Consider the following 67,876-nt stretch of genomic DNA (forward strand, 5'->3'; position numbering starts at 1 on the left):
GTGTGTGTGTGTGTGTGTGGCCATGCTGAGAATCAAACCCAGACCTGGTACATGGTAGGTTAAGTACTCTAACATTGAGTTACACCTTGTGTCCTGTAAATCATATATCTTTCAGGGATATTTTAGCCAAAATATATAATGAACTCATAAAACTCAAAACTGGCATTCTAAATAACCAAATTTAAAAACTGCAAATTATTTGAATAACTTTTTCCAAAGCAAATATGTGTGTGTGTGTGTGTGTAAGTATACATATACATATATGTGAAAAGATGCTTAATGTTATTCTTCATATGGGAAAAATGACAATGATATGGTACTTTATATGATCTAGGGTGACTAAAATTTTTAAAAATGGAGTGAGGTCTTAAGGGCTGATGATTAATTAATTTGGGTTTTCCTCTTTGTGTAATCAAAGGGTTTCAAACTGATTATGGTGATAGTTGCACAATTCTGTAAATATATTAAAATCCACAAAACCATACATTTTTAAGTGAGCAAACTATTGCATGTGAAGTGCAGCTCAATAAATCTTTAAAAACAAGAGCCTGTTGTGCAAGTAGTAATCCAAATGATAGAGACTAAAGATGCTCTATATAAACGTGTAAAAAATAAGATTATTTTAAGAGGTGATGAAGACTAGTCATTGCATCATTGGACTTGATAATTAACTGGGGGAGTAAGGAAGGAATCAAGAGTACCTTACAAAATTCTTAATTGGCCAAATAAACCCTGTTAGGGCCATTTTGGTAGGAAAGTTATGGTGAAAACTGAAAGAAAGTGAGTACAGTTTTGGGCACATATATTTGAGCAGCCCAGATTTCTGCTTTGGATGAAGATCCAGTAATAGGAAATGAATTACTCTCCCTCTGGAAACAATTTTAAAAGTACATAAAATATAAGAAACAATTGTGTTTACTTACTTGTTCACAGAATAACAAAGGACAGTGGACACAGAGACATGGAGATTGTAAACAAAGTGAGGGTGTCAGTCACTTTCCTGTTACTGGGACAAAGCACCCAATACCCACAATAGAAGGCAAAGGTTTACTTGACTCACAGTTTCAGTGGGCTCAGTCCATATCCAGCTGGCTCTAACGCAGAACAGAATGGCTGACAGCATGGCAGAGGAAGGCTGTTCACCACATGGCATCAGAAAAGCAGAGAGAGAAGGGAGAAGAGTGAGGGTACAACTGTTGAGGTCCTGTTTCCAGTCACACGCCTCTTCCACCAGGACACACCCTCCTAACAGCACATTTCGCTATGAGCTCAACCCACTGATGAGTAATCACCTCCTAAAACCCAAGCTCTGAGCACAATGAGACTTTCGAGGGTGCATTTTATATTCATACTTTCCCCACGTTTCTGTCCCGGCCATAGGGTGGGCAGGGGAACCCCAAGCAGAGGTGAGAAGATTCCATGAATTGAAGAGATGGAGCTCAGAGTCCAGACATAGTAAAGTGATTAGTTAGTAGGCAGAGTACCAGAGGGAAGAAGAGATGGATGGAGAGAAAAGTGGAGAGAGGGAGAGAAAGAGGGAGAGAGGGAAAAAGGGAGAGAGGGGAGAGAGAGAGAGAGAGAGAGAGAGACAAGGTTAAAAGAAACAAAAGAGATCTCACAGCAAAAAACAAAGCAAGGTGCACAGACCAAATGTCTCAATATATTGCCAATGAGCTAGACCACTACATACCTATTAAAAGGGTCTAAATCCAGGCCAATTTTATACAACCGTGAATGCTAGAAAGGGTGTGGAGCAACAGGCACACTCACTCCTTGCTGGCAGGAATGTAAAATTGTTTTGCCACTTGGGAAGACAGCTGTAGTTTCTTAGGCCACTTTAAATGTGTTCTTACCATACAATCCAGCCATTGCACCTCTTGGCATCTACTGAAGGAGTTAAAAGCCTGTGTCCACACAAAATACCTGCACATGGCTTTTCTAGAAGATTTTTTTATAATTGCCAAAACATAGAAACAATCAAGATGTCCTTCATTAGCTAAGTGGGTGGCGTGTGATGCCTTCACACAATGGAAGATTGCTGCTAAAAGAAATCATGCTGAAAATGAGCTACCTACACTTGCAAATACACAGAGGAATCTTAAATGCTTATTGACAAATGAAAAAGCTGATCTGCAAAGGCTACGGACTGTATGATTTTAACTATGATATTTGCCAAAGGCAACACTATAGAGTAAAAAACAAACTAATGGTTTCCAAGGTTGGAAAATAAGGGAAGATAAATAAAGTGGATCACAGAGGACCTTTTAGGGCAGCAAAACTACTCTGCATGATACTGTTATGATGGTTTTATGGTAGGTTACGTTTTCTAAACCTATAGAATATACAGTACCAAGAATGAACCCTAGGTCCGGGGATTTAGCTCAGCGTGCTTGCCTCGCAAGTGCAAGGTCCAGAGTTTGATCCCTGGTACCAACAAACAAACAGAAAACAAAAAACAAAACCCTAGTGCAAAACGAAAAAGCCCTAGTGCAAACCATGGACTTTGGGTAATAACAATTGTGATCAATATATTACACCAGTGGGAAGCAGAGACGATGGGGGAGCTTGTGTATTTGTGAGCAGAGGACTGGTGAGAAAACTGTGCACTGTACATCTGTGCAAATTTTCCTTGCACCTAAAACTGTCACCCCAAATAAAGTGTATATATTGTGAAAAGGAACTAAAGAAGTGGTGTAAGACTGAATTGGCGGAATCTGGGTCTACACTGCACATCACAGGTGATACTAACCCAGACATCCCCCAACTTTATAGTCTACAGTTCTATTAATATACCAACATTTTTCTTTCATGGTACTGGAGTTTGAACCCAGGACCTTTCTCATACTAGATAAACATTCTACCACTGAGCTGCCCTTTTTTCAAAAAATTTCAATTTGAGACAGGATCTCACTTCTTTTCCCAGGCTGATTTTGAACCTGTCATCCTCTTACTTCAACCTCAAGAACCAGCATTTTTTTTTTTTGCTGAACCAAAATGCAACAGTTGAATTTATTAAATTGCTCCCCAAACAACTTAATACATATCTTATGTCTTAAAAATTAATGGCATTTCAAAAATTAATAATTTGACAAAATATTTTTTATTTCTTCCTTAAATAAGCATAGCTAGTTACTAGTGATTCATGTGCATTTGTTAAGCAGTGCAGAACTTCTCACATCCTGAAATGAGATTGGACATCAACCCCCTTATTTCTTGTTCTAAACTGATTTTGCAGGGTGCCTACTTCTTATTAAAGCAACCGTCCCAAGCCCAGAAAATGAATATAATAATGAATTTGTAAACCATACTGAGCTAGTACTTGTGGTCAGTGCTATCTGATACATGTGCCCTATTGCTGTGTTTCCCTAGCAATATTTAGATATCTCGTGGCACCTGGGAATTTGCTCTGGCCTCCTGGGTGGCTTGGCACAGTTTGGAGACAGCCACGTAAAGGAATTACATTAGGTTGGATGGTTGCATAGTGGATCTAAGAAAGAGTGTATTTTTAGAAAAATGTGTGCTACACATTTATTTTCTGTTTTCAAATGCCCATTGAAAAAACTAGATGGGGAAAAATAAATAAAGTATATGTGACAAACTGCTAACAGTGATGAAACACTGAAAGTCAGTGATGAGAACAGGAAGCTCATTGTGTTGTAATTTCAGCTTTTCTGTGTGTTGGAAATGTTTATAGCAAATCATTTTACTGTATAAAAATCAAGGGAAGGCATTTGCAGCAAAGTGAGCATTGTGCTGCTTACCCATCTACCTCGTATGACCAAGAAAAGCCACATCTGCACTGCATCTGCACCTCGTCTGCAAGGAGCTGAGTGGAGCACTTGGTTCTGTTCCGATATAAGAGACCACCAATATCTCAGTAATTAAGATGAATGATACTTTAATGCAGTAATTTAAAAAATAAAAAGACTGAACCATTATGATAGACAAAATAGAGATGCTTTAAAGAGTACATCAATGTGATGGATGTTTTGCTTTGCCCTGAGCTCCACGACGCTCAGCACTGATCCAAAAACAATGCCTAAGTCTGTTTTCCTGTACAACCTGCAGCTCTGAGATCTTGGCATTATAGGAACTTGCAGCAGCTGTCTATGAATAGTGAAAGAATTCAGACTGTAAAGACATTCTCACATTACTTCTCATCTAGATTAATTCTTGTGTCATTGAGAGCTCACTTTAGAGAGGTGGGAAGCTTTCTAACCTATAGTACTTAGAGACTCCCCAGCTGGAGATCTGAAACACTCAATAATCCGAGAGTAAGCCTGGAGCCCAGAAGAATCGCCTGGTTTCCACTGTGCCCCCTGCAAGAGTGACCATTCCTCGCCTTTGGTATTCTCTGAGGGCCTGATTCTGGTGGCTGATACTCTTGCATGTAGAGAGATGCACCGTCACTGATTTATCTAATGGCCAGTTATTGATAATTGTCATTGCTGTTTTTTACTTCTATAAAACATAGCGTCATAAACTTATGTGTATATACAATTTCACTACATCATTTTGATAGTAAAGTCTTCAACAACATCTCAGTTAAAATTTCCATATCATAGCTGAGTATTTAGCTCAGTGGTTCCGGAGACTGCCTCGCAAGCACAAGGACCCAAGTTTGATCTCCATCACCACAAAAACAAACAAACAAACCCTATCCCCCCCAAAAAAAACCTTAAAAGCCGGGGATTTAGCTCAGCAGTTCGGTGGCCTGCCTTGCAAGTGCAAGGACCCAAGTTCAATCCCCAGTACCAAAAAAAAAAAAAAAAAAAAAAAAATTCCACGTTAGAAAACGATAACACATTTAATTGGTATGACCACATTGCTCATGAAAAATCACACTTCCTTTTCAGAATATAACAGGCTTCACTTTAATCTTCCTTATTTGCTAAAATATCCTTACTTTTGATGCTATGGGGGAAATATGATTATTGTGTGTGGAGATAAGGAAACTTTCAAAACCTTTTCTTTGTGTTAACTTGTGATTATTGTGCATTCTGGTGTCACGGATGCATGGCAGTGAACTGTAAATGATGGATGGATATGAACACACTTGACAGTTTTTCATGTGTCAAAAAGCTTTGCAAAGCTCTTTCTGTCGGAAGACAGACATTAAAATATCTTACATTGATAGAAGGATTCTCTAGTAGAAAAAAATTAATTTCTAGCAAACTCCAAATGCATAAAAAAAAACCCAAACCAAAACAAAACCGTGACATATAGCCACTTCCATGAAGCTGGGCAGGATTTTATCTGTGCTTAAGGAGGGATTCTGCAGAAGTGTGACCAAGAGAAGATCTCAGGGATCCTCAAATCACATGCTTTACTTCCCCTGTGACTTTAACCAATTAAAAAAAAAATACAGAATCAGTTAAATGCTGCTGAGCATCAACTCCAAATGCATGGTTCCTTGCCTACCCTAGGGGGAGGATAATAAATTAGGCTAAGGAGGATATGCAGCTACCATTTCACTTTGAGTTAAAAGTCACTCGTATAAATAAGACACTTGCCTGAATTAATGTCCAACCAGGGGAGTTGTTGTTACATACAGTAAATACGGCAGAGAACTTGAAAGGCAAAGAACAGAAGGCTGTTCTGGTTTTTGTCTAGCGCTGGTTCTCAGAATGTAGTTCAGGGACCATAGCATCAACACCATTTGGGAAATCTCTTAGAAATGCAAATTTGTAGACTTCATTCCTTAACTGTTGAATAAAAAATTCTGGGAATGAGGTGCATATTGAAGTTTGAGAAACACTGGTCTACACATGGAGGATGGAAATACGAGATAAGTGTGGTTCCCAAGACAGAAATCCGATCCTGTTTCCTGTGCCTGAGAAAAAGTCATCCATCCCGGAACTTGGTTCAGTGGGAATCAGGTTCAGCAGCTAGAAGACCTCTCTTCCACTGAGGGAGGGAGAGAGGGAAGGAATCTTCCTGAGGGCCAAAGGGGAAAGCTGCAGAGAAGAGGAAGTCACTTAATGGGAAGAAACAGCTGTTTATCTGACCCTAAGGTAAAGCCAAGCACCTGTCCTTTAAGGTCAGTGCCTGGGGGAGGGGTCAGCTCCATTGTTTGTAGGTGGAGCTTTTCCTGGCCACTTTCACAATCTTTCTAGAAAATGCAGTCATTGTTTTTCCTCTCCTCTCCTCTCCTTTCCTTTCCTTCTTTTTTATTTCTTTTTCTTTTGATCTACGAAACAAACAACCTGTAATAGTCTGTTCTAGATCCTCTTTCAAATATCTAAAAATTATTTGATGATATCAAAGTATTCAAAGTATATTGCAAGAGCGTTGCTATTGTGTCAAAAAAAACCCCCAATAAATAAAACAAGGGTGTACTCATTCTAAGTACATTGAGAGAAAATAGGAGGAAGAAATGAGAAAAATGACAAGACATAAACAACATATACATGAAAATTTAAAGAGAAGCAGTTCGAGGCACAACTTGCACACCACTCCTCTGTCAAATGTTTTATTTTTTCCTCATTTAAGAGCTTATTCTGTAGTAAAACTAAGTTACTGATGAATAGTTGACTATGAATTTAAAACTAAATTGCCCAGTATTTTCTTTTTTTTTACAAGAATCCTTATGTTTCATTAGATAATAAACATACTTCTACTATCATCTAACAGAAACACATGTATCCATCTATAGGTAGAAACAGATATATAATAACACAGTTATTCTTATTTCTATCATCGAATTCTTTATATGGAGCTCTATATATGTGTTATTGTGCAGATAAATTTTTAAAAATACTGCATTAAGCAAACTAAACAGTTTCCTTCTCTGCAGAAGAACTCTTCAGAAGGTTTCAACATGCTAATGTGCGCTTTAAATTTCCAAAGTATGACGTATAACTTTTCCCAAAATTGTTTCACCTGAGAATCCTTATTTTGGTATGCATCTACTATCTCAGGACAGAATTAGTTCAGGAATTGTTTAGCCATCTTTTCTAAGTCTTGCAAGCACATATTTATATCTTTTCAGAGGGAAATTCCTCAATATGGAAAACATACATTCTCCTGACCATTTGAATTCCTGTTGGAATAATATAGGCAGTTAGTCACTAAATAATTGAGAATTAAGCCTGAATTTTACATAACTCATCCATCTGTTATCACATCTGGATTTTCCAGCCTCATGCATATCCCTTTTTTTTTTTTTTCAAATTTTGGTTTCTAGGATTCATGAAATTGATTTTTCACATTCCAACTCAACAAATATTTATGAAATAATTACAATGAATTGAGGAGTACAAATGGGTGTGAGTCCAAGCAGAGGGAATATAGTAAAAAGTACACATCTTGAATTTAAAAAAAAGAGTTAACAATGTGTATAAGCAACATCTGGATGCTGAACCAGTACTGGAAAGTGTTATAACACGAGACGAACATCGTTTGGCCGATTCACCTTCTAGACGAGAAGTAGGCACAGGTTTTGAAGTATGAGGGTTTTTTCTTCCTGCGCCTCTCCATTTTCTTTTCATTCCTTTCATACAGATAGCAAAGAAGAAAGCAGCATGTTAGAAAATAGCAAAAAAATACTACTTTCTCTTTAGGGTTACCAAAAATGTTGATCCACTAAGGGGATGTTGCTTGATGTCTTTGAAATAAGAAAAAGGATGAATTTTTCTGCCCTAGATAGAAGAGAGGTGGAGCTGAGGTGTCGAGAAACAAAACAGCAGAAGAATCGGGAGGGAGGAAATTCGTACTGAGAAATCAGAAGCAGAGGCAGCGCGGGGCTGGAGCATCAGCGTGGGGTGATCCGTGGATTTCCATGCTCTCGCAGGGCTGAAAGCTGGGACCCCAAAATAACTAAAGGTCAATTTCCCGCCACATTAGCAACACAGAAACACAGAAAATACATAAATAAAATTTAATCGTATTCAATAGGCAAGATGTAATAACTAGGGTAACTCGTTGCCTTTCGCTGTAATAGCTGCACCTTTTAAACGCTAAATCTTAAGAAAGCAAAGGAAGAATCCTCTTGCCAGATTATATAGACCCCAAAATAACTAAAGGTCAATTTCCCGCCACATTAGCAACACAGAAACACAGAAAATACATAAATAAAATTTAATCGTATTCAATAGGCAAGATGTAATAACTAGGGTAACTCGTTGCCTTTCGCTGTAATAGCTGCACCTTTTAAACGCTAAATCTTAAGAAAGCAAAGGAAGAATCCTCTTGCCAGATTATATATATATAACCACGGGCAGCGTCATCATTCCGGGAAGAAAGCGCATGTTATTGGACCTGCTGCAGCCGAAGCATCCCCGTCATTCGGAGTCTCTTAAACCACCTCTTCCCTCTTTTCTCTGTATAAATTGTCTACGTTGTAAAACCTGGAGTACGTGGATTTGGTGGAGTGGGAGAACTTGTGTTGTCTACACCTCCACGAACACCTGAAAATATTTCTCTGGGCCAGAATCCTGGAAGTAGAATTAATTATTGCTGAAGCAAGAGGCACCTCTAAAGTCTGCAGTGTTCAGGAGGTGATTAGGTCCCGCGAAGAGAGGAAGGCACTGCTCGCGCGTGGGCTGTCAGCGGAGCCGCGGGGGAGGGCGTTGCTGCAAGGCGAGGCCCTGTGCGTTGTGCGTTTTCTGCACGAAGCCACTTGCCTTCCACTGCAAAATGAAGCAGCACAAATCCTTTTCCAGTGGTGTTGTACTTTCCAGCCGCTAGAATAGGAAAAATAAACGTTTAGGCTCTATTTATTTACTTATTTATTTATTTTTTCTAAGACCGCCAAACCACTCTCCGGGACGTCTGTTCCAATTTATAGTTTCATCAGTGTTGGTAAAAATCAACACTGTTTTGTGCCAATCTCTTCTCTCACGTTAACGTTTTCCTTCCATTCCCTTTGTCTGAAGGCTCAGAGTTTTGCTTTCCATTCAACTCGAGTCACAGGTTTGGAGGTTGAATGGTCTGTGAAGCGGGTGAGAGAAGAAATTTTTTCTTTTTGCTGTATGTTTGCAGTATATAATGCTCACACGCCTTGTCGGGAGCTGCTAGAATTTTAAACAGTCATTCCTTGCTTTGAGTTATTTGCAACGTTTCTTATCCTCTTTGTTAAAATGTATGTTGCTACCCATCAGCGCTGCATTACAAAATTCCCGGGTATAGTGAGGGCAGTGATTGCCCATAATTAAATGTGTGCTCGCACAAAGCCTGGCTTTCCTCGGGCAGCTCGCCCCACTTTCTCCAGGGTGTACTCTCACCTCGCTTTTCTTTCTGTTCCATGGCCCAAGCTAACCCTGCAGAGCCAGCACCTCTCTCGTTCTTCACTTTCACTTTTTCAAATATAAATAAATGAATGAACCGATGCACACTTATTTTCTGTCTCTACCTGAGCACCGAGGAGATGACTCCCAAGCCCTCCTGCGTACAGGTTACCTACATACTGCTCAGGAGACTCTTTCTCTTCCATGTGGGGTCGCCTTTTTCAGATCGGATCCTAGAGTTCTGGTCACGCTGAACTCATTGGTGGACGATAGGCAACCGATTGTGCTCAGCTGTTGGAATCAGTGATGAGATGCGTACAGCCTATTACGTTCTATCTGCTTCCAAAGACAGAGGTTCCGTCGGGATTTTACTCAACTGACTGTTAATGGAAAATATTCGGTCGCTCATAGAAACGTCACAGATCCAGACCTCTAAACTAGGCCGTGTCCTTGCACGAAAGAGTGTCCCAGAAGCAGTGCTTACTCGCCCTCCTGGCTGGATGGCCAAGCACTGTCTCCGGATCAGACCTAATGCAGGAGAGGAGTGGCCCGCTGAGATTCCAAGCTTTGCGCTGCTTCCGTTCTCACGTGTGGCTGAGATTTAACTCCATCCACATATAGGCAGCCTCTCTGAAACTTAGCCAAGTAATTTTGGCTAGCTTGAAACACTGGGAGAAATCCTACCGTCTCGGTGTATAAACTGTGCCCAGTTAAATGAGTGGTGATTCCTTCCACACAGACCCTTCTTCACCTCTGGCTTCGCTGAGCCTCGTGGATTTTTCAGGGTCTAACACAGACGCAGGAGATTGTATCAAGCCACCAGCGGATGGATCTGTGCTGTTCCTACACTTCAAATGGTTAACTGAGTCCAGTGCGAGCACCCGTTTATCAGTCCTTTCTCAGTGAGTCATTCTTCCTCTAGTTTTAAAATAGTCTCCATTCATCCGGTTGTCAAATAACCCTCCCTGACTATGGGCAAAAGGGTTATTTATTGCCAGACTGACTTTCTCTTTGCACAGGAAATCACTGGGAAGGTAGGTTGGAGGCTGAGCTGTGTCATCTTGGGATCATTAGAGATAGCGTAATATTTTGTGGTTGTCAGCTTTTAGGCTTCTGGCATGGTGGAGAGGCCATCCTTTGGGGAGAGAATAATGACCGCAAAAAGTCGGCTGACAGGGTCTTGATCTGTGCTTTTATTATGTTCAATTTATCAGTCTTTTGAAAGAACTGGCTGTGGGACTCCTTGAGAACATTTGATATCTTTGGATAAAAGCTCAGAGACAGGCTCTTCCTACTTCCATTAATTTCATAATCAATGGTGTCGATTCTTCATGATTGGTAATGTCTCTACAGCCACTTTCCTCAGGCTTTGCTGAACCTAAAACCTTTGAATATGCTTCTCCTTTTCCTTCTCTCTTTTTTTCTGATCTTAGTTTTCCTCACTGTGCTGCCTGTATTCAAATTTACTCCATTTTTTTGTTCCTGGTTATCAAATCTCTTTTTTGTTCTTGGAAGACATCATGGTATACCTTGTAACGCCCAGGCTTAGAAGAAACTTGTGAAAGCTTGCAACCCTAATTATGAATATCTGTTTGTATCCTTTTACATTTTACCCATGTGGTTCGGCTTAAGCTTTTTGGGTTTTTCTCATGAAAATTGATTTTTTAATTTACTGCACAATTATTTTATGAGAGCCCATGCCTTTGTAAGTCCTGCTTATATGCTCATCTTATACCTTGTTAAACCATAAGTGTAACATAAATATTTTGGGGTACTTTATATCATAACGAGAATAGCATGATTTATTAAAATTTTATATCTTAAATATGGCTAAATGTGTATTAGTATGTGGTAGTAGTTTAACTGTAGGCTGCAATAGAATCTCTGCTTTGTAACTTTGGGTGCGTTACTGCACTGGGCTTTGATTTCCTCATGCATAGGGGGTTCTAATAATCCTAATTTTCTAAAATTATTTTTATGAATTAAGTGATAGAATGCTTATAGATTACTTAGCACAGAACGCTAAAAGTGCTATCTACAATCATGTTAGGTAATAGTGTATAATGACTTTATACATACATACATACATATATATATGTATATATATACACACACATATAATGGTAATGATACTTCTGTAAAAATATTCACTCTATCAACATGAATCTTTTAATTTCCTTTGGGTTGATCTATCTCTAGGGTACAGACACAGAGAGACTTGCAGATGGAAAGATCCAGTAAACTGGAATAACTAAATGCAAGCAGCCTTATTAGGATAGGATATAGGTGAGAGCTGAGGAGATGTTTTAAGAGTAGGAACTAGGAATATCCAAGAGTTAGGTGAAGAGAGGAAAGACCTTAGCTCTCTGTACATAGAAGGTGGATAAGGGAAAAACAGAGGTATAAGGTTCTTTGGAATCAAGAGCTCTGGGAAAGGCCAGCCTGGTGGTACATTTCTGTAATTACAGCATAATGGGATGCCAAGGCAGAAGTATTTCAAGTTCAAACCCAGCCGAGGCAATTTAAGGAGGCCCTGTCTCAAAAAAAAAAAAAAAAAAAAAAAAAAAAAAAAAAAAAAAAAAAAAAAAAAAAAAAAAAAAGTAAATAAATAAATTAAAATCTGGGGTGTAGCTTAGTACAAAGGCCCCTGGGTTCAAGTCCCAGTGCTGCAAAATAAAATGTAAAAGGAATCCAGTTTCTAAGCAGAGATATAGAAAAGCAAGGAAAGACATTCTGTAGAAAGAAAAGAAATGAACTGGATTCAGGCTGGACCCAAGGGTAGCCTGAGGGCTGTTCTTGTCCATGCAAGATTTGCTTGGAACAGGACCAAAGAGTTTATTCCCACAAAACATTTTGATTCCACAAGGTGTGAAAGTTGAAGCTGTTACCAAAAACTTTGTGGAAGAGCCCACAGCTCTGTGCCACTGTGCACACAGCATTTCATTCCAAAATTCCCCTCTACTCTATTTTTCTCCCAAACTTCAGCTTTCCCGCCTCTTTGCACTCATGACCCTTAAAAGTTTCCTACCTCTACTGGCACTATTTCATCCTCTTTTATCCCTTAGGCAGAGCGGCTAATCTCACATGCTATGCTAGTTTTGTAATCCTGCTGCCATCATTCAATACTGAGAATAATCAGAGAATGAAATGTTCTACTGGATTCAACCACTGCCTTCCTTGTCAGTAGAAGAAAATAGCAAATACCTTCTTGGATCACAAATATTAATGTCTTTCTTCCAAAATTATATTATTCAGTGTTTTTGTTTTGTTTTTGCTTTAAGTGGATTTTACATACCATTTGTTAGAGATGTTAATCCTTGAGGGCCTGGAGGCTGCTGGTCAAGAGTAGTGAACAGTAAGAGAAAGGAAAATGAACAGATTGAAATGTTAGCAACACCCAGGCTACCTCTCCACGTTCTGGCCACGGCTCTAGATTTTCTCTAGACTCGCACTTGTTCCAGCTCGCCCAGCGATGGCGAGGAGAAACGATAAGTGGTTTCACACAGATCCTTGGCTCTTACTGGGTATGTTGGAAACGTATGCTTTAGTGAAAGTAGATCAGTAGGATTAGATTTAAATATGGACCAGGCATATGGTATATAACGCATCCTTAAGCCAATTTACTTTTTCCCCTGTATGAATAAGAACACATTTACCAGAATAGTGTCATCCTTTAGTATTATTTCATCACGTATTGTGTTTATTTTATAAGCCTCTAAAGCACTACAGGTTCTTTTTATTTAACTAGAAACTATTTACAAATGATCAAAGGGCTGTTTGTTCAGCCTTCCTTTGTGCCAAACCTAACTTGTGTGTCCCAGTAATCCACAGCAAGGCCATATCCAACGTGTGCCACCTCAGTGAACAGCAGCACGATCTCCCTGGCTGTGAAAGCCACAAGCTGTCCACTGGTGGCTCCCTAGTGGCTTCCTGGTCGTTTAGCTCACTAATGCCAGTCGCTGCTCTGCAAGTCACACATCCGTGGAAGGGTAATTGCGAAGCACTGATGATCGTCTGGTTGGGCAGGACCCATGTTCGGTCCCCAGTACCAAAACAAGAGAGAATGTTCTCTCCTTCTGTCCGTATTGCTAACTTTTTTAAACAAAAGAAATCCTGGTACTACCCCTGCAAACATATGTATATATTATAATATTAATAATATAATAACAAATATATAATCTATATTTAAATTGGCTTTTGATGAGATCTAATCATCTGTCTACAGCCAAACTTTCTTCAGAAACAGCATCTCTGTTCATCATCATACCCTCTGTAGCTAACAGAGTGCATATCAGTACTAATACAATGCAGGTGTGTAATAAATAAAATATTTTAATTGAGCAGGTAGAAAACATATACTTCACATTAACATTTGCCAGCAAATACCCTTGTACTATCACCTCAGAAAGAGGATTACTTTGTTTCTTTGTACCCACTGGTGTTCTTTGTCATTATTTATGCTATTCTTTTGCCACTAGTGCTTGTCTTCTCTTAACAGCCAATATATCTCTCTGCATAATGAACGGATTTACAGTTGTTCAGCTAAGAAATTTTGGTTCATCTTTGGGTCCAACATTTTTGCAGCTCACCTGAAATATGAATAATTCATACCAGATCTCTCTTCAAACCTCTCCCGATTTCGGTCCAACCATATCTTGCTTTCCCTCTCCTAATCCCCATCCCCATCCAGCCTGCCTTCCTCAGTGGTATTATTATTATAATAACCTCTAATGGGTCTCCTTGGTTCACCTTTGCCCTGCCTCTATCCAATCTCAACCACAGAAGCCCTTTTAAAACTTGAAAATGCTGTACTCAGAACTTTTAAATAACCTATTAACCCTTTCAGAATAAATCTGGGTTCCGTACTGGAAGAGCAGCATACAGTACGTCGCCAGTCATTCTTGTCTCCCTGTGTGTTGCCCTTGTGATCGTTCCTCCCACGCTGGACACAGCTGACCTACATGAGTGACAGGCCATTGTGGAAAAGGAACTATGCCGTGTAACTTCAGAGACTGAGTTACAAAATACATAATGGCTCCTGCTTCATGCTTTATTAGCTCACGCTTTCTCTCTGGGGAAGTCTGTTCTGTCTCCAGGCTGTGAGAAAACTCAAACATGCTGTTGCAGAGGTCCATGTGGTGGGGGACTGAGACCTCCTTGACCGTGCACTGCCAGCTGTGTAAATGAGATCACCTGGACCACGGCATCCATTGATGACAGCCTCAACTGACATTTGTCTGCAACATCCTGAGAATCTGAGATAAAGGGCCTATTAAATGACCCCCAGAGTTTTAACAAATAACAACCTTTGTGAGTTAAGCATATCCATTGGGTTAAGCTGCTAGTTCGGGATCATTTGTTACACAGCAGTAGATAACTGATACACTTATTATCAAAGAGGCACCCTCAATATGATCCTGCAGGGCTTCACTGGCTTCATCAGTTGCTCTGTTCTCATTTTCTCAACCCACTCCAAACACAGCAGGGACAGTGAGTGATCTTTAGTCAGGAACAGTTTGCCACAGTGACGCTTTCACGGCTCTTCTTGATGTCCCTAGCCCTTTTCCTCCTTTTATACTCTGTTTTCCTCTATGCCATTTATTGGCATTTGACGTAAGTGTGTTTGGATATTTTGCTTTTGTTATTTTTGATTTCTCCCTCCAGGATAACAACTGCTCTGTGGTGGCAAAGAGCCATTGTGTTTTATTGTTTTCTCTTTAGCACTTGAAATGGTGGCTGGTGAATTCTGAGTGTTCAGTAAATCCTTATTAAATAAATTAAAGCTGTGGTCACATGGGTTTTTATATTTGCGTGCTTATTTTTCAAATTTGCATTCTAAATAGTAAGTTCCTTGATTTCAGTCACTCTATCTTATTGGTGCCTATATTTCTGTCACCTATACAATGACATATGAAATAACAGTCCTTTTGCTAAAGTAATGAAAGGAGTCTGGGTTAGTTTGGATGTTTGTGCCGTGGAGAATGTTTTCAGAACTATGAACTTAAAAAATGTTTGAATTTAAAAATATTTTGAGTCAATGATCTTAAGAAATTAGCCAAATTTAAATACAATGAAATAGCACAAAAGTTTAAGCTTCAAAGTGGCTATAATAATTTATTGGGTAGTTTTAAAACCAATTACATTTGAACTCAATAATACACTAAACATAAACATTAATTTCACTGTAGCTTAATTGTCCCTGAGATTTTTTCCTTTGTGTGAGCAAGTTGTTTCTAATAGTTTGTACATGAAATTGCTCTTTAAATTGGCAAACTAGAAATAATTTCAAATATAAATTGACAAATGTTTTCAAAACTTGGAGAAAATTTGCAATTATATGATCATTCTTACCACACTTGTGGTTTAAATTTGAATAGTATTCGGGGAAAAGAGTACACAAATTCAATATTTTTCATATGTTTTTTTCATCATTGCTAATATAAACTTCACGTGGCAGAGAAGAAAGCAGTGAGAAATTGGATCTAGTAATTTTCCTGTCACTTTCTAAAGAAAACTTTAAAAAGATGAAAGCTCTATTATTTCTTAAAGTAAACTACATTGGATTGAATAAGTCCTGGCACACTGTGTCCCGTTGACTTATCAAAAGTCAAATTTGTAGCTAGGAGCAGAGACAGGGCTGTGGCTCAGCTGTCTGAAGTCCTGGTTAACTATTTTGCTTGCTGTCCTATTCTGCTTCCTAAAGTGTTAGGGGATGTGGTTCAGCAGGGACATCTCTCTTTTGGGAGATGTGCATATTGTTGTGTGGAAGAACCCATTACTAAGAAAATAACTGGGGAAGGAAGGCAAGAATGTAGGAGGAAGAAAAGTAGGCTTTTGCTTGAGCTAAATTCTGAAGCATCAAAATGAAGAATAAATTGCTCACTGTCATCAACAAGCCAAAGATGACTCGAGAGGAGGAGGAGGAGGGAATGGAGATAGGTTGGTAGGATTAAGTCGTCTTATCCTCTAAACAGATGTGATGAAGTTCCACGGCCCATGTGCAAGAGATGTTTGGGATGGTATAACATGTTGTACTATTATTATCATCAAAGACAAAATGTTCGTCTCTTATGATAATTAATAGAAAATTAATACAGGAAGATGAAATCACGATACTATGGTTAAGGAAGCAGAATAATATGTTTTTTAAGTTCATTCATTTCAGGCTTTTGGAATTGGTTCCAATGCAGGTTCAGCTACAAGCTACTCGGTACCCTTGGCAGTGTTGCTTAGCGTCTTGTCTCAGCCTCTGGTCAGCCCCCGAAGTAAACTTGAGAAAAAGGCTCATGTGCAGAAGCTCTACTTGGGAGTGTGCTCTTATGGTAAAGGAGTAAAGAAGAGGGATGAAATATGGACGTAGTGCAAGTAGCAAATGCATGTCGTCCAGTAGTCCGCAGGATAATGCTCAATCCCACAGGACCCTCACTAGAACCTTCTGAGTTGTATGGCAGAACCATTCTTTGGGGGACTGGTAGGGGGCAGCATTCACCCAGGAACTCTCTTCCCCAGTGGTCAGAATGACCATATGGATATTAATTCCCTATGCATGTGGATTGCCCTAACACGAATACCAGTTGATTCCCACGACTACTGAAGGAGCTCAGAGGTTAGAAGCGTGGAAGATGCTGTAGGAAGCTGGTCAAAGCCTCTCTGGGGCGGTCACTTCGGGGGTGGTGGGAGCAAGTTGGGAGGCCAATAGGTGGCAGAGTGGGAGAGATTGGGCAGGATTTGGAATGCAAAAAGAGCGCCTGACACATCTTTTAATGTCAGTGTCCTCATATGGAAAATCAGCACAAGCCTTCTATATCCGGTTGCTGGAAGGAGTAACAATATTTCACAGTGCTTGGCAGGTTGCAAGTACTCTGTATTGTTAATATAATGATGTTATTAAGAAGATTAGTGTTGAATATCATTAGAAAAGTTTTAACAGTTTGATTAGCCTTATCTGAATTGCTTGAAAGCAAAAGTGTTTTCAGATTTCAAATTTTTTTCAGGTTGTGGCATATTTGCATAAATATAATGAAATATTTTGGAGATAGGACTCACGTCTGAACATGAAATGCATGTGTGTTTCACATACATTTTACATGTGGCTGAAGGTAGTCTTATACAGTATATTTAGTGTCCCTACATTTTCACCATATGACCTGTCCCAGGAAGACAGGTGTAGAATCTTCTGCTAGTAGCATACTTGTCAGTGTTCAGTTTTCTAGACTAGAGATACTCATCCTGTATCTCCAGCGACTCTGTATTTTCTCTCACTCCACTGATGACCATGGGTGTCCTATAAATGCAGACAGACATTAGTTAGTGTTTAATCTCAGCATTGAAACACAATCTTTATAGCACAAGCTCTTATCTAATATGTATTCTGAAATACAAGAAAGTTGTAGAAGTTGAAAATTGCTGTGCTGTACTACAACAATAATTTTTGTGGATTTGAAAACATATTTTCTACTTTGAGTCATTTAGACTTTTTATTTGCAGTTTTAGAATGAAGAGTTCAAATTTATTGAGTCAATTTTCTCATTTTTTTAAATGGGAAAACACACAAGCACAAGGTCCTGAGTTCAATCCCTGGTACCAAAAAAAAAAAAAAAAAAAAAAAAAAACGTTTGCGTCAAAACCAGGCAAAAAAAAAAAAAAAAAAAAAAAAAAAAAAAAAAAAAAAAAAAAAAACATAAATGGGAAAACAATTAAATTTTTCTCTATTCCCTTGATTAAGGCTACTATTTTTGCAATCATTATAGGACAATAATTAAAAGTCTTTAAATAACCATCTACTTGGACTAACTCATGTTACTGTACAAAAACATCTCTATTGGAAATTTATGTAAGTACATATCCAGATGCCCTCACTCGATTTTAAAGCCAACTCACGCATTTGAGCAGAGCACCCGAATGGTGGAGCTGATGGCCCTGCGATCACTCCTGACTGTCGGAGGACAAGAGACGCTCAGCACTTGCTCCTTTTGTCAGCTGGGGAGGGGGGCAGTGCCGACCAGTGTCTCACAAGATCTGGTGGGGTCTCCACAAGGGGATAAGGGATCAGGACCCTGGAGATGACTGTAGAGATAGCACTTTTTTTTTTTTTTTTTTACTAGTACTTACATTAGATAAATTTCCTATTTGTTGACATTTGGTTTGCCTATTTCATTTAACAGTTTCTATAGTTGTCCTTGGTATATACATATATACATCATTAAATTGGCTGGCTATCTATCTATCTATCTATCTATCTATCTATCTATATCTTCTATCTACTTACCTACCTATTTAATGATGGGCAATCCAAATCCTAGTATCTGTATCTGAGAGGAAATTTGATACTTGTGTATCTAAACATATATGTCAGAATATTGTGTGTAGACAAATAAATGCAATTAATCTTACTTTTCAGTAACCATCTGCTTCCTAGTTTATTTCATCAACACCATTATTGCAAAGATCCTTGTCCCCTTTTCCTTATTTCTCTTAAAATATTTAATGGTTTTTATGTCTTTCAGAAGATGGACGTAATACTATTCTTCTATAAGATAACAGCTTTAAACTTAGCCTTAAAGCAGAATATTTAAAGGCTTAACAGTTTAGATGAAGCTTTTCATGTTTGATTTTAAAATTACATTATAAAAGGTATTCACTGAGTGAACAAAACCCACTGGTCTCACCATCCCACTGTACTTTGATCACAAATCTGAAATGACAAGGGGTTGAATCTTGATCAATATAAGAGAGCACAATTCTAAGATGAATAGATTAATTCCAATATTTCACATCTTCTGCAGCTATAAGTATTGCTTGTTGTGATATATTTGATCAAGATTTGCAGGTAAAATACAGTATATGTACTTACACTGAAATTTTTAGTACACATATATTTAAGAAAAGCCCTAAAAATTACTTGCATTTTATTTAAAATTCAAATTTAGCTAGGCATAATACAGTTCTGTTTGCTAAATATTACAGTTTTAAATCTGGGTGCTCAAGCAAATGATCTTTTTTTTTGCAGCCAGGGATCCAACTGGGGACCTTGCACTTGCAAGACAGGTGGCAGAACCACTGAGCTAAATCCCTGGCCTGATCATTTTACTAAGTACATTTTTTTTAATATGCCAGGATGGACTGAATGGATCATGAGTTAGGAAGTCTTCCACCCGAAACAAGTAAAAGAAAGCGTTCTGGTGAATCAGTACTGTGTCACCGATTATATGTAGGATCAGTAGTGAAGGTCTAAGGTAACCAACTGATGTCTAAAATATGTTTTTTGCAATTTCAAACATGACTCTCCTGGACTGATGGATTAGTGTCTATTTGGCCCTCCCGTGCAGACCAACCTTGGACGATGGGTGAGAGAGGTGTGGATTCTTTGGAGCCGTCACTTCTGTTCAAACTCAGATGTGAGCTTGTTCACAATCAGTTCCACTGAAGTCCGTGTTTCCACCAACATTATGAAGTTCGTGATAAAGGTTTAAATTAACCCCCACCCCAAAGGCAGGAGCTGAGTGGCTCCTGCCTGTCATTCATTTATTTAGTTGGTAAGGATTTCAACATGTGGCTAGACCTGTTAGAGGCTCTTAGTGAATTAAAGACTCTTCTGTGATGTTTCCCGTCATCTTATTTTATTTTCTGATATAAAAGCATTTCTCCTTCAAATGGTAGAATTTAGTACTGTTTCACACAGGGGGGCAAAGGAAGCCTCCACTTCTCTGCTCATAATTCAGATGTCTGGGGGTATTTGTAAATATTTAGCACCTGCACCTCAATCTTTCATCTTGAAAAATCTTATTTTTATTTAAGAGAAGAGTGTATGACCAAGAAAAACAGTTTACAGTGTTCACTTGATTAAACAAAAACATTCATGGAATTTGAGTGGTTCCATCTGAAGCAGACGGTTTAGACTAATGCGGGGTGGAAAGGATGGGGAGCTGCAGAAGAATTAATGTGAAGTGTGTGATTTTGGCTGTGGCCGGGTCCTGTGAATACCGGCGACTTGAGATTTTTAAAAAGTATCTCAATGTGTTTACACAGCTGGATATTCAGTTTCAGCTCGATCTCTTTCCTTGGGGTTTCCAGGTTATTTACAAATGTGTTTCCCTCTGCTTTTTCCTGCATGCATTTTCTTTTCCAGCTTTGGGTTTTACAGCCCCAGATAGCAACATAACATTGTGAAACCATTTCTGGGAGGTTTTTACGTTGATGTCTCATGAATACTGGGAGAAAAAGAAGTCTCCAAAAGGTAAACATTTTAAAATATAGCCTTACAACTGTATCTAATCAGGGAAAGCAAGTATTAATTCTACAAAAAAACATTTATTTCTAAGTGAAAGACTGACTTTCTGAAATGGAGAATTAGTGTTGACATCTGAAATTCAGCAATCTTCTAAAATCGCAGTCCTGTTTAATGTTTATATTTTCCTCTCTGTATATCGTTTTTTTTTTTTTTTTTTGTCAGAATTCTTCAAACTTAATCTAAAGTCAGTGCGATGTAAGGGATGGAGAATGTGACATGAATTTTAAAGATCTCTGTCCTTGTCCCGGACCCGATCGCAGGCTGTTTGATTTAGAGAAGTTATTTCACCTCTGCATGCCGCAGACTTCTCTCCTGTGAAATGGAGAGCTATTTTTCAGCTGCCTTCTTCATTTAGTGTCAGGAGGCTTAATGAGATAATGTGCCGGGATCCTTATCCTGAATCATCTTCGGGGGGAGAATGAGAGCGAGCAGGCACGGGGTCGCCCCTGTGAGCGGGAAGGGGCTTCCTTTCTTCTCCTTGCAGCCACAGGGACGGTGAGGGGGTCCCTCCGTCACCACTGTTTTTGGCCAGAGAATCCACAAGGGCTTGTGCACATCCAGGATAGGGAAGGGCAGAAGGCCTGGGAAAGCCCAGAAGGGAAAATGGTGAAGTAGAAGGGGAGAAAAACAAACCGCAATCATCAAAGATGTGCGTATGCAAACATACGACTTAACATCTTCTGTAATTTGTTTTTTGTTCACTGCAGGACATTGGCCGGCATATTGTACGAGCTCAGTAAATATTTCTGGACGGACGCATTTGTTGTGAGTTTCTCTCTCCTGATTCACCAGAGTTCTTCCTGTCACAGACGGTGCTGGCTCTGCCGTTAAGAGCCTTTTTTCCTTATGTTCCAGAGGCGTCTAGCGTGAAGCAGTCCTGAGGACTATTCAGAGTACACTGAATTATTTTGGTGCCGTTGCGTCCCTGTTGTTCCCGAGCATTTGTCTTTCCCCACGTCTCTCACGTCTTTCGTTGTCTGAGTTGGTTTCCTCATCTCATCGCCTTTCTGTTCTTGAGAGAGTTTCCCCCCTTGTAAAGAACATGACATTCTGCACAAGCCTCCTCACAGGCAGGCAAGTAGACTACCTTGCAGCTGGATGTGGGTCTTTCCCTTTGGCTGACAATAAATCTGTCTGGAAGGTAAGGGAACAGCTTTGTTTTGGCCCCGGAGGGAACATGTATTCCCTGGCACGAAGGGGAAAAAATCAAACTGTCCCTATTTTCCTAAATTAAATAAGTACGTTTTCCCTCCATATACTCTCTGTTCCCAATCATTTTTGGCCTGAAGCCCACCAACCACCCCACCCCACCCCCAACTTGCCGTAGTGCGCTTTTACTGAAATTCCCACAGCAGCAGCTGCTGTCCTAACCTTTTTAAAAAGCTCTCTTCTTCTGAGGAAAAATATCTTAGTTAATAAATGTATAAAACTTGCTTTTTGCTTAGACCTGTTGTCTGCCCTTAGGGTTGCTCCATCTTCTCTGGATGGCAGTTTCATGGACCTCACTGCCGCCTGCCTGCCTCTGTGCACCCCGAAATCCATTTCCATGCTCTGCAGTGAAATGTGACCACACTTTTCTATGCCAGTTCTGCAAGTTCATTTTTCCCTGAGATCTGTGTATGGTATGTCTGGCAGCCAGGAAAGAATGAAACAACAAATCACGGGTCAGAGACTTCTGTTTCTGGTATTAAAGAAGACTAAATATTCAGGGAAGCCTCTTTCTGTATCAAATACTTAAAACATTCTGGGTTAAATATTAAATTTTATTAAAAGCATGGCTTCGGCAGTAGAGAGAAGGAAATGATCAGGGGCCAGGAATGTCCAAGTCCAGACGGATTAGGAAGCGCTAGGTCTGGCACATGCTGCAGGGTAGCATCAACAGCTGGCTTTGTCCTGATAACATAGGAACAGGAGTCACAAGAGAAAGGGCCCAGATGAAGTAGAAAACAAGGCAGATATTGCATAAAACTTAGACACCCGAGGCATAACACATTTTGAAGAAACAAACAAACAAAAAACTCATGGCAGAGACTCTGTGCCTAAGCATCCATCCTGATCTTCCGCGTGGTGAAAATAGGGAAAAAGACGCTCGAAAATTCCTAATTTTAGGTTTACATTTATATGGACTTCTCAGCTGGAATTCACACCATGTGTCTAACTTGTGCTTATTTAACCTGCAAAGAAAGTAAAAATAGAGCTTCAGATAGTCCTGGCATAGTATTGGACATTTAATGGTAAATCCATACGGCATGTTGACAGTCAGAACAAACTGTTGGACAAAACACTGCACATGCGGCTGGCCGCACCAGGCTCTATGGAAGGGTGGGGCTTTCAAAGGAGGGGCCAGGGCAGTAGGTGGGGACAGTAATTAGGACTCTAAAGGCAGCAGCTGTTCACCAATTGGCTTTGCCATTTTTCAGCCGTTTCATAACTGACATGGGAGTTTCAGCCTGGGACGTGGTAAGTCACGCAACTGTTTTCCATCTTAGCCTCCTCCTCTTTTCTAGCCTGTCTGCTTCACAGGGTTATAAAATGATGTCTGTGAAAACACTTGGTGAAAAAACAAGTAGTAGTCAATGAACGTCCAGTTTTTATACAGTTTTGCTTCGGTGTAACAGGTAATGCTTTATGGTTTGAAATAATTTAGTTAGTTCCTGAAAATGTTCAATGTGGAGGTTTCATATGATTTTCTCATCTGAATTTCTATTGGATCAATAATGTTTGCTGTTAAATGAAATGTGGTGAAAGATGGCCAGTAAAGTGTACTTTAGGGAGAAATTTCACAAAAGCATAACTCTTTCCCTGGAACAAAGCTCTCAAGAGTACTTAAAGCTGGGAATGAATGCTGGAGGTGTTAATCAGGAAGGCGACAAGCGTAATGCTGGCAGTCTCAGGGGCACACTGCTGAAGAGGTGCCAGTGTTGCAAGGAATGGCTTTTAAGGCTAACAGCTTAGCACCACTGAAAAAAGGATGGGAATTGGGTGGGCAGAAGCTGGGTTCCTCTTAAAAAAGGAAGCGAAAAGATCAAAGAGGAAATGTTGACACTCAGTTAAGGAAGAGATGTTAGGGAAAGGTTAAACATTAACCAAGAAACAAAAGATCCCTCCATTTCCCCACTGCGCAAAGAAGGCCGGATGTCACCTCTGGTACTAAGAGAGGTGAAGAAAGTCGCTTCTTTAACTGGTGATGCTTTGCCTCCTTTTGATGTTAGGAAGCAGAGTCTGGATCACAAAGGGAGGTCATCCAGGGTGAAGAGTTAAGTAGCCAGTGACCAAGGGGCCTGTGTAGGGCCGCGCTGGTCCACGCTGGGAGTTGAGTGGTGACCCAGGCCAGCCAGAGAACTGCCTGTCATCTTTGGTGCAGGCTCATGTGCGCTAGAATCTCCAAGCAGAACAGGAAGCCCGGGAATGGAGGGGAAGGTGCCAGGAAACTTGCCTCGGGCAATGGTTTTGAGTCACAAAGACTAGGCTTCTATATCAAAGAACATCAAACCATTTTAACAAACAACAAGGGAATTGACATCTTTCACTTCTCCTCTGTGTCACCTCCCTGTGCCTCTGCTGCTCGTGGAGGATGGGAGAATGCCAGAGGATTGGAGTTCCTGGTCTCTGCTGGAAGTGGGATTGCTCTTCTCACCAGCCAGTTTTTATACATGGGCCTTCCTTCCTTCTTCATTTCAAAGTCCCTTGGCTTGATTTTTTTGTAATAAACTCACCTCCATTTGAAAGACTCTGAAAACTTACAAACATGTCAGCTCTCTTACAAAAGCAGGAAAAATATATTGTGAGATAAAAATCAAGATAGTATTGGAAAGGTCACTTGCTCTTCCTGTTTGTTGGATAGTTGAAGTTAGAGGTACAGAGAGAATTCTTTCAGAGTTCTTAACTCTGGATTTGAGTCCTAGCTCTGCTGTTTATGACCAAGTAATCTTGGGTGCTAATCATGCAACCTTATTGAGTCTAACTTTAAAAAAAAATATGGATTTGGTGTCCTAAACCTACTTATTCCCTTGCTCCTGAGCATTTGGAGTCTAAATTATCCATATGGGGGTCACAAGTTCTCTTGTTGTTTGACTCCAAAAACTTTAGGACAGGAATGCAGTGCCTATTTAGCTTAACTTCTTCTCTACTTATCATAGTTGAACATCCCAAGTTTCCCATTGTTCTTCATTTTACTTCCTTCTTCTAAAACTAAACTTAGGTGTAAGTCTAGATCACACTACTCTCAGTCTCCACATCTTTTTTACTGTCCCTTCGGAATTTTTCATCACATTGTCAACTACTTGCCCAGTGTCTGTCTTTCCTGTTAGGCTGGAGGCATAATGAGGAAAAAACCCAGCGTGTATTGTTCCCCATCGTATTTCTAGCACTTGGTGCTTAAAACGTAGTAGTCAGTCAGTACCCATTGCCTGAATGAATGAATGAATAATTTTAGAAATGAAAGACAGAAAAATATGAAGCCCCAAAAGCGTGAACAGACTGACTGAAATTTTTAAAAACTACTTAACGTTGACTGCTTTTATTATTTACAGACCACTAGGAGTGATTATCATATTCACTTAGCAGGACTGTGACTCTGGCTGCTTTGATGAAAATCTTAAAGAGATGAGGGAATATTTGTCTCAGTACTCTTGACTTTCTGTCTGACTGTCACTGATCTCTGTGGGTCTCTAGAGTCACTTAAAGTTCAGAGCACAGTCTACATCTGGTTATCCCTCTGCTACCTGAAGGCCAACTTGGTGACATCTTTAGCATCCTTTTGCCCCAGGTACAGTTTCATAGAGGCCTCAGTCTGATTACTAACAACCTTAGTGATTCAAAGTTAGTTTACCTTAATGACCTATTTATGCCAACTGAGGTCATTAACTCTCCTTTGTGATGAGGTTTGGGTTGGTAATAAGCCATCTGTCTCACATGTGAACTATTTAAGGAAGTATATTGGGTAAGCGTCTATGCTGTGCTAATGTGTTCAAGTTACTGTTCTGGTTGCAAGGAATTAGTGATCCTCCTGTATTCTAGTAAGGACAATTACAAAATCTATACGCACTCCCACTGGGGTTCTTTGAACATTTTTTCATCCAGTGTCCTTCAAGCACCTGCCATGCATAGGTACTATAGGAATACCAGACACCATCCCATAGTCCTGCCCCCAGAGTGCCTGTCCTGCTGTCTACTCAGGACCGTGGTGGTTCAGTCGACCGACTGTTGGGACACTGTTGATGGATGTTACGCTAAAAGCAGCCTAGTAGACTCTGGAGCACAAGCAAGGAGTACACAAGACTCGGGAAAGGGAAACCACCTCAAAGGAATGTCCCTATGGAGCAAGTAAGATTTTATCTTTTGCTATTTTCTTAACCCATGCTGACTGAGTTTTATCTTCCATTACCAAGCAGCTTGTTTGGATATTTTCTTAAGTCCTTTCCTAAGAGGGGTTCTGATATTAATTGTTGAAACTTTGCTTTAATCGACTACTTCTTATTACTAACTTCTGTGATTCAAAGAGAGGATTTCAGTTGGGCCTGAATAAAGAAACTCTTGAGTGTGAGTGAAAGTGTGTGTTTGTGTGTGTGTCCAGGTATGCACTTATATGCACTTAGGGTATCAAACCATGGCAAAATATGGAGGAAGACGCATGCGTTTTTTGAATAATGATAGGCTAATTGGTATGGAGAAGAATATTCAGATGTACCTGAAGATAGATACAGTTTTAAAGGTCAATCTGAGTTGGCTCCTTCAGAGCTTTAACTATTAGACTTCAGAGTTTGTTCTTTAAACAGAGGCATTTGGATTTACTTTTAAATAATGATGTATTATGTTCCCCATTTCATCCACCAAATAACTCAGGATCCTTTATACATGAGTATGAAGTCCTTCCTCATTTTTTCTGCTTTATTTTACTGAACTAGTTGTGTCATTAATGCACCATTGGGTTTCTGTTTAGATCTGCATTTGGTGTAACCTTGAAGTGGTATGGTGAAAATAATAATAAAAAAAATACTCTCCAAAGTCAAGTAAGAATTGAAATTATTTTAAAATATTCCACAAAGAACCCCAACAGGAGTCCACTCTAACATTGTCACTGGCCCTCTTCCTTCTTGATTTGGTCAAGGCTCATGGATACCTCACAGATAGTCTCCCTGCGAACCACCCAGTTGGTAGAGAAAGAGGAGAGATATCAGCTCTCTGTACCTGTAGTGTGTTCTTGTTCGTGTGTGCAGCCTGGTCAGCGTATTTGTGTCGTCACAAGTTTTCAATCTCTATTTGATTGTATGATAAAGCGCTAGAAACATAAACAAGAGAAAATCATTGTTGAGAGGAGTAATTGAGAATGGCTTGATGAAATGAGGGCCTTAACTCACCTGTGTGACTCGTCATCGGGCAAGTTAGGGAAGATAGCACAGGAGACAGAAGCAAAGCGGATGGACTGAGGGACAGAACAAAGACTGACCTGACGTACAAGGGACAGTGGGTAAAGTGGAGGTGAGCTTTGAAAGTAGTTAACGTCACCGTTTAAATAGAACTGTTTTCAGTGACACTCAGAGACACATGTGGCTACGCTTAACCATAACAGAGAGTGAAGAGCAGGAGGTCAGACTCACCAGATTTTCTGTTAGTCAGTGCTTTGGGTTGAAAACGTGTACAGAAGTCTATTGTGTCCTGGTTGCTCAAAATCCATGAACCATGAAAACAGTTGGATTTCCAGGTCCAAACTTTTAAATTAATCACCAACACCTTATGAAAGGATCTTAGCAGAATGGATTCTTAATTTCTAAGTGACTCAGCAAACATCAGCATAAGGTTTTCATTTTTCCAATTTTTTTTCCCCTAAAATGTTTTATTCTTCTGGCTGGCATGTACTTAGAATTGCCAGAAACAATACAGGCGATAACAATTTTTTTTTCTTTTTATTGAGTTTATTGGTACAATCTAGGTCTATAATACAGTTACATTCATTACTGGGATACTATACCTTCACATGACAGGTCTTGGTTCTCATTTTTTCCCCTTGTCCTTGCCCTCCCTTCACCCCCTCCTCCCTTCCCCATTTACAAACTCTTTATTTCCATTTTTTTTCATTTTCTCATATTTTTTCTTTTCCCTTATTTCCTTTACCCTACCCTTCCTACTTTCCCTACACCTTTAGCCCTTTTCTTCCTATTTCACACTCTTAATTATCCCATTAGGATCTTGTGTAGTATCATAGTTTTTCACACCAGAGAAACTATTTGGTATTTACACATGTGTGACTTATTTATTTCACTTAGGAGTATATCCTCAATATATATCCATTTTCCTATGAATGGCTCTAATTTCTCATTCTTTATGGCTGAGTAGTATTCCATTTATGGAAAAAAACACATCTTCTTTGTCCAGTTTCCAACAGATGGGCAGATGGGCTGTTTCCAAGTTTTAGCTATTACAAACTGTGCCGCTATAAACATTGGTGCTCATATATCTCTGTGGTATGATTCTTTTAAATCTTTTGGAAAGATACCCAGTGGAGGGATGGCTGGGTCAAATGGAACCTCTCGACTTAGCTCCTACTTTTTAGTGTAAGTATGCCCCAAATGTTTCATGGCATGTACTTAGACTACAAACTGTATGTTGTTTATCTGAAATTTAACTGGTTTCCTGTGCTTTTATTTTCTAAATCTGAAAATCATACATATATTATGTGTATATTTCATAGATAAAAGTTTATAGTACTTAATAAAGCAATTTACATGGCCCATTAGGTTTTTGCTTTAAAATGAATTTAAAATAACTTCTCAGCTCTCAGCATATACACTCAAACACCAAATGAGGGAGAAAGTCTGCAAGTGATTCTAAATTGTATTAATGAAAATGTTTAGTTTCTTTTCTAATGCTTTTCTTTGCTTAATGTCAAAATGTATGCTTTAAAATATCTTCATTTTCTATATTTTAACAATAGTTACAAAAACAAAATAACTAGCATAAAAATTTACTTTTAAATAATCAAATTTTCTGAGCTATGTGCTATTATTCAAAACTGCTATCTTTAAACAATTACATAACATGAAAAACAAACAAACAAACAATAAAACACCAGACAACTCCACTGAAATAATCCATATCTGAGGGAGTTTTTAAAATGTGTGCTTTGTCTTAAGGATAGGTTTGGACTAATTATTTAATTCTGTGACTTAAATAAATAAAATACACTATTGTGAAATTCTTCAGATTGATACATTTCTGAGGAAAACATTCCCAACACAAACTTCAACTTTGAGTAGAGAGTAATCCAATGTTCTCCTGTAATTTCTTATCGTTGGAGGGCTAAACAATTTCAGCAGGAAACGGTTCAGAGTAAATGCAATTTCTCCCTATGTCTGACTCCAAGGCTCACCAAATTAGTTTCAAAAATGGTAGGGCAACATGTGAAACAGGCATGAGGAGAATTTCAACCACCTATGCATAGCAAAAGAAGACACAGTTAGATAGATACCTTTGCTTTGGAACATTTACAAAGTTATTATGCTTTGGGGATGTAGAATAATTATAAGAATTACAAAATGAAATTTGCTTCTTTAATTTGATACATCCTTCTACATGTAGAAAGGAATTAATTTTTTAAGTCACAGTAAGCCTGTATATAATTAGAGGGGAAGTCTGTTATTTGTGTGACAAAATTATAGGGCAAAAATGATATTCATTTCATTTCTCTTCTCTAGGCTGGAAAGTAAGAAAATTGTTAGAAAGAAGTCTCAACATTTTCATTTAGAAACATATATGTGAGAGCTGGGGATTTAACCCAGTGGTTCTGTAGCCTGCCTCCCAAGCACAGGGACCCAAGTTTGATATCTATCTATCTATCTATCTATCTATCTATCTATCTATCTATCTATGCCAAGACCATTCTTTGGATAAAGCTTTTCCAGAAGCTCACAGTATAGTGCTTTCATAATTGAAAAAAAATGTTAATTGTGTCCTTTCATGATTATCTTTCATTGATGTGAAGACGCTTTTCTGGCTTAGAGAGTGACAGGAAGACGATTAGATTAGCAGCTATGAGTTAAGGTAGGCAGACAAGATGTATTTATTGATTTGTTTATTTAATTTTTATTTTTTGGTACGGGGATAGAACGCAGATCTTGTGCTTGCGAGGCAGGCAGTGGATCCACTGAGCTAAATCCCTGGCCCTGCAAGATGTATTTATAAAATGAATGAAGGATAAAGAAAAATTCCACCATTTTGAGCTCCTTTTTTAAAGAGGTTTGAGTAAGCAAGTAAACAACTTGAAGAGAGAAGTGAGAGTGAGGGAACAGATTGAAGAAAAATATATTTGGCTTCTGGGATTTCGCTTTTCAAAGGAGTGTGTGCAAGTGAGGTCTAAAATATTAAAGAGCTCAGGAAGGTCGAGGAGGAGGAACTAAAGTAGAAAGTGGAAGAAGGGGAAAACAGCCATGCAAAGGAACAGAGATATCTGAGGTGAAAAGTTTATCAAATTTCTATTACATGGAGAGAATTCTTTTCTGTACTTCCCTGTGAAATTTTCCACAAAATACTTGAAGTTTTTGGGTTTAATGTGGTTGGACCGAATCTGTCCTGGGGATTGGTTGCAAGGTGGGCAGTGAGCTGTGTCCGTGGAAACCATACACATCTAGATATTAGGCAAAACTCTTTATTCATTTCCTTGCTCAGAATTCTTCAGTGGCTACTGATAATCCATAGCAGTGATTTTTCAAATCAGTTGGAAAGGAGGAGATGCTGTATCAATCATCTGAGACATTTTTGAAAACACATATGGTAACCATGTGTATTTGGAAAAGGGTTACTATGTGATTCTCCTTTTTTCTCCCTGGAGCCTTTATTCATTTATGAATCACTGGTCTGTGGAATAAAACTCAAACTTGAATGGTATACAAAGCTGTAAAGATGTGGTTCGTATTTTTCTTTTCAAATTTATTTGGTTACTCCTTCTCCAGTCTTATTTCAAAAAGAGTAAACGAATAACTTACATGTTCTGTGTCCAGACTGGCCTGTCTCTCTGCATTTGCTAATGCTGCTATCTTCTTCTCCACTACTTCTATTTGTAAAAGCCCACCACACTGCAAGTGTCACCTCCTTGCTCCTGAAATGGTTTGTTTGTAACTAGTGATGCATATTGACATGTCTGTTTTTAGCTAGGCTGTGAGATCTTTCGGGATTGGAGCATGTCTTTCTATCTTTGTACTCTCAAGGAACATTGTAAAGTCAAGCACTTAGTGGGTTCTCAATAAAAATTGTGAATGAGTAAAGAATAGAGCTTAGTGTTGACAGGATAGTCGTAAGGGTAGTTATGCCAACAGCTCTTGCCCATTTTATTTCCAAGGAAGCACCAGAGATAAGCATATTTGTGAATTCTTGCTATTTTTTCCAACAACTAATTTTACAGGTCTATGCGGGGTAAACTATCAGATAAAGTATTTTCTGTTGTTTGTATAGCCCAGGACCTGATATTTTGGGTGACATATATTTTCTTTTTTAAGAGAATAGCAAAATTGCTTTTAAATACGGAAACCACACATAATTCTAGAGTGAGGTAGACATTAAAGCACCATAGAGAAGACTTTGCTTGGAAAGTTCTTGAATCCACCTCTTTCTGCCAGAAAGAACATGCAAATTGATATGTAGATGGTGGGGGAAATAGGGTGGGGAGATGAAAAATTAATCAACATATTGTGTTTAATACAGTTGTGAATACCCAATAGGCACAAAGAAAGAAAGTACGGTGAGAGGGAGAAGGGAGGAACGTGGAATGACATCTCTGAGTCACCTAGAGCGAAGAAAGAATTAGTGATATGTGCGTGAGAGGGAGGAAGGAGGCAAGTGGTTGATGGTTGGTGTTTCACTCCAAAGTCTGACTTTAATGAGAAAATGCACAGGGCTGAGGATTTAGCTCAGTGGTTCTGCTGCCTGCCTTGCAAGCACAAGGTTCTGAGTTCAATCCCTGGTACTTGGGAAAAAAACAATCGCACATAATGAGGAAATGCAGGAATGTTCTGAGCCTGGAATCAAGACCTCACATTCTCCAGCCATGATGACCTCCTGAAGAGTAAGCAGAAAGTAAGCAGAAAGGGCCCTCATATTGGCGGCTTAGTTCTGCAAGTTGAAGAATTTGAGTCGTATTTTGCTCTAGGGTAAGAATCTCTGCCACCTGTACCTAAAAAGAGTGCTCACTGACACATTATGGTCAGGGAGTGTGACCGTGTCATTTCCCTCGGTCGCAAAGCATTTGTTGTTTTGGTTTTTATTTTTAGTTGAAGAAAGCTTTGCTGTTCTTTTAGTCTTAGTGCTGCTAGGCAAACTAATCAGGTGACATTACATCTTTCAGGAGAGGATAAAGATCACTGCACCAATTCCTGTACAAGTATGGTCGGACAGTGGCCAGAATGTGAAGACTGCTGTAGCTGTGGATTCCTGCAGCAATGCCATGCAGTAGCAACATTACCATGAGTAACTGCTGGGCACCTCCGCCGAATAGAGTAGATTGTTCTTTTTTTTTACACATACTGACAGTGATGAGGACTTTATCAGCATCTTCTGGTAACTGCTGACTGCATCACAGGAAAGGCTCGACAGGCATCTCGGAAGGTGCCTAAGCTCTTTTAATTATGATATTGTATGAAGTAAGACCTTGCTTTGTATCCAAAGCTGAGGAAGCAGGACATATAGATTGTAGTCATAAATATTAGACAACTGTTCTCTGTGAAGCTCATTGTGCCCACACGTATAACAAGACACTAGAAGTTAAAATCTCATTTTTATATTAATAGCATATATGTCACATTCTGCAGTCACCTGAATATCCTGCTGATGTAATGAAGTTGATAAAATGTGTATAATATCTCTGATGTTCAATCCAAAAACTGAAAATTTATCATGTTGAGATATATTTATGAAAGGGTTTACAATTGTTTAAACAGTTATACCTTATTATTGTTTCGATCTATAACACTGGAAGCCATGATTTGAAGAGACTGGGGATTAAACAATAGTCATACAGAAATCTGAATTATAATTATATGAAATTATGTTCCTGTTTTGTAATATCTATGATATCTTCAAAAATCACCAGTCTTTTTTTTTGTTTTAGTGTTAATTTTGATCACAGAAGTTTGTTCTCTCAACTGACAAAGAGGCTGTAAACCTATCTTTAACCAACTGTATAAAACCAAAGGTTGCACAAGTGGTCTTCCTTTTCTTGCTATGTTCACCAGCTGGAAGAAAGATTACAAGATGTGGAGTCCAAAACTTGAGCTTGGTCCTGGTCCAGTTTATAAGTATTTGTGCAAACTTTGGCAAGCCACTTCTCTTAAGGCTTCAGTTTCCTTTTATGTAAAATGAATGGGTTGAACCCAAAATCTCCAAGGTTCCTTTCAACATTAATGGATCAAATATGTGATTCTATCCATGTTCCCCTGTTGCATTTGTTATTGCAAAGTGGCTGATGTCCAGGGAGGTCAGTGCTTTGCTAGACTCAAAAATATTTTTTGATAGACTGTAATACATTTGCCAGGAAGAGAAATATGCTTCCATCAAATAAGTCAATTAGCAAGTGGAGACCAGTTCATTGTACAGACCCATTTGTTGAACAGTCTCAAGATGCTAACAAGTCATAGAAAAACCAATTGACCTGGGAAATATTTCTATATATATCCAAGATTTAATTGATTTGATATATACATATATATATTACTTCTTTCATAAATTTTAGGGTTGTAAAATCAATTAAAAAGCTAATCAACAAGACATTCTATTGAAAGAAGTTGAAACACTTAGGGTTGAGTTTTCTAGGCTGTCTTCCAGACATTTGAACGGTATATGAAAGGCAAGGATGTGAAAGAAAATTGTCTCTTAACATCTATGGAAGTGACTCATTTTACCATCCCTTCTCAATTCTTCTTCTCAGGCAAGCTAATATCGTTAACTTAGAATGCATCTTAGTTATTTTTTAGAAACAAATTCATTAACCCACCAAAGTTAGAAGAAATATTTTCATTATCTGTTCATGAATATAACAGCGCAAGCTCGATTTGATACTTTCTTACATTACATATTATCATAAAGGAACTTAACCACATTTTCAAAAACTGTTATTAACTTTATTCAAGAAGCCCATGGGCATTTAGGAACAAAACAAAAGCAGTCTTGGACTTTAGTCAAATTATACAAAGAAGTTAAACTTAGGGATAAATGTCTTTATTGTGTTTGTTTATTTTTGTTCCTTTTTAAAACAGTGAATTGTGCCTTTCATTACAAAGGAATGCACGCCATTGTGGCTTCATATATAATGTTAATTAGTTATCCATCTATGTGTGTATATGCCCACACCAAATGTTATTTGATGTACAGAGTCAGAGTTGCTTGGAACTTCTACATAAAAAGCTTAAGACCACCCAACTTGAACTAGTAATTATTTCAGCAAATAGTAGTATGCTTTTGTTTAGGAAATGTGCATTTGAGGATATGTGTTTTAGTGTGTTCCTAAAACAATGATTCTTTTATTCATTCTCTAAACAGTAATGTAAGCTTTGGTGTGAAACTCCGAGTTTGACTCCCAAACAAACATGTAATAAAAAGGAAAGCCTGCACCTTACGAAGATGGTGATGGTACAAGTCACATCTTCAATCCCATACTTTGTATGCGAGCTACATTCTACTAACTGAGGTGATCAGGGGAAAATCGCTCCCCATGATAGGCACCCCCCCACTTCAAAGATAGTAGTGTTCTAATTTCTCTCCTTTTTTCAGTGATTATTTTCTTATTATCTAGTTCATATTTTACATACTGTCATTTCAGTACTTTTTTAGAATTACAAGATTAAGTAGACTCACTCAATCTAGTGAAGCATGTAACTTAGACAACTCTTACCTATTCATAGTTCTATTTGTAGTTATGTTGCCCTTAGACAACTTGCACCCTCTATTTCTCTCTCTGTATATTTTTGAAAGGATGCCTGATGAATGTTCACACAAGAAAGGGACCTGGGGCTGGAGTGGAAGAAATACACAGTCCTAACCTCTGAACAGGGACCATATCAAAAAGTTTATGGACTAGAACGCTGTTAAGATTGGAAAATTTTTAAAATATCAAAAATATATTTTACCCACTTTCTTAAATTCATTTTTTTTTCACTTGCTCAAACAACTTCACACCCTTCTTTTATGCATGATTTCATTGTGACTTTTGGTTGAATGACACTTGAATGTTTATTCAGTCTATTATGGTGTGGATTTATTTCAGGGATGGGTCAAGGGAAAAGAACAAGAAAGGCACGAAGGCAGATAAGACCTCCAGTATACATCGTACAACATGCTTAGTACTGAAAGAAGAGAATTATAAATGGTGGAGGAAAAATTGTCTTTTATACCCACTAAAAATCTTCCTAAAAAGAAATAAAACAAAAATGGAGAAAATGATGTTTTCAGTAACACATGGAGGTAGCTCGCATTCCAGAACCCAACACGAAAAGCATAGTTGCTAACACCTACCACTGTACCATTAAATTAGAATGTGAATGAAGGGAGATACTAAGAGTTGATAGTTTTTTTTTTTCCTCAAATCTACAGCAAGAAAAATATTTTCCTAAGATTACTTTAAAAGTCTACATAAGAATCTATGTATTAGAAAAATTAAATCTAAGTATATGAGTGACCTGGAAGAGACATGAAAGCTATTTCTGTAAAACCCAGTTGGAACTCAGAACAGAAAAATGATGGTCCCAGAAGAGATGACACGTGGGGCCTGACTTACCATTTTCTCTGAACAGTCAGTCTCTGAACTGTGGTCTCTGAACAGTTAAGGCAGTTAACACCGGAAAACCCTGAATTATAAGGGAATTAGCTTTTTACTTTCCTTATAAAAGTTTGCTTCACCTCAGAGAACTCCTTTTCAATTTCATTTTTGCCTTCTGAAGTGAGTCTCCTAGGGAAAGTGACTCGTACACTTCTGCTAATGGTCTGGTCTCCACACAGCTTCCATTCCAACTGGGGGGACATCAGGGGTTACAGATATTTGGTGACCTGTAGCTTTTCCTGCTCCCTTAACACTGTTTTAGTAGAAGGAAACGGAAAAGGGAGGAAAAGGGAGTTACCACTAAATTCCAACAACAAGTGCTTGTGAGTTAAGTGATTCTAATTGAGATACACTGACATTTTTAGAGGGGGAAAAAAAAGAAAAAGAAAAAGGGAAACATAGGAGAAAAGGAAACAGTAGTTTGGGTGAAAATATTTTTAAACAGAAGAATTGCGAGATCCTGGCTCAGAGCTGTAATACACACTCGCGTGGCCTCTCCTGCCACATTATGCTCCAACATAGGCGTTAATCATCTGAGAACAGCGTGAGGATTATGCATTTGCTATTTTGGTCCTTGGATCTCAACCATACTTGGCCCTTCCAAACTCGATCTTGTATTTTCCAGGAATGAAAATCCATAAATTACGTTTCACAGACTCACTTGTCTGTTGGGTTTCCGTTAGGATCTTCCTATAGGAGGTACGGACAGAAGGTAAAAAAAAAAAAACAAGAAGAAAGAAGCCATTTCCCTCGTTGTATTTTTTTTTTTTTTTTTTTTTTTTTTTTTAGTACTGGGACCCAATCCAGGACCTTGCACTTGTGAGACAAACATGGCACCAAGGAACACCCAGCCACAGAACATGCAATACTTGAGCCTAGCTCATTTCAAATAATGTAATGTTCTCTGCTTTCCTTTTTCCTACAGATGGGGTGAATTCATTCTTCTTTATGACTGAATAAAATTCCATTAAGGTAACTGGTCCTCATGAAGCAAAGGTATTTGTAGGAGCTGCACTGGCAGGGCAGGGGGACTACAGTCGTGGAAAGGGCAGAGCTGTTCCACTGGCAGAGGGGTAGGCACAGTTGTGTGCTCCATGTGACGCTGTGTTCTCCTGTGTGCTTCTCCAGACCTGTGGCTAGGGTGGCTTCCTCTGTTGTGGGTCTCTGTGCATCAGGGCTACCATCCTTTTGGCCCTTCTTCCCTTTGCCCTTCTAATACACAAACACTGTTATCTACTGTTTGAAATATGTACAGTGGTCTCCACTGGGTATTACCTAACTGGAAAGCAATAAAGTAAAGGAAGCAAAGAACATAAGGAAAGGGGCAGAAAGGCACATAAGGAATTAAAATATCCACTATGAAAGGATTTATTCATGGATACAAAAGGTATATCTTGTAAAGAAATATTCCATATTCTTAAATAAATTGTAGATGATGAAATTTACTTTAAACGCAACAGCTCAAAGAGATAAAAGAATTCAAGGATGAAGGAACTACAGTCAAAATACTTTTTAAAATGGAAAGAAAAAGTTTTGGCAGAATTTAAGAAGGAAACATAAACTAATGCAGAAACAAAATATTATTTGATGTAGTAAAATGAACACAACAAAGATTAGCAAAAGAATTCACATGAAACAAGATTTACAAGGAGAGAAAAATAATGACAGAGATCAGATCATTATGGCAAATAAATTAGAAACCACAATCAGTTAAAAGAAACGTAGAACAAATATAACAGATAGCAATGAAAATGTCTTAGGGAAAATATTCTTGAAAAGGAGAACATGAATCCTCAGAAAAAAAGGAAGCCAAGATACAGTGTGAGAAAGTTATTTAATTTTAGTAAAAAAGAAAGAAATATATGGGAAAAATTTAAAACAGGTCAATAGGAAAAACTTAAAGTTATCCATATGTGCAGTACTCAAGAGCACAAGATTCCAGAGTAAGCTACACAAATTTTTTTAGGGGAGGAAAAAAGTTTCACCAAAGAATTTTCCATGGCTTTTGTACACAGGCATAAAGAGCTAAGAGGCAGGTGATTTAAAGTGCAGGGATTCGAAAGCCTCTGTGCATCTCTTTTTTTTGAAAAGAATTGACAATAAAATCCTTCAATCCAAAACTGAACGAACGAATCTAGGAAAGGAGAAGCCATAGAAATCGAACTGGTGGAGCTGATTGAACTTGTTTAAGTATTACCTAAACATTTACTACAATGGTATTGTTAAGTTGTTATTACTGAAGTACAAAGAGGCCCTGAGCTTTCACTTATATAAGCAGAAACATTATAATATACTTTATAACTTAATACAAGCTGAAACTTTTAGGAAGAAAAGTAAGAGAAAGTACATATGTTACCCTTTTCTTGGTACAGCAAAAGTCTAATAGAAACTATGGCTTTGAACATGTGATTTAAAATTAATATATGTAGTACATGGACTAAAGGTTAACTTTCATCAGCGAGCTGAACTGAATCAGCGTGGTCTGGGCATGGAGGATCCACCTGAAGATTGCTTCCAATAGCCATAAAAAGAGAACTGAAGGGGAATATCTTGTGTTGATTTTCTAGGAGAAGCTCGCTGCCAATGGTTTTCCTGACGTGAACGTGGCTGTTCTCATCGAAGGAGGAGCTCAGGACCTCACTGTCGCTGGCAACGGCTGCTGCTTTCATCAGGGGAGCTCCGATCTCCACTGTGAGCATCGCGTCCCGGCTCCAGCGTGGATCCCTCAGCCTGGTGGCACAAACTCTTCACCTCACCAGCACAGGTTTTCTGGCTTCCATCACTGGCCTTCGGGCCTTCCGGGTGCAGATCCTCAGTACGGACAAGCGGGAGACATTGCTGTGGGCTCCAGGCCACTGGCTGGACTCCAGGGGGACACTGCCTTGGACTCTTAATTCTTTAACTGGGCTTGTGTGGGACACTGCTGGGATCCAGGCCCTCAGCTGAATCCTTTGGGCTTCTAGTATGAGATTAATTTCTTGCATTCCTTTGTATTCGACTTTTTGTGTAATTACCATAAAATAATCTTAGAGATTATGTGTCCCATATTTAATGTATTCCCTTGCCAAATCCTGCTGACTACCACAGAACTGTATATTTATGTAATATTTTATTAATATTAATCACAGTTTTATGTGATCTACTACCTATAAGGCTTTGTTTGAAAAGAAGAGCTCTTACAATAAATACAAGATTATCCAAATCAAAGTGATGGGGACTTCTCACCACTTGAGAAGCAAGATTTTTCTAAAACATAGGAAAGAGGAGGCAACAGTTCATGACCTCTTGTAGGTGACTTTAGTTTAATAATAAATTCAACCCATAGGAGAAAATATCAAAAGAAAGTTAAAAAAAATCCATCCATCTAGGGCTTTATTTTTTGTCTTTTTGTCTTGTTATATAGCAAAACTATAAGCAAATCTATAAGATTAGGCCAGAGCATTAGGCACATATTTTTAAGTAGGCACCAAATGAGCCCTCACAAAACTCCCTGATAGAAACCGTTTCCTGTTGCAAGGTTCCTGCTGGGATGACATTCTTTGCCTTTTCTTAGTTTGCGCTTATGTTATATGATGCTCCGCTAATGAATGGAATAAATGTATCGACATGGTAAAAACCAAACCAAGAATTTTAAAATCTTTAATTATTTAGCAGAGTACTGCACATGAAAGACTGGGCATTGTTTCCATTAAAACCCACAATGTTGATGGGTTTAATACTAAAAATATAAATATTTCTTTCAAGGCAAAACTAAACAATCAAACAAAGTGCTGTTTTAAATGCTCAGAGGGTTTACATTTATGTGCATGTGAGTGCACAGTGTACAGTCATGTGTGCACACACACACACACACACACACACAAGGAGCAAAACTAAATGCTTTACATTGCTTTTGTTACCCTCTGCTCACACCACCAGCATAAAAATTAAGAACTTTGGGAAAGTCTGTAAATGGACCTCATTTTAAAAATAATACACAAATGAAAAATTTTAATTGAGTGAGTATTCTTACAGGCCAGAAAATAATCAACACTGTAAAAGAGTAAGAATTTTGTATGCTTATAATCCCAAGGCTAAAAGGGTTTCAGATGAACAAAAGTAATAACTCAATTTCTCTTTTCAAAAGCCCAATCATGGAGTTATGTAGAATGAAACATAATTACATCTTCATAGGTATAGCAGCTGACAGCCAAAATGTAGTACTTTCATTGGAATATGGAGAAAAGTATTACATTAATACTGTAGTATTTCCTATCTATTTTAAACTTTTGACTTCACTTATTAGAAATATTCATTATAGGTTATCCAGAAAAAAGAATTGGAAATATAAATGCATTTTATTAAGATAAAATCATTGTAAGACACAAATAATAAGATTTTATTTGTTGAGTGAAATCACTTAGAGGATATGTAGCAGTTCCCTTGGAGAGAAATTAGGCTTTATAAAGTTTTTTTTTTCTTTTAAACTCCCTCATTCTAAATACCTGTGCACGCGTGTGAATATCTCCATATGCAAGGGTTCAAGTGTTAATGTACACAACAATTCACATCCATAGGGACCCTGACATTCACTCACCTCCAATTTAATTTAGCTATTGCTATGTGAAGAAACTTACGTGCAGAGAAAAATGTCCTGATGTTCTGTTCTGTTCTGTTTTGTTTTATAGCACTCAGCTTTGTTTTCAAGCTCTCTGCAGTGATATCCAAGCAGATATACTAAGCACACCCATGACATCTTTTGCTGTTTCTTCATCTATGTAATGCCACTGGGTTTTAAGGGAACTGAGAATTTTCTTTTTGCCTATTCTGTTTAAGCAAATTCGTATTTGTCACTATCCAATCATACTTAGTGACTGATATATTGCAATAATCCTCTGTCCTACAGTTGCATAATTGAACGTAAAACACCGCCGCTTAGACCTTACCCAGAAGAAAGGAGTCATATTTGAATATTTCATCACAAGATGGTGGAAACATGTTAACTTTTTATTTCATTTAAACACAGTCATAACACTATTTAGAAAATATAGGGAAAATGAAAGCCAGAAAAAAATCCCAAATGTGTTTTGAAAATATTAGTTTAAATTCTAAAATATAAAACATCAGTGTAGTTAATCCAATCATATGATCTGATTTTCACCTCATATACTTTCTACTGCTCTACTGAGGGACTCTGTCAGTCAAGATAGCCGGACCAGGACTGGCATACTGGCGCCTCACACACAGAATCTATTTTATCAACACAGTTTTGTAACTAAAGCTTATTGAAATACACTCATGCCTATGCCTGCCACCTCCCCCGACATCTGCTTTCCCGTTTCGTGGCAAAGCTGTATAATTTCCACTGAGATCTTTTGACCTATGCAGCCAAAAATACTCATTATCTGGCCCTTCATATGAAATGTGTGTCCCTTCCTGATCTAAACTACACTGGAGTAATTAACAGTGTCCCAACTGCTGCAGCCAAGCGTAAGGATTTTACTTCTCTCTGGTGGGACATGACATATGGGTCGCTGCAATTGTTAGATTTAGGGTGCACCTTGCCACATGCTTCCAAGGGCAGGGGACTTGTAGACATTTTACTTAGATGTTCTATGTCATTATCACTCATTTTTCTTTGGGCGGAGAAAGCTACATAACTATGCTTACCTTTATGTTTTACAGCTAAGTGAAAGACTGCATCTTTGTATCTGGAAGACATCAGGACATGTGCAAAATAGTGTTAACAAATACCAAAGATAAATTATCTTATGATTGGAAGGGTAGTTATCACAATCTTAAATTCTTGAGCTAACAGTAATCTGGCCTGGGAAGCTAAGCATGAAACACAAGTTTATAATAAAATTGTAATGTGTGGAGCAGCCATAAAATCAAATCTATTATTCACATTGCAAGCAAAGAATTTAAATGCATCTATAATATACATTTATAATAAGATAACATTATATCTTAATTATTAATGCACATCTGTAATGATTTTACAATCAATGCTGTAAATTAGAAAGAGGTGATTAAAGATGTTGCATAAAATATTTAAGCCATGTGGTGGTATTGCTATTTCATAATTGTTTAAAACTTTAATGAAGGCTGGAATAGTTTTCTAAATCTATATAGAATACCATGGATAATAAACTAGACAGAAGTTACAGAGCCAAGTTGTTAATTTTGTTTACAAGCATATATTTTAATGTCTTGCAAATTTTCAATGTCATTAATGTCATAAAATATAAAGATCTATATTCCATTTTTATAGCATAGGAAACATAATCCATTTAGCTAATTTTTGTACATAATTTTAAAGCACACAGGGAAAGCTGATTACTATTTAGAACCCTGCATATCACTTCCGTTCATCAATAAATTGTTAAAGTGAATATTGAAAATAGGCTTTTTAATTTTTTTAATTCAGTCATTCACTCAAGAGTAAACATCCTAGGGAAAAAAGTAGGTGTCTCCAGAGAGCGACTTCATAGCAAATGACTTTCCTTCCTCACCTTATGATTTCTCATCCCCTCTTTTGGGCTTATTCTTTCTCAGTCCTTGAATGAAATGTTGAGACACATCTGTGACTGTCCTGGTCACTTTTACATAATGAGAATCCTCCTGCTGTTTGCAGTCCCCGAAAGTCTTGTGTAACTATCAATCTCATGTGCAAGCAGACCTCGGCACCTAATAGGACATGAATGTTTCCTTTACTAGGCCCTGCTTCTGCTGGAACCTGTAGTGTTTTGGAAAGAGACTTTTCTGGGGTGCATTTTAATGTTTTTTGGTCTTTCCTCTTCCTCCCTCTCACCACTAGGCTGCCACGGTTTCTATTTTCAGGACCAGAGGTGGCCAAGAGTAAGAAGGAGAGGTTAGAAATGGGAAAATTTTCACTTGACTGATTATCTCCTAAATCACTCATTACTTTTGCCTATGTTCCCTCCTCGAATAGGCGCTTGATCTTTCTGCAATATGGATTCTTCACCTTCACTCATGGGGCACCATGCCATATGCATCAGGGTCTGTGTGTCTTGTTTGTTAGGGTCATCATTCCTAAAAAGCCTCTAGGGCTGGAAAAACAATTCCATTCCGGCTACCTTCTTGTAGGCGTACTTGTGACCTGCAAGAAACAAACATTCTGTTGCAGTTGCCCTCACTCCTGATGCAGCCCTGTTTGAGAGACACAGCTTCTTGCAGTTTAATTTCTCTAGTGTGTTTCAAACAGAAGTCTCCTGTGCCTGGGCCTTACGAAGCACTCATCAGTCATGTCAGCAGTGTGCTCTGAGCTCTTCTCCAAGGCTTACTGTGTGAAGAAAGAACTCTCTTGTGCCTTTTTTTCTTCTATTGTTTTGTTTAGGCTTTTCATATGGTTGATGTGTACAGGTTAAACATTTCTCTTTGTTTTGATGGTCTAACAAATCACACAGAGGTAGGCTTACTTGCAAATCTTGGTATTTTGTTCTAGGGGCTAGGGAGCATAAAATATATAGATAATCTTATGGCAACATCTGTATAGGTAACGCAGAGCTAAGTATACCTATCATAAAGCATTATTTTGTGCAGAAGGGAATACCAAACAAGCCCATCCATCCATATACATGATGGAGAACAGAGTGACAATTAGCAAACACAACTGCAATTCAATTGCACTTCCATTAGTGTTATTAAAAATAAAGTAGAAGGAAGAATTAGAATTCATTATGGCTCACCTAGATTCACTTGTCAAAATTGTTTTCTCAATAAGTCACAAATGAGCTTGTTTAAGGACACGTATGCATTAACAGAGGACATGGAGTATTAGAAAATACAGAATGTTTCAGGCTTACAGGACGAGAACAGAACTCTGAGTGCTGGGGATCCATATAGGGAGGCCAGTATTATGGGCATAATACGTGAAAAGAAAAATAATTTTAAATAAACTGCTAAGTGTTTAATACTTAATTTTTTGCTGGTCAATTTAGCAAATGCTTCTATTTTAATGTAACCAGGTGTTTACCAAGTATATTCTAGGATTACATTCATGTTGTAGGTGGAAAAATGAAGACATGGAGGGGTGAGTAGTGTACAACATCCCTAACAGGATTCACACACTTTAATAAGGTTATTCATGCTCCTGTGGTACATGCCACTAACTAGATTTTTACTCATAGTGCTTGATATAAAAATAGAGAACAATCAGAAATAACAGAGGAAAAAGTTGTAGTCTTCTCTGGGATGTGATCTTTTGGCCATCATGAGTCTCGTGATCCCAGAAGTACATCCTCCCATCTTTATTTGGGTTTAAAGGAAGCAGAGTATGTGATGCGGATTCAAACAGGCCATTTATTATAGGAGTAACAGGAATGAGAGAAGCATAAGCAGGTAAGGATGAAACTAATTAAATGTCTATTGGTTATATTTCTTTTGAAACACAATCTGAATCCATATAAATTATTTCACAGAGAGTATTCTCAGGAAATAATTTGTAAGTGCAAAATGGTATTTGCATGGACATTAGAATTCAAATTTATTTTTAACTGAAATGTTTTCATCTGTATTACTTTGAAAAATGTTGAACACATTACCACAAGTAATGACATGTTTTCTTGGCGAATGCTATACCTGTGAATACCCCGGGGGGAACATACTGTTTCTTTAGTATTTATAAGGTAAACAAAGCTCAGTGTAAATGAAAGCATCAATAAAACCCTTTCTCTAAGCTAAGATTTGACTTCATAAGTAATAATGGGGAAGGTCCATTTTTCTGATTCTCTTTAACCAAATTACATTATTTAATTTGCATGTATTTTCCTGGCATGTGGTTCCGATGTAGAGGAATGAGGCAGTCGGTTGGATTAGAAATCATAAACGTGTGTCTGTAAGAACTCAAGCCCTGCCGTAATATCTGTAATTAGTTGTTTGTGGCCCAGAGTTGCGTAAATGGAGATATAAAATGTGAAGGTGGGATAATTTTTAAGTTGCTGAGGTGAAATGTAAATGAGTGCGTGTTTAGCCCAATGTGAGGCATACATATAGCAATCAATCAAGAAATACTCACTGAATATCTACCGTTAAGTCCACAGTTCTGTTACGAGTTGTGACAAGTTTCTAAACAGTGATGAATGGACAGCACTCTGAAAGATATTTTAATGTAGTTTGGGAAATAAAATTTCTGAAACTATTGAGATGCCTAAAAGTGATACTAATACTTACCAGGCTCCCAGTAGTGTTATTTCTAGCACTGTTCTCATATTGCAGGAGCAGGGGCAGTAATATTAGAGGCATATTAGTAATATTGTGCTTATCGAATCTTTACTCTGTGCTGAACATGAACCCTCACTTATTCTCATGACAAGTGTGAATTATTTGTCTTATTATCATTCCCATTAATGTCAAAAGTAAGTTAAAATCAGAAACTTAAGAATGAGCTATAGGTAGGACTTGAACTCAAGGAATATGACTGTGTCTGACTTTTTCAGAACTATGCTACCATGTGTCCTAGTTTTTGAGTCAGTGTGCAATATTTGTAAGTGGGTTTCCTGGCAAAAGGAATCCTTTAAGTGCTAAGCATCCTTAAAAAAATGAAGTACTTTTGGAATATGGCATTTCTAACATGACTTACCTTATTTCTTAAACAAAAACATATTGAAGGTAGCTTAATGTTTTGCTGTCAATTTGAAAGACAATTATTACCGTCTGATACATACTGCGGTAGATCCTCTTCTTTTGGAAGGGCATTTAGAGTGTGCTTCCTGCAGTAGGAGCCCTGGCCACCATCCTCCTCTCCCGCATTTCAAACTTTACCCTGACCAAGACCTCACATGTCAGTTACAATGTTCAGAGTGCCTGAGATTGGTCAAACACTCCCCTCTCCGGGGCCAGGCCATCTGGGCTAAGATCGTTTCCCCTATTTAAATATTTAAAAATACGCACTCACCTGTCTTATATTTCCCTCTATCCAAAGATCAAGCCATTTAAGAAGTTTGGTGCAGGTGGTTGGCTTACGACGGGAAGATTTGAACAAACATCTTGAAAATATGCTAACAGTAATTTCATTGAAAGCCCATACATTTTGCCTATCTCCATTAATTTATTATTTGCTGAGTCTCAACTATATATGGGGCACAAGTACCCAAGAATCACCAGTAATTCCTCTAACAATCCTGTAAAGTAGGTGACCATAGATGGCTTGAGATCCTGGGAGAACTAGTAGAAATTTATTTTTTTTTTCAGTTTTAATTGAGTTTATTGGTACATTTTAGGGATACAGTACAGTTACATTCATTGTTGGGATCTTGTAGCTCTACAGAAATTTACTTTTTTATCATAAAGTTATCTGTATAACTCATAAATGCCCAACCCAGCCTGACTGATTCACTAGCTCTTTTAGTGCCGAATTGCTTACATCAGAAAGTCTAGTTATTTTAGCTGGCTATGGTGTTGCCTACAATACCTGCACTTGGAGAGTCTTAGCAGCAGCACTAGGACTTTGGACAACTCAGTGATTTAGCAAGTTCTCAACAAACAAACAAACAAAAAAACAAATTTGGGATGCTGCTTAATGCAAAGGCCCTGAGTTCCATCCCTAGTATCATCAAAAAAATGTTTTTTCCTTTGAGGTTTCAGCATGTTCTAAATGGTGACGGTACTGCAAGTTTGACCTCATGTTTCACGCATACACACAAAAAATAAAATAAAAATCAGTGTAGTCTAAGTTGTGTCCTACGAAATCCAAAGACTGTGAAAGGGGCTTGTGAGTAGAGCCCAGGGATGAGGAGGAGGCCAAAACTAAAGAACTGCACGATGAACTCATGGGTCAGTAATAACCTCTCCTTCCTTCCTTCCTTTCTTTTTCTTTCTTCCTTGCTCCCTCCCTCCCTTCTCCCTTCCTTCCTTGCATTTATTTTTTTGGTACCAGGGGTCAAATTTATGACCTTGCATCTGTGAGGCAGGTGCGGTGCCACTGAGCTTAATCCCTGGCCCAACCTCTCTTTTTTAATGGGTAAATTTTGAGAAAGGATGGGGCCATAGTTTCTTTGGGAAATTAAAAGAAAGGAAAATCTGCCGTTTAAATTGTTGAAATCCTACTTCCCTCCTCTCTAAGCATCGTATTAGACATAGTAGAATTTCCTTGGAGACCCCTGTCTCCTGGGACTCATTTTCTTGAGTAAACTCCATCCCCATGGCCATTTTTGGCATATCCTGTGATGGTGAGGGCTTTAATGGCTATAACTCAAGTGTAAAGAAATAAAGCTGACTCCCGCTGCTCAGGTGTCCGCGGTCTGCTTCTCCTGCCAGCATAACTTCTTGTTCGTTATTGAGAAGATTAATGAACTTTGAGTAAGTATTCAGGTGTTTACCTTCCTTCCCTTTCTCTGTGAGGCAAAGGAATGCTTTCTGTATCTCACGGTCTGCTGTTCTTTGGGGCAGTGGCGGGTAAGCAGGGGGTCTATCCCCAGCTATGTGCCATGAAGGATATGCAGAAGGAAGGCTTGAAAGGGAAGTTTTAAAGGAATCCACTTCTACTGTCTCATCCTCCATATTTTTTTTCTGAAAGCCACCTGAGGACTCTCCTGAAGTTGCTACCCTGACTTTTCTGCCTCTCGTTGCACAGTTGCTCTTTCTCCCGCGTTACAAAGCTAAGCCACGTTGTGTTGAATGTTACTTTGGTGTCGTGCCCTCTGGTGTGAAAACCATCTATAGGCCTGACTCGAGTAGTTAGTTTTCCTGAGGTCCGGGAAACTTCCTTTTTCCAAGGCAACATTACCTGTGGCAGAGTTTCCTAGATTTTTTTCTTACATATGTGCAAGGAGGAAGAGTAATAGAAGAACAACGTACTTTGGTCTGTAACAGGAAGCTCTGAATTAAGAAAGCCCAGGGTGAGGCAGTGGGAGTGATGATTTTTTATGGATGCAAAACTCCATCTAGTCCTGTCCTTGACTGTTGTCAAAGAATATGATGCTTCTGAATGGAAATTTAGTAAAAGCTACACAGGTTTAGCTTTGGTAAGGGATATTCACTGCTTCATGATTCATCCAGACGACAAACGCCTGTCCAGGCTCTCTGCCTACTCCTCTCTGTCTGTCATTTATCACCTATCTATCCATCCCTTATTTATCTTATATATATCCATCCAACTATTTATCTGCCTATCTACCTGGCTGTATCTAATTGTAAGGAAGAGATAATTTAGGTACCATCTTATAAATAATTAAGATTTACAGTTTTATAGATTTTGATATGAAACTTGGAAAGAGACAAAACTTAAAAACTGTATAAAATCACCATACAAAACCCCTTCCTTTCCCATATATTCATATTTCATGGAACTTTCTTGGAAAATAAACCAACAATAAAGCAGAAGTAGAATTATTCCTGCTATATCCTAGTGATAAATAATATTTTCAAATAGAGAAAAAAATCACCCCCATTTGTGTCATTAATGATGTGTGTTTTATTGAAATATACTTTTAGGGTCTTTAATCATTTATGAAACTTTACAATATTTAAAGGATTTTTTCATGATATATTAGTAGCAATTCTGTAGACAGGTTAAAATATTCACACTTCAAAAATCAGTTTATATAAATTGTTATTTAGGGAACTTTCTTCTCCCATTCTTACCTTACTTTTCTAGTAAAGAACTTATTTGCAGACTTATTATTATCCATGTTTATTTAATAATATTTTAGAGTTCACTTTTCTTTTGAAATCAAATGCATATGTAAATTATTACTTTGTGCTTCCTTTTTTTTTTTGGTACTGAGAATTGAACTCAGGACCTTGCTCTTGTGAGGCGGGCACAGTGCCTCTGAGCTAAATCCCTGGCCCTATGTTCCCTTTTAACATACTGCTCTATACTTGCTTTACTGTACTGTATCTTAGTGTATAGAGATAGTGCCCTGAGATACATAGGATTCTACTTTATATGTTATGCCTTCTTTCAACTGGCTTCCTATAGATAACACTTTTTTTAAACTTAGAGATTTATGATCTCGAGACATCAAAGAGAAAGTGAAATTTATATTTATATTTGTGCTACAGTGAAGCCTGCAAGTTGATTAATAAGAAACTTTTCAAGCATAATGTTGCCTTATACCACATTACATTCTGTAGTGAAATGGAATAAAAATGCAGTTTGACAAATGTTCCGTTTTAACATTTTTGATGATAAAAGAACTATCTAGTCCATGCATTTTTTGTTTTAGAAAAAAACATGGTCTAATGTCAGATCTATGTGGTATTTAGATTTCATTGGCTACATTTCAAAGAGAATGTGTAATTTCTAGTGTAGTACACATATTGAATTTTAGAATAAACCTAAGGAAAAATATTATAGATGGTGGTTTAAAAATGAGCAAGGGTGTAGTAACTTTAAAACACAAATTCTTTGGGGGGTGGGGTTGAAAGCTTGGTTCCCTCCTGGTTGTCTGCGGACTCTGCTTGAGGTCAGCTGGCTCGGACTTCCAGGGCCTCTTCCCAGCCGCTCTACTGTCAAAGCATCTGTGGCCGGACAGACCCTCCCTCCGTCGCAGTTAAGCCTCCGTGGCTGTCACAGCGAGGCCCGTGCTCCATTCGGCCTTCTCTCAGCCTAGAACTTTTGTGCCTGTGCGGACTGTAGAGTTTTGGCTTCCCACCCATTACTCTTCTCTCCCGAGTCCTGTTATTTCAGCTCTACTCTCTGCTACTAGTTTCTATTTCCTCCCTATGTTCTACTGAAAAATAGAGCAAAATCCCCCATTACCTCCGTATTGTCAAACTGTTTAGGTGATTTCTACTGGCATTTTTTGTAATTTTAGATCCACTACAGTTCTTCGTCAGTTGGTTTCTATCTCTGAGACTTACTCCTATAGCTCAGTCTCTTTTTTCCTCAGTGGACTTCTCAAATAGAAAAAGAAAAAATCCATGGAAATAATTTTTTATTTCTGTATGGCAGAAATTACCCCAAATTATTTTTGATCCTCTTTCTACTATATTTATAGAAAAACTATAACTGTTCTTTAAATCAAACTTAACTGAAATTTAAAATCAATCTCTTTCTCACCCACATCTCCCTTCTTGTGTATCAAAAACACTTCATATTAGACTATTATAATGTAATGGATTTTTAGAGCCTTTTTGGAAGTCTTATGTATAAAATTGACTTAATTTTTGGAACAGTTTTAGTTGGCTTACACCCTTAGTCCAAGGAAACAGATACTCCCATTTTATTGGAAATTCCATCAAATGGTATGAGAATTAAAAAAAAATCAAACTACACAGATACTTGAAAATCTTTATTGTCAGGTAGAGAGCAACATTTTCCTGTGCCTTCATTTTTGCACTTTGATAAAAATTAAATTGACACAGATTGTTTAGAGTGGCTTGAAGAAAGTATGTCATGTGTTTCCAGGCGCTAGGGAGGTCACGCCCAGGCTGAAGCTTTGAAACTGGCTGTACCCCTCTGATATAATAATGATAAAAGAGGAGGAACATAGCAGATAGATCTTAAATCTGTCTGTTCTTTTTCCGTCACTCTCACCAACAACAATAAAAAACAAAATTTCATGGATTTCACCAGGTTATGGAACTGCTGTAGACTACCTGGAATTATGTAATCACCTCTGTATCGTTCCAATTTTAGTAGATGTGCTGCCTAAGGGATCAAGGAATTATGTAATCATAAGCATCATGCCTGTGCATGTGCTGTCTGAAGAGGACCCAGTGCTCCTACGTCCTCCCCAAATTAAAACCCAATGTTTCCGACTTCACAGCTTTCACCTTGGTTAAAATGCAGAGGCCAACATGTTTCTCTGGTTTCTATGTCTTTTATACTTGTGTGAAGCTGTGGAGTTTAGGCTCTGGGGTGACAAGTTAAGCAGAGAACGTGTTGCACTGTGACCATTTCAAGGATGAATCCATTTATATCAAGAATTCTCTGCCACTCCTCTCTCATTTCTTAGACAGAGAGATTCTTGCAAGAGGTATAAAATTTTAAAGGATGTTTTTGGCAGGGCTTGGCTGATACAAATTGAGCAACTGATGTGGACATAAGGTCTAGAAAAAAAATCAAGAACTTTTATAAAAGGAATCCAATGAAGATAATACATCCAAGAAGATCAGATGGATTGGCTTTTGAGGAGAGAGGTGCAAAGTAAAAATAGGCAAATTTCTGGAAAGTCCTAGAAGCAGTAAAACCACTGAAGAGCCCCTGGGTTTGTGGAGCAAAATGGCTCCAGTAGGAACAGGTTTTGTGGCTTAGGCTTTACTCAGGATGTGATTGCATTTTCCTATATAATTAGATGCCTAATTGTGCTTCTACACTTAGTGGATACATTTACAGCACCATGTAATTGTGATTTATTTCAAAGCTCTTCATAATGTGAACCTACCACTGCTTACATATCAATGTGCCATATTTAATTGCTGTAACTATGTGTGATGTTTTCTGACTTGCTCAAACTAGATTTTGAGTAACTTAAAAGGCACTTAATGTTGCTCTTTCTAAGGAGCAACTAAATATTAAAAATTTTTATGCACCTCCAATTAAGCCACAAAGGTACTGAAAAATCACTAGCAAGACTGAAAATGAGGGCTTTGACCTGAGGATATAATACTTTTAATGATAAATCTATTTATTAGGAAAAGAAATCCTTGCTCACTGGAAACAAAATTTTCATTTCTAGGAATTTACCCTAAAATTACAGGATTCAGATGCAAATTTATACAAACTGCTTTGTCCAAATGAGTGAAAAGATGGACAAAACTCTAATGTTCAGCATATTGTAGAGTATTATAGGTCTATTAAAATGATATTTCAGGAATGTATTAATTGGAGTGGGAAATTTTACGATTAAGTACTGTTAGTAGGAAATCAGTTGTTTTATGGTTCTAATTTTGGAATGTATAAGCAAGTAAATAAATAAGCACCATTATCTATTTGTTTATATAGGAGAGAAAATGTGATAATCATCTACAAATTCTTAACAGTGAGTTTCCCTTCAATATGAAACATGTTTCTTTTTCCCTACAGTAAATATGTTTTGCCTTTAGATGATCTCCCCAAGTCTTATCTTGTTGTCAGTTCTCTGTAGAAACCTTTGATTTTGAAACTTTGATCAGGAACTCAAGGACAGGTAAAGACATTATTGATCTGAGACTGAAATTTTGGAGTTTCCAAAACTCTCTCTGACCCTGCACCTGTGCCAGCACTGATATCCCGCTGTTTATAGACAGGATGCCTCATCATTGATTGCTACAGTTGTTTGGGGCTATTCTGATTACCTGGTATTTATACTGAATTGGTTACGGATGTGTTTAGTATTATTCCTTTCCTTACTATTAAAACAAAAAGCTGCAGTTCCCATACCATAGAGGTATTAAAGCAAAGATGTTAGGTAAGAAAGAAAGAGAAACATTAAAATCTTTGCTCTGTCAAGTTTCTAGCTATGCTTAAGGATACATCAAGGGGAGGTTAACTACTCCATAACTACAAACAAGTCAATAATTGTTATGCTTTAAGTCTTTTTCAGAAAGCGCTGTGGGGATTTTCACATTGCCTCTGGGACCTTCCTGGTTTCTGTACAAATTAGAAGTTAGCTTTTCACAAAGAGCTATCTGGACTTTTCTAAAAGCAACTTATTTCAACATACACATTTTAAGTTTTGCTTGATCTTATTGCACTATTTATTCATTAACTGAAGAATAATAAAGAGATCCTTAAAAAAAAAAAAAGGAGGTCCTGCTGGGGAACTATTCCACGAGTACTAGGAGAAAAATTTCCAACCTTGTGTGTTCACATAAGTATCTGAAGTATAATTACTTGCTGGCATTGTAAATGGTTCCTTAAAAGAGATCTCACATATTTTTTTTAAAAAGAAAGAAAACAATGTGAATGTGTAACTATTTAAAAAATTCCCTCTTAAAAGAGAGATGTATGATAGGACGAGAATAATAATATAATTTGTGGTCTGAAAGAAACTAAACACCTTACCTGAATTTTGATCTTCCCTTTGGAAAGTTCTTTGCAGTGGAGATGTGTGAGATGTCATATAAGGCTTCTTTACTTCAGTGAATGATGGCTAGAATATCAACATGTGCTCAGAGTTAAATTTCAAAATAACTCCAATAGTAACTGGAAATGCATCCAAATGTGCTTCTTTTGTGTATAAAAAAAAAGAAAAACGACAAGGGCAGCAATGGGAATATACATATATATGTATTTTATATATATATATATATATATATATATAATTTAAATAAAAATAAAATGTCATGATGGATAAAGAATTTTATTTGATATTTATATTTTAATGTGCTATTCTCAATAATAAATTCTTATTAAATATACTTGATGATTGCCCTAATGCCTTAAGTATACAAGCAACAGTTTTGGAATGAAGAATTTAAAAAATCATTTCACACTTTCCAGTTGAACTCATTCTGAAGGGCTAGTGTTCTGGAAGTCTCAGAAATAATCAGACTGGAAACAAATTTCCAATGTATCTTTCAGATTGCTTGAAAATAATCTCTGAATAATTTCTCTAGGTAACAATGTCATTTAGGTTGATCATTTTTTTTTATTCAAGTAAAGTAATAACTTTTTCAAGAAAAGTGAGTGGAATATAATTAAGTTACTTAATTAGAGTTTCAGAGAAAATTGCTGGAAAAATTTGCATCAGAACATTCAGAACTAAAACATTCATGGAGGAAAAAAAGCAAACACACTGCCAAACATTATCTGACAAATATTAGCGCGCACACACACACACACACACACACACCCTTGTTTCCCAAACAAAGAACTCTTCTAGGCATTTGATATATAATTTTGAGACTATGATGACTTAATAGGTAGATAAAATAGCATTAAAAACAAATAATAGAGGTACTATCACTGTAAGATACAACACCTAAATCTTCAAGACCTCTCCCAAAAATGTAGTCTCAATTGATTAGCTTAAAAATCTAGAGCAAATGTTAACATTTACATATATTTTGATCATTTGAATAACTAAATATGACAATACATTATGTACTTCTGACTTCTACATTTTCATAAGTTTCTTTGTGCTTAGTTTTCCTGTTGTTGGTTATGGAGCAATGAATGTTGTACTGTTAGTAATGCATGGGGCATTCAGATCCCATAGCAACCAACTTTTACCAAACTGTGACTTCAGAATATTGTAGTATTTGTATATCTAGCTTTTTTTCTCTCCTTTACTCACTGAGATTTCCCTAAGATAAAAATATTAATAAATATTTATTAAACATTAAATGTAGATGATCAAGTAAGTCAGAAGCTCACACACTGTTTCAGTAGTGAACATTTTAAATTAGCATAAAAATAATCCCCCAGAAAGTTTTAAGACACAAAAGCAGAGCTGAAGTAAACTGCTCAGTTGAGAGTAAGTGGAAAACCTCAATTCCTTTCAAATTCTTTCCCAGGAGAGGTTAGGGGAAAATGATGGCTATTAAAAACAAAATCAACAGTACTACCTGTTTTCAGATTCCAGCTGTTTGAAGAGGAACCCTGGCCAGAACTTAATCCATTACTACCTCAACTTAAGACAGAATGTCTTTATTCTCTAGAATAAGTGCATGAGGAGGAGACATGATCCTATGGACACAGATTTTTGAAATATTTTAGAAGGTAAAATACACATGATATAGACTCCTGAAAATCTAAAGAAAAATATGGAAGGAAATGTTCAATACCGGGATAAGCAGATATCCAAGACAAGTTCTTACCTTGAAAAAGTTGGAAATGGAATGAATCAGTCTCAACTTAATGCATTTCCTTGCCAGTCTGTGACAGTGACAGGGTATTTTATACCCTTGATGCTTTGGATGGAAAGAGTAACATGAGATTGAGTTACATTTGAAAAACTTTTGGTACAGTGCATAAATCATGGACATCATGACAGTCCACATGTAAGTCCACATGACAGTCCTCTGTAGTGATAAAACCTAAGGGTTTTTCTCGGGATATATAAAGGTGAAATTTTACTTTAGCCATCACATGAGTCAGAAAAGAAATCACTGCTCCCCACACTTACTGAACCCTGATCAATCCTTCTTGACATAACCAAAAGGCCAACACCAAATGAATCTAGAGAAATGCATTTTTTGAAATTTTATTTTCATATTTTCAGTGGGTCTCCTAGCCAGATTTGCCTTTGGCACATGCAGAACAGAAAGTTGCATAGTTTCCATGACAACATTCACAAAGAAGAAAGTGTGAATGGCAGGCACACCCTCGAATGTTATTCTCATCTGGCTCTATTCAGAGAAGGAATTGTGAATCGTGATGACCAGTATTCTCTGAATGCTGTGGCCAGGTCATATTAATGTTTTACTGGAATCGGTAACATGTAGACATGAAAGGCGAAGACACTGAAGCCAGCCTGTCTTGAGTCACATTCTTCTTCTGCCCTTTGCTACTGTGACTTCCTAAAGCTTCAGTTTTCTTAACTGTGCAATGAGAATAATAATAGTAATTGTTCAGGGATTGGTGTCTGGAGTAAATTATATTAACCCAAGTCTTCCTTGTTGTCAATAAAAAGCCACCACCAAAATGAGTGACTTAGAACAACAGCAACTTATCATCTCTCACAATCCTGAATCTGGGTTGAGTTCGGCAGTGTGGTTGTTCTGCTGCAGCTGGAATGTCCAAGATAGCTTTGTTGCTCAGAAGTCTGGAGTCTCAGCAGGAAGTGCTAGGGGCAAGGAGGACACTTATTTTTGTGTCTGGCTGTCTGTCTGGCTTCCTGTCTCCCTCACTGGCCTCCTTGCATGGCTAGTATGAATTTGCTTTCACCATACTGGACTCATGGTAGTTAGACTTCCTACATGGCAGCTGTCATTCAAGAGGATAAAAGCTGACTTTCTGAGCACGGCCCAGAACTGACATAACTTCACTTCTGCTGTATTCTGTTAACAAAGAAAGGAACCAGAACACATTAAATACAAGATACAAGATAGGGTGATAAATTATCCACCTCTTGATTTGAGTCTCCTCAAATCCTGTGTCCTGTGCATGCAGAATAAATTTATGGATCCTATTTTGGGAAACCATCTACTGTGTAATTTAATACTATGCCTAAGTGCGGCGGGGGGGCATTGATGGCAGAGCATGTGCTTAGCGCAATGTGAGGTCTTAGAGTCAATGATGAACAACAAAAAAGACAAAAATAATTAATAGCAACAGGAAAAATAAACTTCACAAAAGTCATCAAGCAGCAAAAACAAATGATGCCTGCCTTACAGGACAGAAGCTCTAGGTATGCTATTATTTCATTTTTTCTATCATTACTATTGTTAATAGTAGTCCTGTAGTAGTACTACCCTGGCTTATATTAAGAATTATATGTTAATATTTTAAATTTTATATCACTATGATTGTACTTATTATTGAAAGTACAGTATTTTATTTAGTAGAACTTGTTGACTTTTTTACTGTATATATTATGCACAGAGTCAGCAGTCACAAGTATTTTTTTAAGAAAACTGTCCAGATTATAATTTTAGTGAAATTAAGCTAGACCACTTAAGCCTTATTACTAATGAATCACCATGCCACTGCAATAATCTAATCACCTAATTTGGCTAGTATAACTGCAGATATGATCTGCTGACTTCTATCTGCCTCCTCTACCTTTGCTGTAGCACAAACCTACCTATGCAGAAACCTGCTTCCTTCTGTTCTTCTCCCTGGTCTGTTCTCCACTCAACATCTAGAATAATAATTTTTAACCTAAAGAATATTGTGTATCACTCTTCTGCTTCAAAAAAGCATTGTCCTTAGGCTTCATAGAAGAATCTTGTGTGTGGCTTGAAGGCCTAAGAAATGTTGTCTGCTGCTTATTTCATTAGGCCAGACCCATGCATCTCACTCATTAGGATAGTCTTTTTTTGTTTGTCTTTTTTTTTTTTTTTTTTTTTTTTTGAGACAGGGTCTCACTATGTAGTTAAGACTGGCCTGGAACTCACTATGTGGCCCAGGCTGGTCTTGAACTCACAGCGATCCTCCTGCCTCAGCCTCCCGAGTGCTAGGATTACAGGTGTGCAACACCATGCCGGGCCTATGTAGGACAGTCTTGGAACACTGGCCCTATCTATGTAAGTAGCTCACGTACATCAAGTTCTTCTACGTGAGGCTGTGGGAGTACTGTTCTTTGTGTCTAGAATGGGTATTCGTGTGCTCTTGACCCGGCATGATGTAGTGTTCTGTGACAGGAGCACAGTCACTGGGTGCTATAGGATAGGGGTTTATAGTAAGGGTGATGACTTATATTTGCAAAGTGTTGTGGTGATGAGGGTCTGGAGTAAAGCAATGGAGATCAGAGAAGGAGTCATGGGCAATCTGAGAAGCCAAGCACATCCGGCTGCCAAGGTAGGCCCACTAAGAGTGATCTAGTTCTATGAAGCCGTTGTCTTTGTGTGGCTATGGCCTGGCTGGAGGTATGGGTAACCTTTCCAGGCCATGCCTACACTGACTCACTTCTTCTGACCAGACCCCTCCCATATTCCAATCACCTTGCAAAAGCCCCCCTCTAAGTGGTCTTAGGGGACCCCTAGATATAGATAGCCTTTGTCCAAGAAGGACTAGAGTAGGAAGCTAAAGGTATAAGTGATTTATTTGCCCAAATCACTTCAGAAAACTTCCCACATCCAGAGACTGAAATGGATACTCATGTAAATGAGACATTTAGAACCCCAAAATAGATACAGCCAGAAAAGAGCCTCTCCCATGAAAACTTTCAGTGAATGATGATTACTGCTTCATTTAGCCTTTCGGATCTCAGGGCACAATTCTAATCAGGCACTTAGAGAAGGAAGTGTGGCAAACGCAGTTCTCAGCTTAACCGAGTTGAATGAGCACAGTTCACCACCCCTGGGCACTGACTTTTCACCCAGTAAGTCTTTACTTGGAATTCTACTTTTACAAAAAATTCTTCTTGCCTCATTTTTTATATCCTTTTAAAAAATCTTATTTTATCCTTTACAACTCTATTAAGCCAGGAATCAATTTTATCATTTTTTTGTTTAGTGTCATTCTTTAATTATAGGACAGGCAGCTCTCTTTATCATTAGATTCTGCATCTTTATATACAAGAGCCATGGATCAAAAATATTCAGGAAAGAACATTACTTTTTTTTGGCACTGGGCATCGAATTTGGGACCTTGCACTTGCGAGGCAGGCGGCAGCACCACTGAGCTAAATCCCCAGCCCAACATTGCTTTTATACTGAAGATATATAGACTTATAAAAATTGTTATTATTCCCTAAACTGTATGGCATTTTAACTATTTAGGTAGCATTTGCAATGTACTAGGGATGGAAGGTAATCAAAAATCACTTAAACTATAGCCGAGTGTGGCAGAGCACTCCTGTAATTCCAGCACTCAGGAGGCTGAGACAGGAGGATCGCTGTGAGTTTGAGACCAGCCTGGCCTACAAAGTGAGTTCCATATCAGTCTCAACTACATAGTGAGATCCTGTATCAAAATAACCAAAAAAGAAAACAAATAAACTATAGGAGGAAGGGACTGGGGATTTAGCCTGTGTCACAAGTGCAAGGACCCAAGTTCAATCCCCTATACAAAAAAAAAAAAAAAAAAAAAAGTCTATGGAGGAAAAATGTGCCTAGGTCAGGTGCCAATGTTTTGTCCTGTGTATAAAGAACTCCAGCATCTGTGATTTTGGTAACCATGGAGAAGGGTCCTGAAGCAGTTCCCTAGTGATAGTGAGGCACCTCCCATAGCAACCTCCAAGGTAGCCATGTACTTGTGTAGTTTGCAGCTGTTTCCGTGATGTTCAGGACAGCCCTCCACTTAGAGGCTTGCATATGTCTTGGATTTAAGGACAGAGGTTGGCAGATGGTCGAGTTCTATTGATCTTTGGCTGTTTTGTGCAAGAAAATTAGAATTTGCGAACACTTTGAGAAAGCTTGTGTCCTGATCTTCGTTTGCTCCCAGGTCCTTTTCAATTTTGTGTTTTAGATAAATGCATTTCTCAGGCTCCCATTTCATCCACTGACTCTCAGTAAAGAAGCTCTACTAGAAGAAACAGATCTTGATGGCTGCAGAAAACAGATTGTGTAAGTTTTCAACTGAATTATTAATTCTTAGTAGTTGGAAACCAACCATCATGCAAGTAATTACACTTGGAAGATCATAAATCCTATGTTGGGTTTGTTGGGTTTTTTTGGTACTGGGGATCGAACTGGGGACCTTGGACTTGTGGAGCAGGTGGTGGAACCACTGAGCTAAATCCCCAGCCCTATGTGAGGGATTTTTAATGAGCACACCACTTGGCCAGAGGAGTGTCGGTCTCTGTGCTTCAGATGTTTCTGCTAGCAGTGCCTGTGTGGCTCCTGCTGTGTGGAGAACGGTCCAGGGAAGTCTTATTTCTCACCAGGTATGTTGGAGTTGTTTCCAGGTTCTAAAGGCAGCTCTAGTTTCCTTCTTCATTCCATTTTTTTTTTTTTTTTTTTTTGGAATTGGAAGGGTGCCTGCTCTAGCTAACCACTGGATAACCTCACAATATCTTACTGAAGTTTGTAGCTCTTTAATTACCAAAATATTCAATCTTCTATGCTGACTTTTTTCTTCTTTAAATACCTAGAGTTGTTTCTCTTTTTCAGGTGGACTATTTTCATCCTCTCAAACACTCTCTTCCATTCAACCCCTGTGGTTACATAGAGAGACAATACATTTTATTGCCTTGTAGGCCATATTCTAAATGTCCGAGCTATAGGGAAGAGTCTCCTAATAATTGTATCCTTGTGGGTCACTATCAGAGGGCCATTTTTACAGTTGGCTTAGCCAATATATGCTACAGAATTCAGTATTTTCCCTTATAATAGAGATTTTGTGACCTCCACTTATTCTGTTGGTAGGATTTTATTTGCACCATGCTCCAGGAAAAATATCTGTGACATGGCAGAGGTGAATAAACAAATCCCTCTTATCTTCTCCATCTTTTCTTTTTACTAGGTTTGCTGATTTTCTAATATTTTTATATTTCACGAAATATTTTTTGATTAAAGTTTTGTGTGCCATTCCATTATTAGCTGATGAGTGAGTCACATGAGGGAGACAAACGTATCTTTCTCTTTCACTGCTCCATTGACATAACCCATGATACGTGGACTTCACTGTGTAGAAGTGAATTAAATCCTTATCCTTCTGGAAGTTGTAACCGAAATCTTGTCCTCTATAAAGAGTTCCTAAGTCCACTTGAAGAGAAGTTAGACAATATAGGAAAACCCCTACTAACCCCTGGTCTTGCATTTACTATCAAAATTACAATGACTTGTTTGAAAATCTAGCTCTATAATTGAATGAACATTCTGGGAGAATGCATGGAGAGTACAAACGGTTTCAACATATTAATAAATAAGTGGAAGAATGACTTTGGAGGGAAGTCACAATCTTTTCTGATTATAGAGGCAGCGGCTGCTATAATTCTTGATAAAATCTAGACTTTTAGTGAAAAAAACAATAGCCGAAAGGCATACAAATCAGAGTGCACTAACCTGTCTAAATGCGGATTGACAAGGCGAGCTGTGACAGAACTGATTTTTGCTGAAACTGGCAGGCCTGGAGCAAAGTACATTGGCAAAATGCCTCATCTTCCACAGAAGATTTCAGATCTTTGCCTCTTTTCATATTTGCCTACCCATGATAGTTAGCCAGGCTATTTTAGGCAATCCTCCAGAGAGGAATATGTATATAACCCTTTAGCCATTCATTTGGAGAATATTAAGTACCTATTGCACCAAGTACCTCTCAGTACTTGGGATAAGCAGACCAAAAAAAAAAAAAAAAAAAAAAAAGGCCACTTACACCTTCAAGGAAGTGAGGGTCTGTTACACTCTTATGCACTAAATAGAAGACAGTTCTGAACTATTTGGTGAAATGTCAAAAAAATCTTTGCTAGGCTTAGGGGAAGAGACCTTGTAGAACTTATGATCAGCACGAAAACAGCTGTGGCACCCGACTCTTGTAGGACCTGCCAACCCTGCCTTGTCAGCATGTGCACAATTAATTCTGAAGGGTTTTCCTGTGAAGAGTGAGCATTTGCTCTCCCTGCTATGTCCTGCTGCATGGCCGAGAAGAAAGGGTAAGTGCTTTTGTTGGCACAAAATTTCTGAGACCAGGTAACTTACAGAGAACAAAAGTTTATTTCTGACAGTTCTGAAGGGTGTGATGGTCGAGTTCAAGATGCTGGTCTCTGGTGAGGGCCTTTGTACTCTATTCTCATATGGAGGAAAGGGGGACAGCACTGCATCCTCACACCACAGAGAGCAGAAGATAGAAAACTCACTACAGCAAGGCTTCTGCATAGGACATTCTCCCACTCATGAGGGCAGAGTCCTCATTACCTAAACACTGGCCCTTTGTTTCACAACACTGTTGCCTTGGGGATTAATTTCTCAGCACCAGAAGGTTGATGGGCACATTCAGACTTCACCAGTGTCCTAGTTCATGTTCATGATATAATAGGATGCTTCAATGTGCATTTTTTTTTAAAAAAGTGGTTGGGCATTTTGAAGCTAAAAAGAGATGGTAGGATGAAGCATTCTAAAGAGGGAAAAATAATTTGAATAGAGTAGATGCCAAATGTTTGTTTTTCCTCATTTAAAGCAAAAAGGTGAATTCCATCTTCCAGAAGATTTAGTGCACAGATAAAATGTAGAAGAACTAAACACATTCCTTCCATCAGGGTAGCTAATGCTGTGTAACAAAAGCCACAAATAGTTGGTGATGAACATTAATAATGAAAATTTATTTAGCAAAAGCAGGTCACATCACCAGGTTCTGATTAAGAAATAGAGGCAATTGTGATCTTATATAGAAAAATACAGAAACACTAAGAAGGGAGAAGTCATCAATGCAATTGGATTACCATGCAAATAGGAATCTTGTACCTGATGAATCTATTGCTAATGTAGTAACTTGTTTTATTTTGTTGAACTAGTTTAATTTTTAGTAAGCTGTTTTATTTTTATTTTCTGAAGTACTGCGGATTGAACCCTGGAACTCTAGTCTAGCACATACTAACCAGGTGCTCTGCCATTGAGCTATACCCCTGGAAGAGGAGTAAAATTGCTCTGATAAAAATAAAATAAGTGGTAAGAGCCAACATCTTCCCAAAGGTGTATGATCTCTTTCACTATTGAGTGGAGGTTCACGCTATTTCAGTTCAATATTTAATTAAAAACTCATTGTGGACCAGCTATTACAGGAAGCATTTGCAATGTAATGATAAGTAAGGCCTAATGTGAACTTCTCAGCAAATTTCCATATTTTCACACATACACATACTGACTTATGAATGCAGCATCGTCTTGAAGAATTGAACAGTGCACCAAGAAACCTGGCCAAAGACGTTTTGATAAAAATTACTGTTTTGTATCTCCAGTAAGTACTGATAAGCCACAGTTGAAATCAAAATATATCTTCCACTTAGTATTGCAGTTATAAATACTGTGGCCAACATGGAGGGGCCCTGTGGTATTATGAGCCACTGTGTGGGGCTTTATCCTCCTGTAACAATCAGTAGCTTCTGACTCTTGCTAATGTAAGTTATTAGGATAATATTTGAGCTGCATTTCAATACAGCCCCAGTGTTGGACGGCATCTCATTCTTCATTAGCCCCCAAAGGAGTCATTTTAAGCAAGACATGTGCCCCTGGTCCAGGCAGGGACTGCATTCAACAGTTGAGCAGTCCTGCTAGAGAGTCGATTTATGCTGCTTTTTCTCCTAGATTTTTGACAAGAGTCCTTTCCTCATCACCAGGAAATACTCTGGGTAGCAGTAGACAATAATGGATAAACAGGCTTTCCATGAAGTCCCTCCGTGATACATAAGCTACTTTGGGTTAATCCTACTATAAATCAGTATCTTAAGATCCTGTAAGTGCTCAAAAAGAACTAAAATGGAATAAAAATTCTGTGCTGTCTTACATTGTGTTGCTTCTTTCCTATCCATGGCATTCACTACAGTGGAAATGTTCCAGAACATTGCTCTCTGCTCTGCTAACTCCTGAGTTAAGGAGGCCTGAGCATTGGGGGCTGCTTTAGGGAATGGTACTTTATATTCCTTTGGAGAAAAATGCATAGACTTTTTAAAGAGCCTGTTTTAGCATGTGTTAATGGCTGCACATCTGGGAAAGTCAGTACCAGCTTTAGTAGGATTTCTTCTATTCCTGTTCTGCCACATGGAAATGTGAGATCTGATCTGAAATATTATTTCATTAGCCTGCAGGCTTTATTAGCTTTGTGTTCTCAGTAAGCATTTACTTAGTTTGTAAGAGGAAGCGTCTTTTTTCCTAGGGTAGAAGAGGGTGGTCACCAGGAATTTAGAACGATGGAAATAAGCAGTCGTGTATCCTTTTGTAGAAGGATTTGGAGATCCTAGAAATGGGAAATCCTCCAAGGTGTACACCGACTTTGCATTTTCTCTAATGAGAGGTTACACAACAGAGATGGAGTGACTTTAACACTGTGTAGAGACAATAATTTTATTTTCTTTGTCACCTCATGTTACTTCATATTCCAAACCAAGTTTCAATTATGGGAGTTAATGAAAGAGAAATATAACGAATAAAGGAAGAATATATATGATATTAAATTTCACATCTGTCAAAAACGGATTTATATCAGAAACGGATTTAAATATCTTTACCTATTCTGTGGCACAATTTATTCATGGATTTGATAAATAGGCTTATTTTCTTTTCTTCCATGCTGGTGCCATGATTATTTCAAACACAAGTGAATGATGACTAATTTTTCTTTATTTTTGTAACAATTTGTTAGACATAAATGTTATGTCTGTCTATTTATCTATCTATCTCTTTCCATCCTCATTTGTTTCATTCTCTTAACAAGTGAGGTAATTAGGCATAAATATTTTAAGAAACATGTATGGAGATCCATGGCTAGTACACATGAGAGCCAATTCTCAAGGCCAGATACTTTAGATTAGAATGCACTTAAGCACATCTAGTTATGCACTTAACTCCTACACAGTAATTACTCTGCAGGACAAAGCTTTCCGAATGAGACACTCCCAGTAGAAGCATCAGAAGTCCTGATCAGAAAACTTCTAATTCCCTGAAACATCACAGATCTACCAGGGTGGCGTCTCTGAATATCACGCCTGGGATGCAGGCCTGGACTTTTTCGAGGCCTCACTGTACTCCCTTAACCACACCCCATGAGGCCAGTGTCCCTTGAGTTGCACGACTACCCTGACCCTGTGCCTACCCTTCCAGACCACATTTGGTACTCAGAGCCTGCACAGCCCTTAGTCTAAGCCTTTCCTTTTGATGGCATCTGATGCTGCCACTGTGAACACTCCTTGGTACAAAAGGTAACAGGGGCTTTTTGCGGGGTGTACACAGAGCTTGGATGTGTCCTACGAGGTGTTCACATGTGTCTCAGTCTGCTTGGATAACTAGAAGAGCTGGTTCTGGAGGTTCGAAGTCTTAGATCAAGATCTGGCCAATTGGGTTTTTTTCTCTTCTGACTTACAGACGGTTGCTTTCTTGATCTGTCCTCACAAAGCCTTCCCTTTATGAATGGAAGGAGAGGATGAAAAGGAGATTTCTGATATATTTTTTTTTTAAGCATGAATTACTTCCTTAGCCAAATACCACATCACTGGGTGTTAGAATTTAAGCATGTGACTTTGGAGAGCACATATACATCTGTTCCTGTGGCTCTTTTCGTGGTGAGCAAAGGTGAGATAGCTAGAAATAGGGACAGGAGTTGGGCCAACTAGCATTTTCATTTGTGTGGGAATTCAAAAGAATCTAATAGGTCTAAGTTTGAGTCAGTTCTGTGAGGTGGAATGAAATTAGCAAAAATAAATGTATTTTATTCATCTGTTAGCTTGATTTGAACCTCTTCTTTTTATGGTATTGGAGATTGAACCAGGGCCTTCATACCGAGGTAGCTACAATCCCAGCCTCTTTTACATTTGTTTATTTACTTATTTAATTGTAAGACAGAGTCTCACTAAGTTGCTAAGTTGCTCAAGCTGAGCTCAAACTTGAAATCCTCCTGCCTGGCTGCCCAAAGTGCTGGGATTACAGATATGTGCCACCATGCCCCAAAATTTGTAAATTTAAATATTGGTACATACGACACATGAACCTCCTTCCTCTACTCCGCTCACTGGTAATTCTTAGCGAGACATCTTGTCTTTTCCCACAATTTTTGGGGAATTAGGAGAGTTGGTCTATCCAATCAACAATGTAGTTGTTAAAATTTGAATAGAAAGTTTTCTTGAGAAACCATATAAAATCATCTGTAGTGAGGGTTTGAATAAGAAACCTTAGCAATATAATGCCTCTTTCTCCTGAATTTCTCCATGTTTCCAAAAATAAAATAGTAAATAAATAAATTGAGAGGCTAAGCCCCAAGAAAAAAATCCTCACAGATCAGTTGATACTGTTCTATGTGGGAACACAGTCTCCAGTTGATGGGCAGTTGAGCTGCTTCCAAGTTTTAGGTATTACAAATTATGCTGCTATGGACACGGGTGCACATATATCACTGTGGCATGATTCTTTTAATTCTTTTGGGAAGATACCCAGCAGGGGAACAGCTGGGTCAAATGGGACTTCCAATCCTAGTTCTTTGAGGTATTTCCATATTGATTTCCACAGTTGGTTGCACCAGTCTGCACTCCCACCAGCAGTGGAGCAGAGTTCCTCTTTTGACAAAATCCAACACATATTTATGATAAAAACTCTGCAAAAAATTGGAATAGATGGTCTCTACTTCAATCTGATAAAAGCCATCTAAAAAACCAACAGCCAATGTCATACTAAATGATCAAAAACTGAAATCCTTCACTCTGAAATCAGGAATGAAACAAATATGTCCACTATCACCACTCCTGTTCAGTATAGTTTTGGAAGCATTAGTCATAGCAGTTAGACAAAAGAAAGAAATAAAAGGAATAAAAATAGGAAATGAAGTCAAACTGTCATTATTTATAGGTAACACGATATTCTACTTAGAAGATGCTGAGAACTCTACCAAAAAAGTCTTCCAGACTTAATAACCAAATTCAGTAAAGTAAATGAATACAAGGTCAACACACAAAAATCAATAGCTTTCCTGTACACGAACAACAAACTTACTGAGAGAGAAATGGGACAAAAAATTCCTTTCACAATAGCATCCAAAAAATTGAAATATCTATGAATCCACCTAACAAAAGAAATCGAAGACCTCTACTCTGAAAACTGTAGCACTTTGAAAAAAGAGAGTGACGAGGATATCAGAAAATGGAAAGACATCCTTTGCTCCTGGGTAGGAAGAATCAACAGTGAAAATGGCCCTACTTCCATAGAAAGCATTTATTAAGCCTGTATTACTATATGCTAACCTTCCTCTAAACTCATTTGCATTATTCAGTTTATCATTTTAAAATTCTACCATGTGAGCAAAATTATTACCTCAAATTATAGGTAAGAAAGTAGCATTTTGAAAGTTTAAAGTACTTGGCTGGGGATGTAGCTCATTAGTCGAGCACTTGCCTTATAAATGAAGCCCTCGGTTCAATTCCCAATATCACAAATTAGGAAAGTTTGAACACCTTTAGCAAGAAGCACAACTAATGACAGGCTAACCAATAGTTTCTTCACATTCCTTTTACACAAATATATATGTATTCTGAAACCAAATGCTTTACCTTAGTTGAAAAAACCACTACCTTAGTTGAAAAAATAATATATCACTATAGTTAAAAGTCAGCCATGATTTCACAAGCCTTACACAGAAAGCTATGGAAAAGACCCATGTCATGACATTTTAGGTAAAGGTGATTGCCTATAAGGAGTCTGGACCTGAGGTCTACTCCGTCTTTGGTAGAAGAGAGATTAGTAAGTGTTAGGTGTTAAAATAGGAGAGATTTTAACACTCACTCTCACTTCCTCCTCACATTAATCAGAAACTGAAAGAATATTAAGGCCATGGACACTGAATCCTCCTGCTCAATATCTTTAGAACTATTAAAAAAGAAATCTCCATTTTAATTATAAGTCCTTCCATTAGAACTCAGGAAAATTTCCTTGTGCCCTGGGTAGGCTTAGTTGAGATGCTAATGAAACTGATAATTAATATTAATAATGATCAACTGAAGTCATTGGCTCTCTGCTGTACACAAAGGAAGTGCTGTGGTCCTTCTAAATTCTCCTGGTGAATCATCACAAGAGCTTCAGGAAATTAATATCATTTCAGTTTTAGAGTGGGAATGAAACTGAGTTGTAGAAAACCCAGTGTGAGGGAAAATTTTTTTCCAGTTGTTCCTCAGACAAAGGACTAATATCTAGAAGTCATAAAGAACTTTAAAAAAAAAAAAAGAACCAATCCCAAAGTGGGCATATGAGACGAACAGATATTTCTCAGAAGAAGTAGAAATGGCAGATAATATATGAAAAAATGTTCAATATCACTGGTCATTTGAGAGATGCAAAGGAAAACAACACTGAGATTCCTCCTCACTCCAGACAGAATGGCTGTTACCAAGAAATCAACCAATAATAAATGCTGGCAGGGGTGTTGAGCAAAAGGAACCCTCTCCACTGCTTATGGGAATGTAGACTGGTGCAGCCACTGTGGAAATCAGTGTGGAAATTCCTCAGAAAACTAAAACTAGAGGTTCCATTTGACCCAGTAATTCCCCTTCGGCATCTTCATGAAATAATTAAAAGCATCACACCATAGCAATATATGCATATCCACATTTATAAGCATTTATAAGCAGCAGTTTGTAATAGATAAATCTTGGAAATGGCCTAAATGCCCATCAACTGATGAAAGAATAGAAAAGATGTGGTTTACTTTAATACAATGGATTACTACTTTGCCATAAAGAAGGATAAGCTTGAGACATTTCTAGGTACATGGATACATGTTGAGATCATACTCTTCAGTCAGATAAATCAGACACACATGTTTAAATACCACATTGTTTTTCTGGTGTGAGAAACTGAAAAGTATAAATAAGGACCAAAATGTATAACAGATATTGGGAAATGGGAAGAAAATATTCAAATGGGAATAGGAGCAAGGTGAGGGGAGGGGAAAAGGAAGGAAGGCACAAGAAAAAAAGAGACTAGAAGGACAAAATGGATAAAAAGCTTTTGAAATAAGGAAGGGAAGAGGGATTGAAGGGAGGGGAGAGGAATGAGAAAAATGAAGAGACAAGATTAATTGTGTACAGTCACAAATACCCAGGATGAATGCTGTCAATGTGGATATCTAAAACATACCAATAAAGTAAAAATAAAGAGACTGAGTCTCAGGGAGTGGAGTCAACTGCTTAAAGTCGCACCCTTCCTTCTGGTCTACACTGCTTGAGCCACACCTGGATTCCAAAGTGAATTTCTCCAAGCTGAGGCTTCTTTGTCCTGGGGGAGACCCTTAGGATGACTTTTCACAGGCAAAAGCCTTTCATGGATATTTCACAGCATACAGATTTAAGTTTTTCTAAAAGTTAAATTTTTCTTCCAACCTTTGTGTTAGTGAATGATTTAGCCATTTTCTACCTCACTACTTACTTTAATTTTTTTTTTTTTTTTTTTTTT

General features: G+C 38.1%; 1 long non-coding RNA gene across 1 annotated transcript; it reads left to right on the forward strand.

Annotated features, from left to right (window-relative positions):
* The first annotated feature begins 20,400 nt into the window (after positions 1-20,400).
* Positions 20,401-38,135, forward strand: LOC117284428. Its single transcript, XR_004515509.1, has 3 exons — positions 20,401-20,463; positions 21,225-21,282; positions 37,885-38,135. It is a non-coding gene; the product is annotated as an uncharacterized LOC117284428 (long non-coding RNA).
* The last annotated feature ends 29,741 nt before the right edge of the window (positions 38,136-67,876 follow it).

This window comes from Fukomys damarensis, unplaced genomic scaffold, assembly GCF_012274545.1.
Source record: "Fukomys damarensis isolate Sample0158 unplaced genomic scaffold, DMR_v1.0_HiC HiC_scaffold_5, whole genome shotgun sequence".
Taxonomy (NCBI): domain Eukaryota; kingdom Metazoa; phylum Chordata; class Mammalia; order Rodentia; family Bathyergidae; genus Fukomys; species Fukomys damarensis.